The sequence below is a fragment of the Osmerus mordax genome, chromosome 4 (genome assembly GCF_038355195.1).
Source record: "Osmerus mordax isolate fOsmMor3 chromosome 4, fOsmMor3.pri, whole genome shotgun sequence".
Classification (NCBI taxonomy): domain Eukaryota; kingdom Metazoa; phylum Chordata; class Actinopteri; order Osmeriformes; family Osmeridae; genus Osmerus; species Osmerus mordax.
Window position 1 is genome coordinate 15128586 of NC_090053.1, and position 72089 is coordinate 15200674.

Consider the following 72089-nt stretch of genomic DNA (forward strand, 5'->3'; position numbering starts at 1 on the left):
TATGCGCCAGGGGGACCGCATATAGGCTTAGGCGGCAGCCATGTTTTGGTCGCGTCATGTTCATAAGTTCACCATTTTACAGTTAGGTCTACACAAAAAAGGTTGAGGAGGGCAGCCTTTAGGAGATGTAGGAATTGTGCTTTTAGCCAGATGCTCCGATTATTTTTGTGTTTTGTGGACTTGCAATTGGAGTGATACTGCGTCCAGGGGGTAATTTTTTTTTATGTTAGCCTCAGTCAGACTCGGCTCGCCGAGCCCACTTGCAGTGTGTAAACAATTTTGTATTTCACTCAATTCTACTCCAAAAACGTCATGGAGGACTGCTTTATGTAGACAAGGGCATGCTAAAGATAGCCAGTATATCAGATTTTTCAAGGCGAACCTGTTTCAATTGTCATATGCCCTGAGAAAGCGACCTACGTTAGCCAGGCTAGTTTTGCCAATTTCAGTAAGTCAGGCTATTTAAAGTAGGGAGGACAAACCCGTTTGAGCGTTTTTCCTGAAATACGTTTTAATAGTTATTCCTGGGGAAATTATGGAATTAAATTACATATTAACTATACTGAAATACGTGTGCACAATAATATCAACAATATTTGCTCAATTTAGACGTTTTTAAAGGTTTTTAATTTTACCTCGAAGCTACTTCCGTCAGCAGTTTGTGAAAAAAAGGCTAGTTTTACGACAGTGACTTTGGATGTAGCCTACTTTAACATGTTAGCTGATTAGCCGTTACGATTGACATATGTATACAGTTACTTTAACAAACCTCTTGTTTGTAAAATACGTAGTCTTAAATACGATGGGAACACATCACATAAACAATTCTAAAACGTCCGACACGTCCATTAAGCTTTTCATTGCAGTGAATGGGTGCGGGCACTCATCGGGCATAAACTCAAATATCTCAGAAGTCCCAACTGGAAAATGTTAGCGGTTTTACAGTCCTGTAGAGGACATTTTCCTGAACAGATTGACATCAAGTTAAGGATGTGGCATTGAAGTTCAGGTTAGTAGCCAAGGGTGTAAAGACCACTTGGCTAATTACAGACGTCTTAAACTGTTAAAACCCCAGTACCACATACGGGACGGTATTCACACGGGCATTGGCTCTAATTTGAGTGATAGTTTGTTACATCAATTGAAAAACTGATGTGGGACTTTTGACTCAAGTAGTGGGGGTGCTAGCTTGTCCGTGCTATAGCTTCCTAAACAACCATGGAATTCTACGTTTGAGTTTTTTGGTGGATTTGCTTAAATAGTGACACAGTACATCTGTGTATTAGTTTGCTTAGGAAACGACTCTCATTTACACTTTAAATCACACACTAGACACACACCAGTGTAACTGTAGTGATGGTACCTATACAGTACACATTTCTAAGGTTTAAGTTACCTCTTCTAAGACACAAGACAGGTGTTGTCAACATCTACAACAGGCATATAGCACTGGTAGCAATCTTTTGAGAAAGATTTGATAAAGCAAAGACATGATGAGTGAGTAGCCTATGATACATCAAGGGAGGAGGTTGATTGAGATTTGGGCTCCGAGACATTATTCTGCCAGACATACAATAGTTGATAATTTGGATCAGTACAGTAAGGCAAATGCAAGGATCTTGACAATGTCCATGCCAGGGGCGTTGTTAGACATACAACTCTACTGGGGCACAGGCCCCTATTCATATCCCTTTTTTTCTTCCAAGCTTGCTGCGCACAATACACTACTCGGCTATAGAAACTCCCATTGCTTAACCCACTATACAACAGTTCAGATACGCAAGTTTGATATCAGCTTTAGCAGGGACATCAATAGTTAATGCCAGCGCATACATTCTTTCGCATTCATTTGAGCGCAAATACTTTTTTTGGAGCTTCATGTAATATTGTTTTTATGTTTTAGTCGAAATAAGATGATGGGTAGGCCTATCATTTAGAAACTTTCTTTAGTTTTGTAATGTTTTCTTAGCCTACCTCAATTCTGACTTGTGTGCCGAGTCCGACACCTGGACGTCTGTGTGCGTGCTGCAGTGGCTATTTGGCAAGCTCAGAAGAGCACACAGACATGGAGTTCTGCGGGCATCGGTTTGAGGTTTCGGTTTAACTGCTTTAATTGGGATACTGCTTTGGCATAACACATCTTCACATGTAGGCTCCACCGCTGATAATGTCGCTTTCACGATCCTGTACACAGCTACTCCTGAAGTGCGGTGCGCTGTGCCCCAGTAAAAAGGGTCTAACGACGCCCCTGGTCCATGCATTAGCCAAGGACAAAACAAGCCTACTTTATTGTGTTGATCAGGTTGAATTAAAAAAGGAGAATGACAAAATGATCTCTGCTCCCCAAAACAAGCTCTAGTTATAGTAGCATACTTGTGCTTTCCAGTCAGTGTCTAGTTAGGATGGCCATACCAAGACTGGTCCTGCTTGAAAAGCATCCAACCTTCCAGTCTCTATTTTTGTTGCCATTTTAAAGACCTATGGCCATTTAGTAGCCTATGGCTCAAAGTACTCTCAGCCAATTACAGACCTCTTAAAATGGGAAAACCTCTGTGCCACATACGGGATGGTATTCACACTTTGGCTCTAATTTGAGTGACAGGTTGATTCACCAATTGAAAAACTCATCTGGGAATTTTTATTTTTGTAAGGGGAGTGCCGAGATTTTACTGTCGCCGTTTGGCTCCTAAACAGCAGTAGAATTCCAAGTTTTTCTAAACCGCGTCGCGTACAGCATTACAGTGGGCTACACTGGTTTAAAACTACAGGTATATAAGGACAATTGTACCCATGAATTGTTTACTAGTAATATAATGTCATCAGGGCTCCAGACTAACTTGTTGCCTTGGTTGCACTGGTGCGCCTAACTTTTTTATTTAGGTGCACCAGCACACAATTTAGGTGCACCCAAATCTTTCCTTGCGTCGCCACAATTTCAAGGTCACCTTTTTATCACGCTCCATATACATTCATATATATCATGTAAATGATCTTAAACAAGAATAAGGTGTAGGTAAATATAGGCCTATGTAATGGTAGAATTCTAGTGGCACTGTGTAGATTTGAATAGTCAAGAGATGGCGGTTTCAATAAATTTATTTTGCTTGTACAAATCAAGAATGAACAAAGTACTTTGTGATCAGTCATAACGAAGGAGGTGCTAGCCACAGGTTGTTCGCAAGAGTGATGAAGAACAACCCTAAAACCCTGCCTTATATAAACTTTAGATCAAATGGTTCTTCTGATGGTCAATCCATCCATGTAGCAAACTCTGTGATTGGTCAGCACTGCTCAGTGACAGTTTGATTCCATACCAAGTGTCCCACAGTTCTTTGATGTGGCATCTCTCCCCAAATCAGTAGATAGTAAAGCCACAGGAGTTCACCAGTCAAATGGTCAACTGTCCTTTATGTGGGCATCTTCAAACAAGTATTTAATTAACATCACCCATGCAACAGGAAGGGTCAGAGCAGCTTGATCAGTTCATCTATCTTAAACTGCTCCCTCAGATCACAATAACAATACAATTGAATCCACATTGTCTCCAGACCAGCTGTCTCATCCTCCCCAGGTGTCATAAACTGCAAATGGCATCTCTACCAAATGGAGTTGTTTCAACATTCATTGTATCAAGCTTCTTAACCAACTTTTAGACTTCCATTAAAACACATTCCTCATATATAAAACACACACATTATAACTGTATTCCAAATTTCCACCACAGCCTATTTTTTATTTGAAGCACAATCATACTGTAGCCTAAGTGCTTCACTGAGCTACCAAACTAAAACGTTTTAAGCAAAATAAAACATTTCAAAATAGAAAGTGCTACTGTTTAAAAGTGCTTCCCTGAACTGAGACCTAACATTTCATGGCTCAAAGTCTTATAGCAGGTCCCACCTTGCTGTCGCATGCCCTTCAGATGGCCAACACCTGTAATTTGGCCTTCTTGCCCTATGGCCTTGGCTAAATCATCTTGCCACACTCTCCCTAGCATCAAAATCCTAGCTCCATGGGTTAGCTCCATGGCCCAGCTTCGTAACTCAGGGGTCCGCAATTCATTTTTACAAGGGGTCACATGAGAAACCTGAAATGTGTTGGAGGGCCTCATCAATTTGCTCACTATTCATTTCCCCCCATTTTCGTAAAAAGCAGTAAAGTATATATTTTGATTAGCTGCTACTGGTTATCAGAAGAATAAGGATATTCTGTAAATATTTATATAAATATTTTAGATTTTGGTGTAGGTCAAATAGGAAAGATTATAGAAGTAATAAACAGTATAAACAGCAACAACAGTGTTTCATTTTATTTGTAACCAGGTAATCTTCACAAACACTGAAAAGTTGTTTTGCAGTATGTTAAAGATGTGGAATTGATCAACTTTATACAAAAAGCAAAAAGCGTTTTTTCAGTTCATTTTGTTCTGTGAGAGAAATCCAGTGGGCTTGAACAAGTGCATCGAAATCTGTCTGAATGCGAAGGACAGCTGACAGGTAATGATCAGGGTCTGCAGTTCAACTAGCAAACCATCAGCCCGCGCCCACTGAATCAGTCAAGTTCTTATTATGTCCGCGTTAGTTTTTTTTCTTCACAGCTTTCACTTTGACCTCAGTAAACAGATACTTAGAAGTCCATGTCTTGTTAAAAGTTAATCAGTGACAAAGTTTTTCATTTTCGAGGGCTAACCAACAGCTAACTCTCCTGTCGGTGAGGTTGTGCAAGCGCACATATGTAAATCGCCTGATCACTGTAGTCTTTCAGGACTACATATTCACTACCGCTCAACACATTTATTTATTTGAAATGTTTGATTTACCTCACGCGGGCCGGATTGAGACAGCCTGTGGCCGGTTATGGCCCGCCGGCCATACAATGCCCAGGTCTGCTAAACTGACTCTCTGGTGCTCAGGTCGTAATTTCAATCACACAGCACGGAGCTACAGGAATATCTGGACCACAGCCAATCAGAGGCAAAGACCCGCCCCATCTCTGTCTCTGATTGGTTTAGACCACGATATGATCCAACCATGAGTGTCAGTTCCGTTTTAGGATAACAAACGCTTCGTTTGTGGAGAGACAGCGGATGCGAGGAGGTTAGGTGCACCGTGCGACCTAGGAAAAAATGTAGTCGCACCCGTACACATTTTGGTCGCACTCTAGAGCCCTGAATGTCATAATAAATCATAAAACGTTCATCAATATGTGAGGCATGTTTATTATTTTAACGATTGAAAACGGATGTATCACAGACCGCTATCGTATATATCATTCAACAGAGGCTAATTATGCTAACGCCTCAGTCAACAAGCGAAAATTGACTACTGTTTTCGAAAGTAAACGTACTAATAATATCAGCGTACATCGTATTGTACATTAAATATCACAATTGTGGTTTTTATCACAATGTTAAATGAGCAATAAGTTCAGTTTTGCATTTGTTGACGCTTGGAACTCTCCGTTGTGATTACATTGAGAGCAGAACGTTTGTCCTCCCTATTTAAAGGTCTCTGACAGTCAGAATCACTGTTTACAAGCAAAGGTCGCGCTGGGGGCCCGTTCTCCGTACGTCGCTAACTCAGTTAGCTGGATTTGACGATTTGTCATTATCTTGGATTGTTCGGTTCTTCGAAGCTCATCCTGGACTTCCCTTACAAAAAAGAAGTATATAAAAGTATATTATAAGTATACTAAAATATGGATAGTACACTTTTAGTTCACTTTTGATATACTTTTAAGAAGTATACTTAGAAAATAGTTCACCTTTGATATACTTTTAAGTATGCTTTGAAAATAGTTCACTTTTGTAAGAAGTATACTTAGAAAATAGTTCACCTTTGATATACTTTTAAGTATGCTTTGAAAATAGTTCACTTTTGTAAGAAGTATACTTAGAAAATAGTTCACCTTTGATATACTTTTAAGTATGCTTTGAAAATAGTTCACTTTTGTAAGAAGTATACTTAGAAAATAGTTCACTTTTGATGTACTTTTAAGTATGCTTAGAAACAGAAAATGGTATACATTTCTTCTGGAGTAGGATGTACGTTTTCTATTATTATACAGCAAAAACAGTCAAAATAATTTTAAAGTACATTACAGGTTACATTTTTTAGATCCATCTCATTCTAATTATTCATGTCTATGAAAATCTATTATGCATTGCACATTGAATCTTTTTTGGTACTGAAGCTGTAACCTTAATTACTGCCAAAACATTCTGAAGCCCTATAATCCTATACTAATAATGATCAATTGGAGTATTAATGGAAAAAAAGAAAAAGCTATTTGAGAAAGAAGCAGACAGAAGGGTTGCATTATGCATTTGAAGGTTATACTGTCAAACTGACTGAAGAACGAAATAACGACGTGAAAAAATGAAGATAGCGTGGCTCATTGGCTGGTCAATTCCCATGATGCAAGGCGGTAAATAGTGTTAAAATTTGCTGATAAGTTTGCCGTTTGTTCGAAATACAAATGTAACTTCATGAATTTCGTTTTTTAAATGTGTCTGCTTAGAATGTAGTGTTTTGTTGCGTGGTCATTGTTGTGGTGGTTTACCATTGTAACCATGAGTTAAATTACTGTTAAGTTTCATAAGAAGAGCTGGATTCTTCAAACATCAAAGCTTGTGCAGTGAATAGCTTATTACAGCTAAACAAAATACAGTGTAACTTTGCAAGGGATCCCGTTCTAGCCAAGTGACTTATAATCTGAGGTGTTTGAGGGGCTGCTAAACATCATAGTATATTAATAAGTAATAGTAAAATTTAATTTATTAAGTTGCACTTAAAAGTATCGCCCAGTATACTTTGAGGCTCTTTAGGAAGTATACTTCAAGAACTGAAAGTGCACTACACAGGTTACTTTAGAGTATTCCAAGGTATACTTTGAAGTACTTTAGGAAGTATACTTTATGAACTGAAAGTGCACTACACAGGTTACTTGAGAGTATTCCAAGGTATACTTTGAAGTACTTAAGGAAGTATACTTGATGAACTGAAAGTGCACTACACAGGCTACTTTACAGTATTCAAAAGTAAACCTTGAAATACACTATAAGTGTACTTTAAAGTGTACTAAGTGACCTAAAAAGTGGGCCAATTCAGTTAACTTAGTACAAAAATAGTATTTAAATAAGTACACTGCTAGTATACTTTAAGTAACATGATAATAGTGTACTTTTTATACTAAGTATACTTACAAAATAAACTTGAAGTATACTTCTTTTTTGTAAGGGTTGCTGTCATAGCAACAGGTCCGTAAGCTTAAACCTGCTCGGGAGCAGGTTTATTTTATGTAAACACGATTAGATTGAGGCTTTACAAGCAGAGGTGATACAGGAAGTCTGTCACAGACATGTCTTGTCCGTTGTAGCACAGTCCACAGACAAAGCACAGTACCATCACACCTTCTCCTACCCCCGACAAGGAGAGGGTCTTCCCCCTTTGTCCTTCTCCCAGAGGAGAAGCTTCAAAGCTTCTGGCCCAGCATGGGGTCAGAAACAGAGGCCACACGGCCCACAGTATCAGACAAAGGATTTATAAGGAAGAACTTTCTTATGTGGATTTACAAACATATTCTCAAGGACTACATGGCTCAAGGACACTATTTCAATGACAGTAGTTGATGTGTTATAATGTGTGTTTTTATCATTTACAACGTTGTTTAATTGAGGTTTGATTATAACTTCCCTTCAAGGATAGTTAAGTCAGCCAATCTTGATATTAAAATGATTGTACCATACTAACAAAACCATTTATGAATGTTGTATTGTTATATTCTGAAGTTTAAGCATTCCATGGACAGTTGAAATAACGGAACTCAAAAGGTACAGCTACTTCACACCTAGGCAGATCTCAGGACGACGCCCAGGTGGGGGGGGAACTGACCAATGAAAGAGGTCACCTTCACGGGGACCCCCCCTTGTTCTTTGGAGTATAAAACCCCCAAACGTACAATCACCCTCGCTTGTTCGTAGGATTAAACTGAGGTGAACGCGTCACTCTCTAACCTATTCCTCTCAATTGGCACATTCACTGAGCGCCCGGAACTTTGACGAGAGATTCCGCTTTCTATTCGTTGGACATAACGAACCTTTGACTCCTTCTTCAAACCGACAAAAGTAACTACGATTTGCAATATTTCTTACTTGTGACATATTGGCATGTTATGATTAAATTGTTGATGTTTGATTGTATTTTACAAATGAGTTAACTTAACCCTTGTTAAGTCAGTTACCCTTGCTCGTCCATTGTTACCCCAAAGGCCTACCTGTCCCTCTCTACCCCTCTCTCTCTCCCTCCCCCCTTCACACGCGCTCTACACAGCCATTGTGTTGCTCGCCCTCATTTGCATCCAGCCACTGTACTACTCTGACTAACCCATAACTTATCTGGTATTTGTTCATTATAATTACATTCTCCTAAATAAATCATTGTGTATAATACTCGCGTATCACCCACGTTATCTGATCTGCTCTACTTTCATAGAATTCACTATTTAAGATTAGACTGATTATTACGAAGGCTATTATTTCAATATTATTCGATAAGGTTTCCTCTATCCCTTTAACAATAAGAGGTGGTGCCCCCAAGAACTACATACTTTATTATTAAATTAAGTATTGCTAATCTTAAACGAGCAAACCCCGCTACATATTGGAGCCCCGTGCGAGGCTTTGAAACAGATTGAAATGAGCGATCTATAACGGAGATACATTTTCCGTCTGAAACCCACCCTCCCACCCTATTGGTTAAATTAACGTTCCGTTGTATTTAACTATTCCCCCAGATAGCTACGGGTTTAAACACTGTTAGAATACCGTGCTGTGTACTGAGTGAATTGGCTTTGTCGTGAACAATTGGCTGTTTGTGTTGTAACTAACTAGCTTCGGAAAAGCTAGACTTGAGCGGAGGTACGCGCGTGCGCAGTGACACTGCGACCCGTCTCATTTCATTTTGTAAAATAAAAGGCAGCGCTTCCAAGAGAAGGCATAAGAACATTATAACGAGTCATAACCACTACTTATATTGGTACCATACACGCTTCGGAAAGGTGTATTATAGTAGTGTTGGCCATTTGGGTTGAGTAAATCAACCAAGCAACTGATAAGTTGCCATTGTCTAGTTAGAGGAACATAACAGACATTGATCAGTCCAAAAGGACTTTGATTTTGAAGGAGACTACGCAGTTCTCTACATTAAGCTATATGCTTCTACCTTGTTAAACAATTGGTAAATTGATTAACCTAGCTTTTCGGAAAAAGCTTCACTTTGTTTTGCATGTAATTCAACATTAATGTAAACACTCAACTTCTAGAATCAGTAAAGTAACAGTAAAATAATTATTGAGACAGGAGAAGCTGCTTATTTAAGGACCTTTATTGTTGCTTAACCGGAAATAGTTACCTTTCGTCAACAAAGACCTGTAATTTGATTTTCATTCCGCGCACTTAAAAGTGGAAGTGTCAGAATATCGGCGCTGTTGACCATACTGAACTGTAATTCTATTTACCCCTCATCAATATCCAACTTTAACAACAATCGCTAAATAATAATTAAACGTAAAGTGTATTATTTTTAGTTTGCCCACTCTATCTGCGATCAGTCCAAAATGACTTTTGTTTGGAAGTAGCCGAACAACGCAGCCTGTACTGCCACAATATTGTTAAACAATTCCTAAATTGATAAACTAGCTTTTCGAAAAGAAGCTTCACTGTTTTGCATTCAATTCGAGGTGAATGTAAAACCCTTGCCCAATTTAAAGCTACATTATAGATGCAGCAACAATTTGGTTCATTATCTGTTTGATTCTACAAGCTAAACCGGCTAACTTAATGTGCTATAGTATTTAAATACATTGTACTTTCTCAGTCCAGTTTAGGCTAAAACAAATCAACAGCTACTCACTCTAAATTCTCTAATCGTTTATAGATAATATAACAAGATTACTGAAATTAAGATTTAATATAGGCCTAAAAGAATAAATTATTTATTTGAATCTTTGATCCTGGATGGTGACTTTAATATTAATTTTAATTTCTGAATATTAATCTCAGTTTTTGATTGTTAATGTTTGAATATTAACTTCTGATTTTAATTTTAATATTAATTTGGTAAACAATTTTTTCTTTTTTGAATCTTTGATCCTGGGTGGTGACTTTAATGTTAAATTTAATTTCTGAATATTAATCTCAGTTTTTGATTGTTAATCTTTGAATATTAACTTCTGATTTTAATATTAATAAAAAAAAAGAAAAAATGAAAAAAAAGAAAGATATATATTTTTACCAAAAAGAGAACCACTACAAAACTAAAGTGCCTATCAACATTATCACAATAGCATTGTGTTAATAACTTCCAGTAGCAGAACCAAACATGTCTCACCTCACGGAAGCTGAGAAACTGATGGTCTACCTATCCAGGAAAGAAAACCCAGGATATGTGGAAACTCTGACCGGACTACCTTTCGAAGAGGTCTCCAAGAAAACCCTGGAAGTGGTCGCACAAAATGTGGGCCAAATATTAAACAAAGACCAAACCATCAAATGCATATCCAGCCTCGGTCTAAACTATGCTGCACAACTCAGGTTATCAATTGCAGATGTCAAAACACAATGGGAGCAAGCTCTCCAAAATCAAGAAAATGCAAAACAAGAAAAAGAAAGAGAACGACAAAACCAGGGACGGCTGGAACAGGAAACCAGCGACCTGACTAAAGAACTAGATAGAGCTAGAAAACAGCTAACGGAACAGGAAACGCAGCTAATGGAACAGGAAATAACCCTCAAGGATGCCCTCAAAGAAAAAGAAAAGGAACAAGACCGACGGGAGCTTATGGAACAAGAAACCAGTGACCTGACTGGACAACTGGATAGAGCTAGACAACAGCTAATGGAACAGGAAACAACCCTCAAGGATGCCCTCAAAGAAAAAGAAAAGGAACAAGACCGATGGGAGCAAATGGAACAAGAAACCAGCGACCTGACTGGAGAACTGGAGAGAGCTAGACAACAGCTAATGGAACAGGAAACAACCCTCAGGGATGCCCTCAAGGCGAAAGAAACTGAACAAGAAATCCGGGAGACACTGCAACAGGAGAACAAGGAACTGGCTACGGAACTGGGAGACCTAAAAGAAGAAATGCAGGGGGTTCAGAAAAGCAAAAAGGACTCAACCGCCCTCATGGAAAACACAGTGAAGATATTGGATGAAGCTAATGAAAAAGTAGCAGACTACGACCACCTAAAAGAAGAATTGCACACTCTCTACACAAAATTCCAACACCTGGACCAAGATCTCTCACACATCACAGCTGACAGGGAGACAATGAAGAAAGACTTACATGAAACAAAAGTGGAACTACTATCTACCATTCATAAGCTGAACAAAGCGAACGCCACGATCCTAGACAAAGAAAACTCAAACATCGACCGAAGGTGGAGAACTGACATCAGAGAAATGGATCTGCAACCAAGAAACCAGTACCCAAGACAGCTGCACTCACCTGAAGCACCCCTCCAGTCCGAGTACGAAACAAGAAGACCATATAGGGATACATCCCCTCCCAGCCAATCTCTGTACCAAGCTGACACGAATCCACGAAGAACAAGGGAAACAGAAGATGTGGAGCAGCCGAGCAGAAGACTGGATGACCAGAAAATGGAGCTACAATTCCAACTTGAACGTCGCGGCCAGACCACAGCCCCAAACAGATGGGATGATGATGAACCCTCAAGCCCAGCCCAACAACAGAATGCAAGGAAATCGCATGTACTGCAATCAGCAGCGTCCCTAGATCTGTTATCAAGAATTAGCAGGAACATAGAAAGGTTTGATCCAGACAATCCCACTCAGAGCATTGAGATGTATCTAGAACAACTGAACTACAATCTGGAACGCCTGCCTACAGCTACAGACGCGGACAAGCTGTACCTGTTGAAGAACACCTCTTCCAGCTCAATCAGAGCCCTGCTTGACAGGCAACCTGCTGGAGAATGCCACAGCTATGACATGGCTTGCCGGACCCTCAAGGCTTGGCACTCAGAAAGTAAAGGCTCCTGCTGCACTACCGCCCTGCACACAAAACAAAAGGCCAACGAAAACCCAAGGGCATTCTATGAGAGGTTCAGGAAAGCCTATTTTGCAACAGAAAACCAACCCGGAAGAGAAGAAACTCCCATGTTCAAGTCAGTGTTCATCAACAACCTCTCCCAATCCATAAAACCCTTCATGACGACCTTCGCGAACCAGGAAACCATGACGGCTCTGCAGCTAAGGGACATGGCATATAGATCATGGGCGAACAACAACCGAGCTCCAGACTCAAACGTCTATGCGGTGGAATCAGATTCACACCTACAACTAGAAGGAAGAGAACTCCAGAGACCCTACGAACCCAGACCCGCCTACAAGCAACCCTCCTATAATGCACGAAACCACTCAACAAGACCCACACCGTACCAAAACGAACACAACAACCCTGGACGACACCAGGACAACTATAACAAAACAAACAAACCCCAAGAGTATCAACAAAAAAGAAGTAAACGTGACGAGGACATTGAAATCATGAAGAAAAACATTAGTGACATACGAAGAAAATTGAATGAAGCAAACAAAAAGGATCCGTCAGACCCAGCATGACTAGAAGGCCCCAACACGGAAAACACACCTCAAATGCTCCCCTTTGGATGGAAGAAAGGGAAGAGGACCCAAAAAGACCTCAAACCCACAAGAAGACAACCTCCAGAAACAACAACACACAAACAAGCCCCACAGTTACACACATTTCTGGGTGAGCTTTCCAGAAAAGGAAGAGCTAACCGAAGCTATGTCCCCATCACACTTGAAGATGAAGTGCCCTGCGAAGGATTGCTGGACACAAGAGCAGAAATCTGCCTGATTGCACCCACCTTGGCCGCTCAGCTAAAAGAAACAGCCAGATCAAACAGAAGATGGATTAAAAGTGAAGATAGTGAATTCAACATCACAAGCTTCACCCAAAACAAAGCTCCAGTCACAGAGACACTGTACTTGAAGCTAACATTTGGGGAAATGTCCCTAATCCACCCCATCCATGTCTCACCGCTTGAGACCGAAAAACTGCTGATTGGACACGATCTACTCAACAGACTGGAACCCCTCATTGACTTCAAACGAAACCAGATGTGGACCCACGTCAAGAAGCCCTATCCACTGCCTCACCCTGAAGTCCAGAACACAGTCTTCACAGTGGAAGGGGGGGGACATCCCACGTCTGATCCACATCTCTCAAAAGAGGACCCGATCCATGGGTTAGATGGCCGCTCCAGACCGCCCCAGAGCTACGCCACTCACCCATCGAGACACAAGGTTCAAAGAAAATCAGCACAACGCCATGACCGTCGGCTGCCATCAGAAACCCACCTGCGACGAAAAGCATCACAGGTCCAAAAGAAGTCACATGATGCCAACTGGATGAGAGTGCAGAAAGTAGGAAAACCTACCATGGCCAACAAGCATCCCAGAAGAAGCACCCCAACTGTGACAAGGTGGCACAAACCCCGGAAGAAAACACTGCTACTCGCGGACAACAGGCCATGCACAGAGGCCTGGCCTGGCCTTATACCAGCAACCTGACCCCGCCAAACTGCTGATGAAACAGGTGCACAACAGGTGCCTTGACCCAAGTGTCTCAACGTCACAAAAACAAACCTTCCTTTAAACCAAAATAGGCAAACACCGTCACAAGACGAATATGGCTCCACTAATCTACCAATATTTTTATTTTTATTTCCTAAATCTGTTACCAGAAACCCAACATGATTTACTTTGAGGTACTGTCAAAAGGAATGCCTTAGAGATACCGCCGCATAAGCCACCTTCCCTGGCCCCTGACAAATAAGACCATGACTCCGGGAAGTCAAAGCCCACTTCCACTTCTATTATTTTCATTTTAAATTTTCTCCTTTCTTTCTCTTTCCTTTTTCCTTTTATTTCCTTTCATTTTTAGGCATAGAACCTTAGCCCAGAGAAACTTAGTAATAGGACCCACGTTAGCCCCATTGATTCCTACGTTGTTTAGAGTCCACTCATGCCAATGTGTCCAGTAGAAATGCTATCGTACTGTCGTGTTTGTCTGTTCTCTGCTCTTCTTACGTGCCAACAGCCCAACGACGTCGAGTCATCGGACGTTGCCAGCAGGGGGATATGTAGCACAGTCCACAGACAAAGCACAGTACCATCACACCTTCTCCTACCCCCGACAAGGAGAGGGTCTTCCCCCTTTGTCCTTCTCCCAGAGGAGAAGCTTCAAAGCTTCTGGCCCAGCATGGGGTCAGAAACAGAGGCCACACGGCCCACAGTATCAGACAAAGGATTTATAAGGAAGAACTTTCTTATGTGGATTTACAAACATATTCTCAAGGACTACATGGCTCATGGACACTATTTCAATGACAGTAGTTGATGTGTTATAATGTGTGTTTTTATCATTTACTTAGAACGTTGTTTAATTGAGGTTTGATTATAACTTCCCTTCAAGGATAGTTAAGTCAGCCAATCTTGATATCAAAATGATTGTACCATACTAACAAAACCATTTATGAATGTTGTATTGTTATATTCTGAAGTTTAAGCATTCCATGGACAGTTGAAATAACGGAACTCAAAAGGTACAGCTACTTCACACCTAGGCAGATCTCAGGACGACGCCCAGGTGGGGGGGAACTGACCAATGAAAGAGGTCACCTTAACGGGGACCCCCCCTTGTTCTTTGGAGTATAAAACCCCCAAACGTACAATCACCCTCGCTTGTTCGTAGGATTAAACTGAGGTGAACGCGTCACTCTCTAACCTATTCCTCTCAATTGGCACATTCACTGAGCGCCCGGAACTTTGACGAGAGATTCCGCTTTCTATTCGTTGGACATAACGAACCTTTGACTCCTTCTTCAAACCGACAAAAGTAACTACGATTTGCAATATTTCTTACTTGTGACATATTGGCATGTTGTGATTAAATTGTTGATGTTTGATTGTATTTTACAAATGAGTTAACTTAACCCTTGTTAAGTCAGTTACCCTTGCTCGTCCATTGTTACCCCAAAGGCCTACCTGTCCCTCTCTACCCCTCTCTCTCTCCCTCCCCCCTTCACACGCGCTCTACACAGCCATTGTGTTGCTCGCCCTCATTTGCATCCAGCCACTGTACTACTCTGGCTAACCCATAACTTATCTGGTATTTGTTCATTATAATTACATTCTCCTAAATAAATCATTGTGTATAATACTCGCGTATCACCCACGTTATCTGATCTGCTCTACTTTCATAGAATTCACTACTTAAGATTAGACTGATTATTACGAAGGCTATTATTTCAATATTATTCAATAAGGTTTCCTCTATCCCTTTAACAATAAGAGGTGGTGCCCCCAAGAACTACATACTTTATTATTAAATTAAGTATTGCTAATCTTAAACGAGCAAACCCCGCTACACCGTTTTTACTACAGGAACCTGTTGCAGAAGGTGCAAGAATAATTAGCAGATTTTAACATGAAACCGAATTAATTGCTCATTGCGTGATAGATAGGCTCCTTAAGCACAGCGCGATATGCTAGCCAATACTTTTTGAGAGGATAGCCTATCGTTTTTTTGTGAGGGTGTCATTTACATAATACGTTTGTTGAAACCACATCATATGACATTAAAGATGATAAATGAAAATATGAAAGTATGACATAGGCCTAGCTTACTGTAATAAGAAATAAAACGCGTCACTCCTCTACATTTAATTTGGTCTGCTACTTTTTGCCAGCCCTCTTTCTTGGATTTTGCAGACTTTGAGGTGTTTCCTGGCGTTCTGCTAAAATCTTCAAATTCGGAGTAATCTTCGAGCAAGCTGTTGCTCTGTTGGCTCTGTTGCGGAAAAAACAGGGCGCTCATTTTGGCCACGGTGAGCAGCCATAGACTTATGTGAGCAGCCAATAGCAGCGTTGCTGATCAAGGTTTCTACTATCGATACATACCCCCTTTTAGACCAACGTATAACTCAATCCAGCTATACTAATCATAAACAACAAGTGTGTTCGAAGAACCGAATTAGCCAGATCATGATAAGCAAGATGATGTCATTTTGGATGTGTCATTTGATCGGATGTAATAAGTGACGTACGGAGAACGGGCCCCAGGTCTTTTGTCAGATGTGTATATATTGACCAGTTTAGAGCTAAATACTCTTGCCAGAGCCTGGAATCAAACCCATGTTTTGAGTGACTTTGCATGGGTCTCCATCAGGTCAACACATTTGGATTCAAGTTCAAGTAATGCCACTGCATTTCACAGTCAAAACTGTAGTTTATGTCAAGTGTAGATGGAAAAAGCGTTTTTCACAACTGAACTGACATGGATCCTTTCTTCACTTTTACAGGTCTGGAGGGTCATACAGAGGCCTGCTCAACAGAGTTCAATAGAGGATGCTGAGAGCAACAACAGAGAATGCTGAGAGCATCACAGACCCCTTGCTGGACTATCCCTCTCTAGCTGGACAGCTTCATTCAGCTGGCCTGCCCTGCCTGCCTGCAGGCCCTGCCTGCCAGCCCTCCAGAGACAGTCACCCCACAGACACAGTAGCTCTGCAGACTGCTTTTTTGAGGACATTGATGAAAAAGAACAAACCAGCATTTTTTACTTTGATGAAAGTCTAAATGTTTAATCCTTTCCATGTCCCAGTATGCCAAGCTGCTGACTTTTAGTGTCTTAAGTTATGAAACCAGTTCAAGTGATAGACTTTTGACCTGAATCCAATGATTATTCATCTGAATAAAAACCACTCAAGAGAAGTACTGCTTCTTTATTAATAGTATTTATGCATATGTAATTGCGCAGCTCCCCCTGTCAATAATCTAGCACCTCCTCAGCAGCTGTATTAAAAATTCTCTGGCGCCGTCCCTGCCCAGGGTTGATTGTAACTGGTGTTGGAAAACACATGTAGTAGGGCATAATAGAGGGACTGGGCAAAGGGTGCTGGTGTGGAAAGTCCCCAAAAACTGTGCAGAATGGGCAGAAAATATTAGATGACATTGTAATTGGGGCCTAGGATATTTACTATTGTAGTAGGCCATTAGGTCTTTTTTTTTATTTCAGGGGTGTAATTTGTTGGATATGAAGCCCCCACCCTCCACTCCAGAGACAGTTGGTGACAGAGAGGTGCAGACATTAATTTAAACATAGTCATGCGTTAACCCTTGTGTTATTTTCGGGTCATTCTGACCCATCAATCATTGTGACCCACCGTCGTATTGCGACAACTTTACCGCATACAAAAACAAAGTGAAGCATTTTCTTTTAACTGTTGGGCTGTCTCAGACCCCCCACATTGCGAAGGTTAAAAGAAAATTATTTTTATTTGTTTTTGTATTGGGTAAAATTTGGTAAACACAACGATGGTTCGTTATGAAGCTTTGGGTCATGTGACCCGAAGGCAGCACAAGGGTTAAGAGTAGAGTAAAAAATACAGATCCCTCACTTTCTGAATAAAGTTCGACTGATCTGATTTGTTGATTTCTGTTGCTATGAAAACCAGTTTAGCCAAGCTAACTAATTGTTTTTAGCTAGCTTGCATTACCATTCAATAGCTAACAAAACATTAGTAAAAATAGCTTGCTAATCGAGCAGAACTTGTTAATGCAGGAGACTCAGAGACCTTAGCACGTCACTAGCATCTCGTCATATCACGCAGTCGGCGCACAGCTAGATAATCAGCTGTCAGTACACAGCGAGTACCCAGCATGCAGTGCGGCATTAAAAAAAACAACAGCTACGCAAGGGATTTCAGTTGTTGTGTTCGTTCAGTTAGATGTTTGTAATGTTATTGTTTGTTAGTTAATATAATCTTGTTGGTCACCCTGAGTGTGCATGTCGTGTAGTTTAATGGGAACAGAGAGTCGGCCATTTTACTACCAGAGGCTACACTCGCAATGAGCTGGATGTGGACTGTACCTGGGCTGCACCCTAGCCAGTTGCCTATGAGGCTACTCTTGAGATCTACTCAAGGAGAAAGTCAATATCTGTGATTTTCAAGGGATCTTCGAGAAAGTTTGATAACAATGTTGCGGTGATATGTATTGATTGTGGGAGGTAGTTTTTGGACTACATTTAAACCTCATGCGGCTGCTGCAGCATTTCTGCTTTGGCATGACCTATGCTCGGAGAGAGGGAAACAGCATGGATGGGGATAGTGTGTGGGCAGATGTGTCTTTATATAGGGTGAAATGGAATGAGAAATGCAATACAAAATGTCTGAAAGGGGTGTATTTATGTAAGTGTCCACATTGCCTCAATATCTTTGTGTCAATAAATCAAATATAATTTTGACTGATGGTTTTTCAAACCTTATTGGCTTCAAGGTGACATCATTCTGAAGTACCATACGCAATTTAACCTTGATATGTCAATATATGATTGAATTCAATTGAATTGCTCCATAGCGCACGTGCTCCAAATTCTCAGACTCATCCTGCCCCTTGACACTAGGGTGACCACCTGTCCCGCTTTGCGTTGTGTCGCACAGCATTTTCACCCCTTGTCCCGCACGTCCCATATTGAAAATGCTGTGCGATACAGTGCAAAGCGGGACAGGTGGTCACCCTACTTACATTTACATTTATTCATTTAGCAGACACTTTTATCCAAAGCGACTTCCAAGAGAGAGCTTTACAAAGTGCATAGGTCACTGATAATAACAACAAGATAGCCCCAAAAACATTGCGAGTAGTCAAAACATGAAGCACATATTGTGAACAACCAAAATAAATGCCAAAGGGAAGAGCATGTAGTTAAACAAGTTACAATTAAACAACATGAACCGCTATAAGTGCAAGTGTACCTGTTGAAAAAAGCAAGCAACAGTAATAAAAACAATATATCACAGCGAGAATTTTTTTTTAAATCAGTTACCACTAACCACAAGAGCAACAAGTCTCTAAGCAAGAGTCATTGTGATCCTTGAGGAAAAGACATTGGGTCAAGCGAACCATTCCTAAGTACCGTTGTACTCCCGGAACAAGTGCGTCTTGAGCCTTTTCTTGAAGGTGGAGAGACAGTCAGTATCTCTGATGGAGGTGGGGAGTTGATTCCACCACTGGGGGGCCAGACAGGAGAAGAGCTTGTGTTGGGACCGGGCGGTCTTGAGCGGTGGGACCACCAGGCGGTTGTCTGAAGAAGACCGTAGGTGACGGGTGGGGGTGTAAGGCTGCAGGAGAGACTTGATGTAGACGGGTGCAGTCCTGTTCACTGCTCGGAAGGTCAATACCAGGGTCTTGAATCTGATAAGATTGTTATCTCAATTGAGCGAGCTGACCTAACCTTTTGGCCAAGGAGATTATGTCCTGTGTCCTGTTTGTGTATCATTAACCATCTCCTTCTTTAGAGAGGGAGCTGGGGCATCAAAGAACTGTGGGACACTTGGTATGGAGTCAAACTGTCACTGAGCAGTGTTGACCAATCACAGAGTTTGCTACATTGATAGATGACCATCAGAAGAATTGTGATACAAAATGCACAATTATCGCACCAAGTTGAGAAGTCGTGAACTCTCATGCCCTGAGCTTGAGGTTAACTCCTTAAGAAGGAAGCGACTAAGTGACAGGGCCCCTGCCAAGAACGTCAAGAGACCCAAAAAAGTGAATTATCTGCCTCCCCATCCACTAGGGGAAAGTCAACACCGCCAAGTTCAATTATTTTTATTATTATTTTATTGTTTTTTAGAAAGATAATTTTGCAATAGAATTGTGACAGTTAGCATCATTTGGAAGGTTGTTTTTCATGTTCTAACCAGGTCCCCTATTGTAAGGCAGAGTTTCTGGATACACGTACAGCATGTGTCTCTGTAAGGTCAAGAGGTCATACAGCGAGGCCCCCTCTGAGCAGAATATAGCATGCAGTCCAGACTGAGGGGAGACAGTGAGGAAAATCATGTACAAATAAGGCTTATGTGATTAACGACCACTTCACCTGCTGAACATTCTCGGGTGTCAATACATTGACCACTGAAGACCCGTTAAGGAAGCAATTCTGTGTCATTCTATATATGTAATGTCCAACTCATGTATTTAAGCACAACTGAGAGACAGAGTTCTCACTCATGCCATCAGCTCGTCTTGAACTGATTGTTTGATCCGGGATGCTCGACTAATAAACCAAAGTCAACTCCTTTCCTTTGTCGTGACTCCTTCCGGCCTGCCTTCTCCAGAATTTACATCTTATCACCTATCATGTCACTTAAATTTAGATAGCAGAGGAATTCCAAAGAATCACAGCCGTTCCTCTCTCGCAAACGTTTATGAGGAAACTTGACAGTTACACACCTAGACTGCTCAACATCATGAGAGCCAAGGGAGGAGTTCCAGGAACAAAAATACGGCCAATACTGGATACACTCAATCAGGCAATTGTTGAGTAGGCACATAATTCACCATTTCTTCACTTAGTGTAACACGTCTTGTAAGAATGTGGTATAGTGGACCTGACAAGTGCTCAGAAATGTTAAATTTCACCCCATGCTAAACTTCAATACAGCAGGGTTTCAGTAATGGAGGTAGTTAATCCACATTCTTCATAAATAAGTGTATACTGGCGTTGGCGTTGGGTGATTTTACATTAAAATGTTTACCCACATGTAAGGTCAAGAGAAATTTAGCAACGATAGTTATCTAGTCTGGTTGGACATATTCCTCATTATTACTCCAGGCTAGGGTGCAAGTACAAATGAATGTCATCCATCTTTGTTTCGTCATGCACCTTTCAATTGGCAAGGTGACTGTCAACAGAGATAATCAGGTTATATAAATCAATAGCCCCATGCTAGGTCTACTAGCATATCCAGCATATCCATGTGTGATCACACCTAACAGATTGTTCTTTAACAAAGAGACTCCATCGAGAGAAGACGGGATGCAGTCATCCGCAGTCTCATAGAGTACCTTGGAGAGAGTGGTGTTGAGCTTTTCTTGGACTGCCAGGTATGTCCTTTTAAGAGCAATGTGTTTAATCAAGATTGGTTGATTAAGGGTTAGTTTTTCACCACAAGCCTATATTAATGTTGTTTCTTCTGTTATGTTTCAAAAGGAGGTTGACCGACATGAAAACACTTATCACATCTTGAAATTGCTTGTTGTACATGCTGCCATTTATGAGGATCCCGTGGATGTTTCCATCATTATTGAGGGTAACGAGGTGCTGATTAAATGTGACAACACAGCAAAAGCTTGCACACTGTTGACGGGACTGCTGTATGCACTAAATCTGGAATACCCATATGTTTTGTTTGTACAGTGGTATGTATAAGTCTTCTAAAATGCCAGTCATTGAATTAATGTGTTTGTAAGAATTGAAACTTCAAGGTCATTGTGTATATGTTTGATTTCCAGCAATGTGCCAACACTTTCTCCAAAAAGAATTCTGGATATTTTGCCACAATTTCAACAATTGTCTGTTATGGTTTATTTAATCAATCACGTTACTTCTGTTGTGAGTTTGAAGGCCTCACACTAACACTGAACAAGAGACTCATACATGCTCATTTTGGCTTGCAGTGAAAAGTCCTGATTTGTTTTTCACAGGACTTATTTTCAAGTCAAGGCACATGTACTTTTGAGCGTTGTGCTCTAACCAGATATTAAGGCATTGTAAACAATTCCCAGGTTATTGTTTTTAACAATTGGTCTTTGGTAGCAAATGCCAGTGTTTCATTTGTAGCTGAAATGTTTTAAGTCTTTGGTGATGGGTTTACATTTACATTTAGTCATTTAGCAGACGCTCTTATCCAGAGCGACTTACAGTAAGTACAGGGACATTCCCCTGAGGCAAGTAGGGTGAAGTGCCTTGCCCAAGGACACAACGTCAGTTGGCATGACCGGGAATCGAACTGGCAACCTTCGGATTACTAGCCCGATTCCCTCACCGCTCAGCCACCTGACTCCCAATTTTTTACTGGGTTTACTGGGACCATAATCTGAAACACGTTGAGGACTCTAACTGTAACAGCCTATTCTATGATTGTGCTCATCATTTATCATTTATAAGTATATAATTTAGTTAAAAAATACTGACAACTAGGAGTTAATTGTTACTTAATTAATAGATATTTGGTGGCCAATCTGCGAAGCGGCGAAGCCACCTTAAGTGTTTCTAACTTTTATTATTATTATTAGGGGCCAAGCAGCGAAGGTGCAAGGCACCTATTGTATTTGTTAGTATTATTATTAGGGGTCAAGCAGCGAAGCTGCGAGGCACCTATTGTTATTGTTAGTATTATTATTATTATTATTATTAGGGGCCAACCAGCGAAGCTGCGAGGCACCTATTGTTATTGTTAGTATCATTATTAGGGGCCAAGCAGCGAACCTATTGTTATTGTTAGTATTATTATTATTATTAGGGTTCCTCCGGTAGGAGGAAACCTATTGTTATTGGTGGTATTATTATTGGGTGTGCTCAAGCCTTCGGCGAGAGCACAACCTTTGTTCTCTCACATATATATTTATTATTATTTATTTTTGCCCCCAGTCAGTCAATATTTGGACTACATACACAACGGCGGTGTCAAAAGGTTCGTCTTGGTAGGGATTGCGTTGGTTGTATTTTTATTTACGTTCCGTTGCATGGTTTAAGTAGAAATTGCGTTTTTGTGGTGAAATGTGAAGCTAACGGTGGCTAATTTGCTAGCCACAGTCACTGACGTTACTAACGTCACTACGTCACTAACGTCACGAAAACACGCGTGACTACCTGTAGCAGAACATTCGTTTCACATCTGTTAACTTGGGGGATAGCTAGGCTAACTATAGCTTTACTGCAAGGCAGCTGCAGGAACGCCACAAGCAAAGAGGCCAGGGTGATAACTATTTACTCATTTTACTTTGTGATGTGAAACACAATTATGAAATGTAATGTACAATATTAGCTGATATTATTAAGGAAGTAGGCCCACATCTACTTTTGGAAACGGTAGTCTACTATTTCACTGAAGCATTAGCATCATGACATTAACCTCTGTTGCCCGGGCAACACATACTACAGTGGTCTATGATGCATCTGTTTTCAATCTTTAAAATAAACATTCCTCACAAATACATTTTCGTTGTAGGATTTATTATGACATTACATTACAAGTAAACGATTTGTGGGTGAAATTATCATTACCTGTGGTTTCAAACCAGTGTTGCTCACTGCAATGCTGTAGCCTACGCGAGACACTACAAAAACATCTACACAGCTGTAGGAAGTCAAACGGCGACAGAACATGTTCGGCACTCCCCTTACTTAAATCAAAAGTCTATCTAACTACTAACCTGAACTTCATTGCCACAGCCTAAACTTTGTCAATCTGTTCATGAAAATAATTAATTTCAGCCTAAACCGTACAACGTAACGTTAAATCCAATTCAACCAACGCAATCGCTACCAAGACGAACACAGCAGTAGTCTACTAGTACTGTACCGTAGTAGTACAATTTACCGGGGCAGCTTCTCCACACAGGGCTATATCGCATTTTGCGTTGTTACTGACAATGATCGCTACCAGTGAGCTTTTTATGAATGAGCGATTTTCCACTAAATAAATGTCAAGCTTATTTACGTTTTGGGGGGCATATTTTCAGTTAGCAGATGGGACTGTCTGAATCGCGATTCCATCTTCTACTGCCGGGTAACGTCGTAGAATAATCTTCAAAGGGGGTTCTTTATTAATGAATGAATGCAATGAGTAGGCTACATGCCTGAAAATATCACGAGAAGGGAAAAACTTAAAATGACGTTTAAGTCATAGAGATTAGGTCCATTTTTACATCGGTCTGCCAAATTAATTCGTTTTGATTCAACGATGAGGCTGCCTCTTGCAGGGGAAATGAGAAGACATCTATTTCATTCTACACTTCACTCGTATTTTCAGTTGTAAATGAGCAGCAAAAAAAATGCTTTTAAATCTATTTAATCTTTATAAATAATAAGTATGCATTTTCATATAAAATATACAGAAATCAGTTGTAAAAATGTCATTCAAAAACGGACCCCTGTGCAACCGACGCAAGCAAGCACACCCTACAATTTCCCCAGAAATTGAACCCTCTCTAGTTATTGGGTGTGCTTTGCCTTCGGCAAGGGCACAACCTTTGTTCTCTCACATATATATTATTATTATTATTTTTATTCTTTTTGCCCCCCTAAAACTCAGTCAATATTTGGCCTACATAGACAACGTAGGTGTCAACAGTTTCGTCTTGGTAGCGATTGAGTTGCTTCTATTGGAATTTACGTTCCGTTGCATGGTTTGGGCTTAAGTTAAGTTTTTGTGGCGAAAAGTGAAGCTAATGGTGGCTAATTTGCTAGCCACAGTCACTGACGTTACTAACGTCACTACGTCACTAACATCACGAAAACACGCGTGACTACCTTTGGCAGAACATTCGTTTCGCATCTGTTAACTTGGGGGATAGCTAGGCTAACTATAGCTTTACTGCAAGGCAGCTGCAGAAACGCCACAAGCAAAGAGGCCAGGGTGATAAATATTTACTCATTTTACTTTGTGATATGACACACAATTGTGATGTGTAATGTACAATATAAGCTGATATTATTAAGGAAGTACATCTACTTTTGGAAACAGTAGTCTACTATTTCACTGAAGTATTAGCATCATGACATTAGCCTGTGTTGCCCAGGCAACACATACTACAGTGGTCTATGATGTATCTGTTTTCAATCGTTAAAATAAACATTCCTCACATATACATTTTCGTTGTATGATTTATTCTGACATTAGTAAACGATTTGTTGGTGAAATTACCATTACCTGTGGTTTCAAACCAGTGTAGCTCACTGCAACGCTGTAGCCTCCCCGAGACACTAGTGTGAGTAGCTAACAAAAACTCCTCAGCTGTTCAAGTCAAACGGCGACAGAACATGTTCGGCACTCCCCTTACTCAAAAGTCTTTCAATAGTTGAAACAATCTGACTACTAACCTGAACTTCATTGCCACAGCCTAAACTTTGTCAATCTGTTCATTAAAATAATTAATTTCAGCCTAAACCGTACAACGGAACGTTAAATCGAATTCAACCAACGCAATCGCTACCAAGACGAACACAGCAGTAGTCTAGTACTGTACTGTAGTAGTAGAATTTACCGGGGCAGCTTCTCCACACAGGGCTATATCGCATTTTGCGTTGTTACTGACAATGATCGCTACCAGTGAGCTTTTTATGAATGAGCGATTTTCCACTAAATAAATGTCAAGCTTATTTACGTTTTTGGGGGCATATTTTCAGTTAGCAGATGGTACTGTTTGAATCGCGATTCTATCTTCTGCCGGTAAAGTCGTAGAATAATCTTCAAAGGGGGTTCTTTATTAATGAATGAATGCAATATGAGTAGGCTAAATGCCTGAAAATATCACGAGAAGGGACAACTTAAAAGGACGTTTAAGTCATAGAGATTAGGTCCATTTTAACTCCGGTCTGCCAAATGTATTCGTTTTGATTCAGCCTGTCAGCTGCCTCTTGCAGGGGAAATGAGAAGACATCATATTTCATTCTACACTTCACTCGTATTTTGAGTTGTAAATGAGCAGCAAAAAAAAGATGCTTTTAAATCTATGTAATCTTTATAAATAATAAGTAGGCCCGATGCATTTTTATATAAAATATACAGACCCCTGTGCAACCGACGCAAGCAAGCACACCCTACAATTTCCCCAGAAATTGTATCCTCTCTAGTTATTATTTTTTTCCCATGGGAGTCAATGGCAGCCCCTAGACCAGTACTGTAAAAAGTTGTGATATTTGGCATGTTGAAACTGCAGACCATTAGTAACTACCATACCAAACATGGGCCATGTGAGACAATAGGTAGCGCTACAGGCCATGCCCCAATATGTCAATTTTCAAATTGATGCCATTTGCAGGCCATAAGTCCCAAAATTCAGAAATTCATTACATATGCCTTTTTTCTCATGAGGAACAAAAAAGCCTCTTGAAGCTATAACGGCCGCCATATTGGATTTTTCTGTACAATAAAGATTAAGGAAACACGTTTTTTCGCTACTCCTCCTACATTTTTGGTCGAATTTTCTTCAAAATTGCCATAGATGATCTCCAGACTGAGCCTCACAAAAGTTATCGTAGGGATTTCTGATTTTCAAAACCGTTTGTCCGGTAGAGCCAATCAAAATCTGCAACAAAGCAACCAAACAGGACGTTTGGTCAAATCTAAGCAAATCTTTGAGATATCAACACCAAACTTGGTATGTCACGTGGAAGACACTACAACATGTTACCATGTGCAAAGGCAACTTCATACCTGTGATTGATCGCTAACACTAAAATAATGCATTACACATCCGCCGGCCAAAAACTTATACTCTGATCCAATCACAAGTTCATATGAAGACTTTTGAGAATGTTTAGTATACAAATATGAGAAAAAGTTGACTGTAAGATGAAAAGTCGATTTTTAGTGAATATTTGAAACATGCATGTTTGGCTAATTGCTCCCCTCGCCTGCTCCAAATTCTCACACACTCAGCCTTCCCTTGACACACACATGCTTTCTTGAAATTGTGTGCTGACCAAGCCCCCACCCTCGTTTTTTAGCCCCTGTTTCATTTCGCTTCCAATCTCAGCTTGCCGTTACGAATATAAATTCTTTTTCGGCGGCCATTGTTGTTTTCAACTGGAGTCCCGTGATAGCCGTGTTGGAGGCAGCCACTTTCGGTAAGTCCTGTTTTTACACATTTTAAGCTAGAATTATTGATAGGGTTTGTGAAAGTACACTACTCTTGAATTATGGTGAAGGTTTAGCACTTTTAGACCTTTTAGATCGTGATTCTGAAGTGACGGAAAACCGAACTCGAAAAGTAGCTACTGTAGCTCTAGCTTTTTTCCTCTCTGTTTTTAATTAGTGAGTCATTTTGCATCTCGGCGAATTGTCCATCAAAAAGGTCGAGGAGAGCAGCCTGTAGGAGAAAAAGCAATTCCCCACAGACCTGTCGGCTCATAATTGTGATTTGGGGCGTGAAAGTCTTTGTAATAAGCCTATGCGGCAGGGAGACCGCATAGGCGCTTAGGCGGCAGCCTTGCTTTCGTCGCGTCATGTTTATAAGTTCACCATTTTACAGTTACGTCTACACGAAAAAGGTCAAGGAGGGAAGCCTTTAGGAGATGTGGGAATTGTGCTTTTAGCCAGATGCTCCGATTATTTTTGTGTTTTGTGGACTTGCAATTGGAGTGATACTGCGTCCCGGGGGTACATTGTTTTGACGTTAGCCTCAGAGTCAGGCTCGACTGCCCACTGGCAGTGTGTAAACAATTTTGTATTTCACTCAATTCTACTCCAAAAACGTCAGGGAGGACTGCTTTTTGTAGACAAGGGCCTGCTAAAGATAGCCAGTATATCTGATTTTTCAAGGCGAGCCTGTTTCATTCGTCATATGCCCTGAGAAAGCGACCTACGTTAGCCAGGCTAGTTTTGCCAATTTCGGTAAGTCAGGCTATTTAAAGGTCTCTGACAGTCAGAATCACTGTTTACAAGCAAAGGTCGAGCTGGTCTTTTGTCAGATGTGTATATATTGACCAGTTTAGAGGTAAATACTCTTGCCAGAGCCTGGAATCGAACCCGTGTTTTGAGTGACTGCATGGGTCTCCATGAGGTCAACACATTTGGATTCAAGTTCAAGTAATGACACTGCATTTCACAGTCAAAACTGAAGTCTGTATCAAGTGTAGATGGGAAAAGCTTCATTCTTCACTTTGACAGGTCTGGAGGGTCATGCAGAGGCCTGCTCAACAGAGTTTAACAGAGGATGCAACAGACTCGAGGATGGTGAGATCCACACAGACCCCTTGCTGGACTACCCCTCTCTAGCTGGACAGCTTCTCTTCAGACCTGACCCCAGGACAGCTTCATCCAGCTGGCCTGCCTGCCTGCCTGCAGGCCCTGCTTGCCCCTGCCTGCCAGCCCTCCAGAGACAGTCACCCCACAGACACAGTAGCTCTGCAGCCTGCTTTTTTGAGGACATTGATGAAAAAGGACAAGCCAGCATTACTTTGATGAAAGTCTAAATGTTTAATCCTTTCCATGTGCCAGTATGCCAAGCTGCTGACTTTGTGTCTTAAGTGATGAAATGAGTTCAAGTGATAGACTTTTGACCTGAATCCAATGATTATTCATCTGAATAAAAACCACTCAAGAGAAGTACTGCTTCTTGGATCATTTGTGCTCCACATCAGTACATCTCACACATTTGCCTTTGTTTCCATGGGATTCATGGAATTGTCTGCTCCACCATTTCCACCCTAGTGTAATAATAAGTATAATTTAGGACAGCAATTACATTTTTGTGTTATCCTTCCGCATTAGACACATTTAGTCAATGTTCTTAAACTCAACCGATTATTGTCATTTTACCATACTGTTCATATTGAACAGACATCAGTGTTTACTTGGAAAGATGACTGTATATTTCCACTTTTGATTTGTATTTCCATCGTAAGTTTGGTCTTTAATTTCATTTGGAAGTGGTATTAAAAGGTCTTACATTTAACTTGTTTATACCTGTAGACACCCTGTGAAGCCCCCACCCCCCACTCCAGAGACAGTTGGTGACAGAGAGGTGCAGACATTAAGTTAAACATGCCTTAAGAGTAGAGTAACAAATAGAGACTAAATGTGTAAATGGCTGTTGAAACTCAGTTCTCTGAGTTGGTGCATGTCAGTTTAGGCAAAGGTAACCTTTTAAACCTCTGGGGCTGGGTTGCACCAACATGGATTAAATTAATCCTGGTTTAGAGTTAATCTAGGGTTAGTAAATCTATGTTTAAACTGGTTTATAATTAATCAGAGATGTGTTGCACATCTTAATTTTAACCTTGGATTAGTTAAACTAGTTTAAACAAGGGTTAAAACAGGATTAGTTTATGTTCAATGTCCGCCATGATGGATTCCGACGAAATGTAAACAAATTCACAACGTATGTTTAACAAATAGCCTACGGAACTAAATAGCCTTAAATGAATGCATGCGCTCTTTTTCCTATAGCAGCTTTTTGAATAAATGCCGTTACTGATACCGTTAGTTACCGTTTATAGCCTAGGCTACCACTACAGCGGCTATAATAAACTACGTTACAAATAGCCAGCTAGCTAGCTATGGCACGTCAAAGAGGGTCAAACTTTTCAACATTTGAAAAGATGTTGCTGACTGAATTGATGGAGGAGTTTGGGGTAATAATTTTGCCTACAAAGCATTTGTTAGAGCCTATGTATTACTGTACATACACCTCAGATGTTAATAATTTTCTAATTGAATAGCACATCATACTACAGAAATAACAGTTCCATGTTCTCTTTAGTAGCCTATGGTAATTTATTAAATTAGTTATTTCCTATGTCATTGGACGTCAGAGACCTCAAGAGTAAAGTGCATTGTGCATAGTTGTAGGTAGCCTCCTAATGTTTTTTATGTTTTTTTGTTTTGTCTAGCTGACACTATCATCGTACTGGAGCAAGTGGAGCCTCATGGAAACATCGAAGCAGCAGCATCACCTGTGAAGCCCCCTGCTAAGCACCCTAAGCTTAGCTCTCACCAGGAGCTTCTCACATTAGAGAAGGAGAGATGCATGCTCGACATATAAAATGCACAAATTAAAAAAGATGTCCTGTTGCTACAGAAAGAGGTCCTAACTCTTCAGAAGCAGAGGCTACTGGATCTAAGCCAGTCACAAGAAATAGAAAGATTTTTGAATGAATTCTGAAACTGAAATTGTGTAATGTATTTATTTGCAGCATTCTGCACTTGAGCATCTTCCATATCATCCTCAAGTGGGTGCTCATCCTCCTCGGGTAGATCATCTCCTACTCTCTTCCCAAAGTTGTACAAAACAGCTACTGCAACAATGATGGTCAGGGTAGTGTCCAATTTTGTGCGGAGTCCCAACTGTATACATGGAAATCTCCGCTTCCACACCCCAAACACTCTCTCTATTACCCCTCTTGTTTGAATGTGAGAGTAGTTGTAGTTTTTTTCTGCCTGGGTCTGAGGGTTCAAAAGTGGAGTCATCAGGTATGGGCGACATGCATATCCATTGTCCCCCACTAGGTGTCCACGGATCTCCCCTCTCCAGCAGTGCACAAAGTTGACCGTTGTCAAAGATTCGTCTGTCATGTGTGGATCCTGGCCATCTTGCAACAACGTGTGTGATCTGGGCCTGGTCATCACACACAACTTGGACATTAATTGAGCAGTAGCCCTTTCGATTCCGAAACAGTTCCCCATTCCCACCACCTGGGTTGGTAATGGGAATGTGGGTGCAGTCGATAGCCCCAATTACTCCTGGAAAACCTGCTCTCCCATAAAATCCAGCTGTTGTCTCTCTCCTTGGTTCAAAGTGAATTTACTGAGCCTTTAAACTTGCAATTGCCTTGGACACTCTGCTGACAATTCTGCAGACTGTGGATTTATGAACTCCGAAAAGATCCCCATCAACCATCTGAAAACACCCTGTAGCATAAAATCGCAAAGCTACTAGGAGCTGGAGAAGCGGTGGCACAGCAAAATTCCACTCACTTCCATGCTTGATTGCTGGTCCAACCTTCCCATTAAGGTATATGACAGACTCCTTTGTAAATCTGTACCGCTGTGAAAACTCGCTGTTGTCATAGAATTCAATTGGGTTTAACCTATCTCTAATTTTCCTGCGAGGAACACTTTCCTCTAACCCCATCCAGCGAAGATATGCAGCCATGTTGTCAATAAAAACTGAGATAAACCTCCTCCAGGGGTGGTTTAAATATAACTGCTAATCCAGGTTTAGACTAGGTTTAAAATGACTGGTGCAACAGATTTAAATTTAATCTAGATTTAAATGGAAATTAAACAGAGATTGCCAAAGGGTTAGATTTACCCAGGATTAATTGTAAACTAAGGTTAAACTAGGTTTAAAGTTTGGTGCAAGTGGATTAAAAGACAAACTTGGTTTAAACCTAGTTTAAGAGTTAATCCTTGTTGGTGCAACCCAGCGTAGGTTTAAAACAAATTCAGATTTGATTGGAACTCTCTTTTATACATTTATAGTTGGATTTGACATTTAACAGACATTTAATTCATTTAGCAAGTTGTTTAACTCAAACAACCATAACACGGTACATATGGTATACAAAGCTACAGTTAGCTTGGATGTTATCTTTACATATAGATGGGGTCTTGTTGATGCGCACGCAGCTTCAAGGCAGAAAGACGCGTTCCATTTCACTTTTACTGTACCTACACCTTTAATGTTCCCGCCATCCCCCCATTTCTGAATAAAGTTCGACTGATCTGATTTGTTGATTTCTGTTGCTATAAACATTTATTTTGTTTCAGTTCAATCAATTCTTTCTTCAAAAGCAGAATACTTGTTTGTATAATTGATGGGTCATAGTACATTTAATCAAAAGGAGAGGAAAAAGAAAATCATGAAATACTAGTATATTGTTTGATATGAAATCCCTACTAACCCGAAGGACAGTAAGATCAGGCAATTCCCCACTGAGGCCTTTGTAGAGTGTGCTCCTGTGTGGAACATAACACTTTCATGAGTGGAAAGTGGCATATCCACACAGGTATTTTAATTCAAACAGGCAACATATTGGAATACATCGACAATATCGAGGGAGTCAGGTGGCTGAGCGGTTAGAGAATCGGGCTAGTAACCAGAAGGTCGCTGGTTCGACTCCCGGCCATGCCACATGACGTTGTGTCCTTGGGCAAGGCACTTCACCCTACTTGCCTCGGGGGAATGTCCCTGTACTTACTGTAAGTCGCTCTGGATAAGAGCGTCTGCTAAATGACTAAATGTAAATGTGGATTGACTGAGATTCTGGAAAGAGATCTACTCAAGAAAAGAGTCAATATCTGTGGTTTTCAAGTCATCTTTGAGAAAATTTGAAAACAATGTTGCAGTTAATATGTTTTGATTGTGGGAGGCAACTTTTGGACTACACCTAAACCTCATGCGGCCACCGCACCACCTGCACTGGGAAAGAGGGAAACGGCATGGATGGGGAAAGTGTGTGGGCAGAGCAAGCAGTAGTAGTACATAAACTACACACGTCCTTTACTAAAGTGTATTCTGACTTTCATAAAGTTATTGTTGTAATCAAAGCTTTTAAAGAATGGATCTCTGCATGATGGGCCTGACCAGAGCACAGGTGGCCTGACAGAACACGTTTCAAAGTTGACACTTTCAAAAGGGTGGCATTTTAACCCTGTCAGTCCAAAAAAGTTGATACGCATGCCTTATTGCCAATGGGGAACAAAGAAGTCTCAAGAAACCATAATGTTGGCAGCATGGATATTTCTCTACAGTGACAATTTGTGAAGAATTTCAAAAAATGACTTCAAATCAGCCATTGATCCAATTGTCTTGAAATGTTGTGTACATGTATGAAATACATGTCTGTGTCATGTCAATTTTGTAATGGTTTGCAATGCTGAGGAGGAACCCGCCCTTGCTGCCTGCAGCTATATTTATTATTATTATTCTAGTTCCATGGGAGTCAATGGCAGCCCGTATGACTAATTTTGTTTTGGTTTGCAATGCTGAGGAGGAACCCGCCATTGCTGCCTGCAGCTATATTTATTATTATTATTATTCTAGTTCCATGGGAGTCAATGGCAGCCCGTATCACTGATTTTCAAAAATGAGGTACCATTGGATTCCCTGGATCAAGACGAGTTCATGACGTCAATTTCCGGTTATATAGATTTTCCGCTATTTCCGGTTGTATCAAAAACCTTTGAAAGCCTACTCCTCCTACAATTTTTGTCATATCTTCTTCAAAATGACCAGAGATGATCTTCAGACCAAGCCTCACAAAAGTTATCCCATGGCGTTTTGATTTTCTAAACCGTTTGTCCGGCACAGCCAATCAAAATCAGCAAAAAAGTAACCAAACAGGAACTTGGGTCAAATCTCAGCAAATCTTTGAGATATCAACACTAAACTTGGTATATCGGTGGACGACACTACAACATGTTACCATGTGCAAAGGCAACTTCGTATCTCAAAAAATGATTGATATAAAGCAAATCGAATTTATCGCTCACGCTAAAATAATACTTTACACATCCGCCAGTAAAAAAATGATACTCTGATTCAATCACAAGTTAATATGAAGACTCTTGAGAATGTTTAGTACACAAATCTGAGAAAAGGTTGACTGTGAGATGAAAAGTAGATTTTTGGTGAATATTTGAAACATGCATGCTTGGCTAATTGCTAATGAAATTTCCAATGTAATGTCTCTCCCTCTGCTCCTCAGCGCGCGCGCTCCACATTCTCACACACTCAGCCTTTCCCTTGACACACGCGCGGGCTTGGCGAGACGCATACACAACATTTCAGGCAATTGTGGGCTGACCAAGCCCCCACTTATTGCTTGGCTTGAAGTGAAGGCCCTTGTGGATCTTGATGGTAATGCATTTTAGAAAAAGTTCTCAAAATCCTGAAACATTGATAGTATAGGCCAGGACTAACTACCACACCACAAATGACGCACCATTATCCATGGGTGGCGCTACGGCCAAGCCCCAATTTTCCATTTACAAAGTGATGCCATTCGCATCCCATTTGTCCCAAAATTCTGAAATTCATTAGATATGACTTATTTCTCATGAGGAACAAAAAAGCCTCAATAACCTATAACGGCCGCCATATTTGATTTTTTTGGACAATAAAGATTTAGGAAACACGTTTTTTTGCTACTTCTCCTACAATTTTTGTCCAATCTTCCCCAGAATTGGCAGGTATCATCATCAGAGCAACCCTCACTGAATTCTTCAACAGATTTTTGAATTTCAAAACCGTTTGTCCGGTACAGCCAATCAAAATCGTCAACAAAGCAACCAAACAGGAAGTTGGATCAAATCTCAGCAAATCTTTGAAATATCAACACCAAACTTGGTAAGATGACTCGGAACCCTCTTCTGAGGATGTCCAATCAATTTGGTGTCATGTGATCGTGTCATGTGATCGGCGTGGCCGCAGGAACCAAAAATGTGTTTTGGCCAATAACTGTTGATTTGTTTGCCTTTAGTTCATGAAAACTCTTGAGAATGTTTAGTACACAAATCTCAGAAAAAGTTGACTGTAAGATGAAAAGTTGAATTTTGGTGAATATTTGAAAAATGAATGCTTGGCTAATTGTTAAGGACATTTCCAATGAAATGTCTCCCCTGACCCTCAACGCGCGCGCTCCAAATTCTCACACACTCAGCCTTTCCCTTGACACACGCGCAAGCTTGGCGAGATGCATGCACAACATTTCAGGCAATTGTGGGCTGACCAAGCCCCACTCATTGCTTGGTCTTTAGCAAAGGCCCATGTGGATCTTGATGGTATTGCATTTCCGATTTTGTATGCAATGGTAAAAAGTTCTCAAAATCCTGAAACATTGATAGTATAGGCCAAGAGTAACTACCACACCACAAATGGCCCAATATCACCCATAAGTGATGCTACAGGCCAAGCCCTGATAGACAAAGATACAAGGCTTTCTGGAATGGGTAGGCTCACCAAGCCCCCTCCCTTCACTCCTTGGCTTGAAATAAAAGCCCTTGTGGATCTTGATGGTATTGCATTTCAGATTTGGTATCCCATTGGTAAGTCTACAGCATGGATGTTTCTATACAGTGACAATTTGTGAAGAATATACATTTTTCGATGGTTCGCAATGTTTTGGAGGAATCCGCCATTGCTGCTTGCAGCTATATTTAGGATTCCTCCGTAAGGAGGAAACCTATTGTTATTGTTAGTTTTATTATTATTATTCTAGTTCCATGGGAGTCAATGGCAGCCCCTAGAACCCTTGGATAACTTTTTGTTAAATTTGGCACACTCATTAAGGACAGTTCCTTATATACCTACACCAAGTTTCATGTATCCCATCAGACCACTCTAGCGCCACCAATGGGTCAAAGTTGGACTTGTGTTTACACACGCAACTTTTGAACCGTATGACTGATTTTCAAAAATGAGGTACTATTGGATTCCCTGGATCAAGACGAGTTCAACGCACCCTATGACGTCAATTTCCGGTTATATCGATTTTCCGCTATTTCCGGTTGTATCAAAAACCTTTGAAAGCCTACTCCTCCTACAATTTTTGTCATATCTTCTTCAAAATGACCAGAGATGATCTTCAGACCAAGCCTCACAAAAGTTATCCCATGGCGTTTTGATTTTCTAAACCGTTTGTCCGGCACAGCCAATCAAAATCAGCAAAAAAGTAACCAAACAGGAACTTGGGTCAAATCTCAGCAAATCTTTGAGATATCAACACTAAACTTGGTATATCGGTGGACGACACTACAACATGTTACCATGTGCAAAGGCAACTTCATATCTCAAAAAATGATTGATATAAAGCAAATCGAATTTATCGCTAACGCTAAAATAATGCTTTACACATCCGCCGGTCAAAAACTGATACTTTGATTCAATCACAAGTTCATATGAAGACTCTTGAGAATGTTTAGTACACAAATCTGAGGAAAAGTTGACTGTAACATGAAAAGTCGATTTGTGGTGAATATTTGAAACATGCATGCTTGGCTAATTGCTAACGAAATTTTCAATGAAATGTCTCCCCTGCTCTTCAGCGCGCGCGTGCTCCACATTTTCACACACTCAGCCTTTCCCTTGACACACGCGCGGGCTTGGCGAGACGCATACACAACATTTCAGGCAATTGTGGGCTGACCAAGCCCCCACTCATTCCTTGGCTTGAAGTGAAGGCCCTTGTGGATCTTGATGGTAATGCATTTTAGAAAAAGTTCTCAAAATCCTGAAACATTGATAGTATAGGCCAGGAGTAACTATCACACCACAAATGACACACCATTATCCATAGGTGGCGCTACGGCCAAGCCCCAATTGTCCATTTACAAAGTGATGCCATTCGCATCCCTTTTGTCCCAAAATTCTGAAATTCATTAGATATGCCTTATTTCTCATGAGGAACAAAAAAGCCTCAATAACCTATAACGGCCGCCATATTGGATTTTTTTGTACAATAAAGATTTAGGAAACACGTTTTTTCGCTACTTCTCCTACAATTTTTGTCCAATCTTCCCCAGAATTTGGCAGGTATCATCGTCAGAGCAACCCTCACTGAACTCTTCAACAGATTTTTGAATTTCAAAACCGTTTGTCCGGTACAGCCAATCAAAATCGTCAACAAAGCAACCAAACAGGAAGTTGGATCAAATCTCAGCAAATCTTTGAAATGTCACCACCAAACTTGGTGTGTCACGTGAAAGACACTACATCATGTTCCCATGTGAGAAGGCAAATTAATGTCTTAAAAAATGATTGAAATAAAGGAAATCTAATTTATTTCTAATGCTAAAATAATGCTTTACACATCCGCCAGTCAAAAACTGATACTCTAATTCAATCACAAAATCATGAAGACTCTTGAGAATGTTTAGTACACAAATCTCAGAAAAAGTTGACTGTTAAATGTGTTCTTATTCAAGTTTCCCCCAACTGTCATTCATTTAAGATGCAATCTTGTGTTTAAGGTATTAGGCTATCATGTTTCAAAGAAAAACGATTATGGATGTTGATTTAATGCAGTTGGCATATTATACAACATACTCTAATCCAACATATAGAAATACATGACATTTGATCTGTGATTCTAGAATATTAGATATAGAAAATATTGTAAAAACAAGATTGTGTCCTAAAAGAATGGTTAAACAGTGACCAAGCTAAGATAAGTATTTACTATGACATTTTACTTATGCAGGTGGTACTGAAAGATTCCAGTCCTGTGGAGCTGCTTCATCACAGCTGCACATGTGTTGCTGGAGCAGCTTTATGCAACCACTGTGTCGCTTTGCTGTTCCAGTCAGCACATTACTCTCAGCTGAAGGTGCCAGTGGTCCCTCCTGTGCTAAGCTGTACTGAAGGAGAACAGCAGTGGCACAAGCCCAGAACGTTGGTAAGTTTGCACTGTAATTACAGAGCTGTTGGATATATTTTCTAACTATATTTAACTTCTAACTGTATTGTGCTTAACTTGATAGGGTGTAAAGCCAGGCCCTGTGGATAAGATGGCTGTGCTTTCTGCTAAACCAAAGTGTAGAGCAACCAAAGATGGTGTAAGGTAAAACCTGAATATTGCATTTTACATTTAGTCATTTAGCAGACACTCTTATCCAGAGCGACTTACAGTAAGTACAGGGACATTCCCCCCAGGCAAGTAGGGTGAAGTGCCTTGCCCAAGGACACAACGTCAGTTGGCATGACCGGGAATCGAACTGGCAACCTTCGGATTACTAACCCGACTCCCTCACCGCTCAGCCAACTGACTCCCTCGATATTGTCGATGTATTCCAATATGTTGCCTGTTTGAATTAAAATACCTGTGTGGATATGCCACTTTCCACTCATGAAAGTGTTATGTTCCACACAGGAGCACACTCTACAAAGGCCTCAGTGGGGAATTGCCTGATCTTACTGTCCTTCGGGTTAGTAGGGATTTCATATCAAACAATATACTAGTATTTCATGATTTTCTTTTTCCTCTCCTTTTGATTAAATGTACTATGACCCATCAATTATACAAACAAGTATTCTGCTTTTGAAGAAAGAATTGATTGAACTGAAACAAAATAAATGTTTACACAGGGGTTCTTTATTATGAACTTATTTGTAATGGTGTCTGGCGTTGTGCATGATGCGCAACATATTGTGGCCATGAAAATGTATGGTATAATCATTTTGTTTGATATTGCTAATCATTATATTATTACATCCCTAGGTGACAGAGGCGTATAAAGATTTTTCTACAGCGGAGGCGCCGATGATCTGCAGCATGGGCATTAGCTGTGAAATTCCCCTGGTTGACTCTGCCTTTGGCAAGGTTCAAGCCGGAAGTCCATTGTCCTACCAACAACCAGCAACAGCAAAGAGAGATCTGTTCTTCCATGCTGCCCCACCACGTCCATCTATGCCTCTTCAGAATTACTGCCTACAGCCATCAAGTTGCATGTTTGTCTGTACTGAACCACAACAGCTACACCATAGGAGTCTGGAGGTCACCTGGGACATGGTGCACAAATTTGAATGTGCTACCAGAGCAAAGTTCATGTACTGAATGGCATCAGCTAAGGAGGCATAGATTGACGGCGTCACGTTTCAGGGAGATCTGCCAGGTTGGAGAGAACTCTGAAGAAGGTCTGGCTAACCGGATACTGCAAGGGACACGTCAGACGGCAGCTATGAAGAGGGGGCTCGAATTAGAGGCAGATGCTATTTGGGAATATTGCCAAATGAAAAGGGTCAACCACTACCCCTGTGGATTGGTAATTCACCCTGACGCTCCTTGGCTGGGGGCGTCTCCAGACGGGTTAATCTTTGACCCTTCAGAGCCATGTCAGTTTGGGCTGATTGAGATGAAGTGCCCAAATGTTAAAAGCTATGTGGACTGCCCGTATCTCAAAATGAAGTCAGGCAAATTGGAGCTAAAAGAAAAGCATGCTTACTACTGGCAAGTACAGGGGCAGATGCTAATAACGGGAATGAGTTGGTGTGATTTTGTAGTCTCAGCTGAGGAAGATGTACTCATCCAAAGAATTTACAGAGACAATGATGTTTTGGATATAATCAGAGAGAAAGTAGACAGGTTTTATTTTTATGTCTACTTGCAGAAATGTGTAATGCTTCAGGATTGAGATAAAATATTCTAAGATCTGTTCTTTAATTTTCACTTTTAATGGTACGTTTTATGATTGAGATTATTTTATGTTAATGTTTGTGCATCTTTAACTTTCAATGGCAGATGTTTTCCATGATTAACCTTGCCTTCCCAAAAAGTAAACACAATAAAATGTGTGTGTGCTGTGAGCACGCCAAGAAATATTTATTATCTTGATATTAAAGGCAATTAAAATGATTTCATTTCATGAATTCTGTATGTTTAACAGAACAATAGTTATCAAATTCCTCAGAAAAAGATTAAGCTACAATATCAAACTTCATATCTCCATTTCTTGACAAGAGGTCCATTTTGGTAATTTGAGAGGAGACAAGCGACAGTGAAGAGTTGGTTTATGCTCCCTGCAATGGAGAGAGGGATGGTGGTATCAAAGAGTTTATTTTCTTTAACTCTTCTGATCATCCTCTCGACATGCACCCTCAAACGGGCGATGGACTGCGTCTTCAGAACATCCACCTCTGGCATTTGGGCCCTCTTGGAGAGGAAGGCAGGACGATGAACAGTCCCAGGTACAAGGTCATCCACCAAGAATCCCTTGTCAACCATGATGGCCATGTCAGGCGTTAAGAGTGGTGCAATCCCTGACTGACGAAACACCTCCTTGTCACTCATGGAACCCTCAAAGAGTGCTGAAACAAAACTCAGGGCTCCGTGAGGGGACATGCCCACCATGGCCTTAAAGGTGCAGTGGGACTTGTAGGTCGAGAAAACTTCGCTCTGAAGGAGCATGGATGACGGTGTTTGACACCGTAGCTCTGTACAGTCGAGGACCACCTGTGTGTCACTGTAGCTGCCATCAAAGTCGCGTGGAAGATGGGCCTTCACAGCTGCGGGAGACATCCATATACAGACTGAGCCCAGTAAGCTGTAGAGGAAGTTGGCCCAGGTCACGATGATTCGGCTGACGGTTACTCGGTGGATGTTAAATCTATGACCCAACTCCCTCTGGGTACAGCCAGTGGACAGGTATGTCAGGAAGAGGAAGAGCTCATGTATTGGCAGCAGTTTCTGTGGGGAGAAGTGTTTAATGAGTGTTAGTTCAAAACCACCCTTTTAATGCTTAGGGATCTGTGTCTGTGTGTTTTTTGGGGGAATGGGTACTTACAGTTGGTCTGGTTAAAGGGCTTTCAGTTGTTGTGCTAGTGGCGTAGGTTTTCTTTGCTCTGGTGACCCTAATTATTTTGGCTGTTTGATCAGGTTCCAAAACGCCATCAGATGCTCGTATGAGGGGAATCTAAAATACAGTATTACAATTGAAATCAGTTGTCTTGTCATACAAGCTTAAGAATAACATTAAATATCCCATGACATGCTGTTTTTGTATGCTTTTATATAGGCCTTTATGGTCCCCTAATATCTGAAGTCTCTTTCCCGAAATTCAGCCTTGGAACTCATTAATGTTCAATAACCTCCTAAAGTGAACATTTCATGTCATGAGACCCTTAAGAAAAAAAGAGGAAATAATCAAGTTAAGAAAAGATGTTGATCTATTAACTAGCTTACCTGGTATAAAATCTGATGTCTTCAGGAGACGAAGCAAACCGTTTCAGTCCAAAGTTGGAAAGATGATACGTTTGGACCTGCTCTCTCAGCGCCTCGAGTTCCCTCAACATATCTCCATACTGCTCCCTGTCCACACATACGGTACCGCTGGCCCCATAGTCGTGGTCCACGACCATCGGGACCATGGCGGGTTGCTCGCTGTCCTCCTCTGGCTCTGCCGGGTCAGGTTCCGGACTTGGTGGTCGAGATCGGCGCTCCCAAACACCAGCCCGTGACTTACTGGTGTATTTGTTCCACTCAAATAAAGAAGGAACAGAGCCTGCTGCCAAAACCCGTCTACCCTTAGCAGTAGTGACGATTTCATGGTCTTTGAAAAGTCGACTGCAAACCTTGGTGTGTTGGGTCACCGAATATTCCACCCTCCTTATTTTGTGCAGCCACCGCGCACGAAGGCAGGTGTCCTTCGGGAAGCAGTGGAAGCTCAAATGGTTGTTATAACGGCCTCAAGCCGAGCAAAGTGGCACACAACAGTGTTCCTTAGACCCACGCACAGTACCTTGGAACTTGAATGTATCACGTACATTATATTTCTTTTTACTTTCTTTTTTCCGTACAACTGCACCACTCATCTTGTTGTTCGTTCACTAATTCGGATGAGGACAGGAAGTAAACCGGAAACTGATTTGCCGAATTTGGGCTACGGCGGAAGTTCGTCAGTACGATTGTGCACAGAGCCTATTGTGGGCTGACCAAGCCCCCACTCATTCCTTGGTCTTTAGCAAAGGCCCATGTGGATCTTCATGGTATTGCATTTCCGATTTTGGATGCAATGGTAAAAAGTTCTCCAAATCCTGAAACATTGATAGTATAGGCCAAGAGTAACTACCACACCACAAATGGCCCAATATCACCCATAAGTGACGCTACAGGCCACGCCCTGATACACAAAGATACAAGGCTTTCTGGAATGGGTAGGCTCACCAAGCCCCCTCCCTTCACTCCTTGGCTTGAAATAAAAGCCCTTGTGGATCTTGATGGTATTGCATTTCAGATTTGGTATCCCATTGGTAAGTCTGCAGCATGGAATTTTACAGTGACAATTTGTAAAGAATATACATTTTTCAGTGGTTTGCAATGTTTGGAGGAATCCGCCATTGCTGCTTGCAGTTATATTTAGGATTCCTCCGTAAGGAGGAAACCTATTGTTATTAGGATTCCTCCGTAAGGAGGAAACCTATTGTTATTGTTAGTTTTATTATTATTATTATTATTATTCTAGTTCCATGGGAGTCAATGGCAGCCCCTAGAACCCTTGGATAACTTTTTGTTAAATTTGGCACACTCATTAAGGACAGTTCCTTCTATACCTACACCAAGTTTCATGTATCCCATCAGACCACTCTAGCGCCACCAATGGGTCAAAGTTGGACTTGTGTTTACACACGCAACTTTTGAACCGTATGACTGATTTTCGAAAATGAGGTACCATTGGATTCCCTGGATCAAGACGAGTTCAACGCACCCTATTACGTCAATTTCCGGTTATATAGATTTTCCGCTATTTCCGGTTGTATCAAAAACCTTTGAAAGCCTACTCCTCCTACAATTTTTGTCATATCTTCTTCAAAATAACCAGAGATGATCTTCAGACCAAGCCTCACAAAAGTTATCCCATGGCGTTTTGATTTTCTAAACCGTTTGTCCGGCACAGCCAATCAAAATCAGCAAAAAAGTAACCAAACAGGAACTTTGGTCAAATCTCAGCAAATCTTTGAGATATCAACACTAAACTTGGTATATCGGTGGACGACACTACAACATGTTACCATGTGGAAAGGCAACTTCATATCTCAAAAAATGATTGCTATAAAGCAAATCGAATTTATCGCTAACGCAAAAATAATGCTTTACACATCCGCCGGTCAAGAACTGATACTTTGATTCAATCACAAGTTCATATGAAGACTCTTGAGAATGTTTAGTACACAAATCTGAGGAAAAGTTGACTATAACATGAAAAGTCGATTTTATGTGAATATTTGAAACATGCATGCTTGGCTAATTGCTAACGAAATTTTCAATGAAATGTCTCCCCTGCTCTTCAGCGCGCGCTTGCTCCACATTCTCACACACTCAGCCTTTCCCTTGACACACGCGCGGGCTTGGCGAGACGCATACACAACATTTCAGGCAATTGTGGGCTGACCAAGCCCCCACTCATTCCTTGGCTTGAAGTGAAGGCCCTTGTGGATCTTGATGGTAATGCATTTTAGAAAAAGTTCTCAAAATCCTGAAACATTGATAGTATAGGCCAGGAGTAACTACCACACCACAAATGACGCACCATTATCCATAGGTGGCGCTACGGCCAAGCCCCAATTTTCCATTTACAAAGTGATGCCATTCGCATCCCATTTGTCCCAAAATTCTGAAATTCATTAGATATGCCTTATTTCTCATGAAGAACAAAAAAGCCTCAATAACCTATAACGGCCGCCATATTGGATTTTTTTGTACAATAAAGATTTAGGAAACATGTTTTTTTGCTACTTCTCCTACAATCTTTGTCCAATCTTCCCCAGAATTGGCAGGTATCATCGTCAGAGCAACCCTCACTGAAATCTTCAACAGATTTTTGAATTTCAAAACCGTTTGTCCGGTACAGCCAATCAAAATCGTCAACAAAGCAACCAAACAGGAAGTTGGATCAAATCTCAGCAAATCTTTGAAATATCACCACCAAACTTGATGTGTCACGTGAAAGACACTACATCATGTTCCCATGTGAGAAGGCAAATTAATATCTTAAAAATAATTGAAATAAAGGAAATCTAATTTATTTCTATCTAACGCTAAAATAATGCTTTACACATCCGCCAGTCAAAAAACTCTGATTAAATCACATGTTCATAAAGACTCTTGAGAATGTTTAGTACACAAATCTGAGAAAAACTTGACTGTAACATGAAAAGTTGAAATTTGGTGAATATTTGAAAAATGCATGGAAAGGAAATTTCCAATGAAATGTCTCCCCTGCTCCTCAGCGCGCGCGCTCCACATTCTCACACACTCAGCCTTTCCCTTGACACACGCGCAAGCTTGACGAGACGCATACACAACATTTCAGGCAATTGTGGGCTGACAAAGCCCCCACTCATTGCTTGGTCTTTAGCAAAGGCCCATGTGGATCTTGATGGTATTGCATTTCCGATTTTGTATGCAATGGTAACAAGTTCTCAAAATCCTGAAACATTGATAGTATAGGCCAAGAGTAACTACCACACCACAAATGGCCCAATATCACCCATAAGTGACGCTACAGGCCACGCCCTGATACACAAAGATACAAGGCTTTCTGGAATGGGTAGGCTCACCAAGCACCCTCCCTTCACTCCTTGGCTTGAAATAAAAGCCCTTGTGGATCTTGATGGTATTGCATTTCAGATTTGGTATCCAATTGGTAAGTCTGCAGCATGGAATTTTACAGTGACAATTTGTAAAGAATATACATTTTTCAGTGGTTTGCAATGTTTGGAGGAATCCGCCATTGCTGCTTGCAGTTATATTTAGGATTCCTCCGTAAGGAGGAAACCTATTGTTATTGTTAGTTTTATTATTATTAGGATTCCTCCGTAAGGAGGAAACCTATTGTTATTGTTAGTTTTATTATTATTATTATTATTCTAGTTCCATGGGAGTCAATGGCAGCCCCTAGAACCCTTGGATAACTTTTTGTTAAATTTGGCACACTCATTAAGGACAGTTCCTTCTATACCTACACCAAGTTTCATGTATCCCATCAGACCACTCTAGCGCCACCAATGGGTCAAAGTTGGACTTGTGTTTACACACGCAACTTTTGAACCGTATGACTGATTTTCAAAAATGAGGTACCATTGGATTCCCTGGATCAAGACGAGTTCAACGCACCCTATGACGTCACTTTCCGGTTATATAGATTTTCCGCTATTTCCGGTTGTATCAAAAACCTTTGAAAGCCTACTCCTCCTACAATTTTTGTCATATCTTCTTCAAAATGACCATAGATGATCTTCAGACCAAGCCTCACAAAAGTTATCCCATGGCGTTTTGATTTTATAAACCGTTTGTCCGGCACAGCCAATCAAAATCAGCAATAAAAGAAACCAAACAGGAACTTGGGTCAAATCTCAGCAAATCTTTGAGATATCAACACTAAACTTGGTATATCGGTGGACGACACTACAACATGTTACCATATGCAAAGGCTATTTCATATCTCCAAAAAAGGTTGATATAAAGCAAATCGAATTTATCCCTAACGCTAAAATAATGCTTTACACATCCGCCAGTAAAAAACTGATACTCTGATTCAATCACAAGTTCATATGAAGACTCTTGAGAATGTTTAGTACACAAATCTGAGGAAAAGTTGACTGTAACATGAAAAGTCGATTTTTGGTGAATATTTGAAACATGCATGCTTGGCTAATTGCTAACAAAATTTTCAATGTAATGTCTCCCTCTGCTCCTCAGCGCGCGCGCTCCACATTCTCACACACTCAGCCTTTCCCTTGACACACGCGCGGGCTTGGCGAGACGCATACACAACATTTCAGGCAATTGTGGGCTGACCAAGCCCCCACTCATTCCTTGGCTTGAAGTGAAGGCCCTTGTGGATCTTGATGGTAATGCATTTTAGAAAAAGTTCTCAAAATCCTGAAACATTGATAGTATAGGCCAGGAGTAACTACCACACCACAAATGACACACCATTATCCATAGGTGGCGCTACGGCCAAGCCCCTATTGTCCATTTACAAAGTGATGCCATTCGCATCCCTTTTGTCCCAAAATTCTGAAATTCATTAGATATGCCTTATTTCTCATGAGGAACAAAAAAGCCTCAATAACCTATAACGGCCGCCATATTGGATTTTTTTGTACAATAAAGATTTAGGAAACACGTTTTTTCTTTACTTCTCCTACAATTTTTGTCCAATCTTCCCCAGAATTGGCAGGTATCATCGTCAGAGCAACCCTCACTGAACTCTTCAACAGATTTTTGAATTTCAAAACTGTTTGTCCGGTACAGCCAATCAAAATCGTCAACAAAGCAACCAAACAGAAAGTTGGATCAAATCTCAGCAAATCTTTGAAATATCAACACCAAACTTGGTGTGTCACGTGAAAGACACTACATCATGTTCCCATGTGAGAAGGCAAATTAATATCTTAAAAAATGATTGAAATAAAGGAAATCTTTTTTATTTCTAACGCTAAAATAATGCTTTACACATCCGCCGGTCAAAAACTGATACTTTGATTCAATCACAAGTTCATATGAAGACTCTTGAGAATGTTTAGTACACAAATCTAAGGAAAAGTTGACTGTAAAATGAAAAATAGATTTTTGGTGAATATTAAAAAAATGCATGCTTGGCTAATTGTTAAGGAAATTTCCAATGAAATGTCTCCCCTGCTCCTCAGCGCGCGCGCTCCACATTCTCACACACTCAGCCTTTCCCTTGACACACGCGCAAGCTTGACGAGACGCATACACAACATTTCAGGCAATTGTGGGCTGACCAAGCCCCCACTCATAGCTTGGTCTTTAGCAAAGGCCCATGTGGATCTTGATGGTATTGCATTTCCGATTTTGTATGCAATGGTAAAAAGTTCTCAAAATCCTGAAACATTGATAGTATAGGCCATGAGAAACTACCACACCACAAATGACCCACCATTACCCATAGGTGGCGCTACGGCCACGCCCCAATTGTCCATTTTCAAAGTGATGGCATTTCCACACCATCAGTCTAAAACGTCGTAAACTATACATGCCTTATTTATAATGGGAAACTATACAGTGGTGACCCATACAGTCCACCATGTACGGTGAACATTTTGAAAACGTACAAATATCTTCTTATGAACCATGACTCCAATTGACTAGAAATTTTGTTTGATGTGTAGGCCACACGTAGTTATGCTTGTTTGCTACCACAATAGCTATGGGAATAAGAGTGAATGCAATGAGGAGGTTATTGAAACGCAATACTCTGAGTTGGTGCATGTCAGTTTAGGCAGAGGTAGCTTTTTAAACCTCTACAGCCATGCCCCAATTTGCCTATATTCAAAGTGATGCCATTTGCATCCCATTTGTCCCAAAATTCTGAAATTCATTAGATATGCCTTATTTCTCATGAGGAACAAAAAAGCCTCAAGAACCTATAACGGGCGCCATATTGGATTTTTCTGTACAATAAAGATTAAGGAAACACGTTTTTTCGCTACTCCTCCTTCAATTCTGGTGCAATCTTCCCCAGAATTGGCACACATCATCGTCAGAGCAACCCTCACTCATGTATTCAACAGATTTTTTATTTTCACAACCGTTTGTCTGGTACAGCTCCTCAGCGCGCACGTGCTCCACATTCTCACACACTCAGCCTTTCCCTTGACACACGCGCAAGCTTGGCGAGACGCAAACACAACATTTCAGGAGAGTGTGGGCTGACCAAGCCCCCACTCATTGCTTGGTCTTTAGCAAAGGCCCATGTGGATCTTGATGGTATTGCATTTCCGATTTTTTATGCAATGGTAAAAAGTTCTCAAAACCCTAAAACATTGATAGTATAGGCCAAAAGTAACTACCACACCACAAATGGCCCAATATCACCAATAGTTGACGCTACAGGCCACACCCTGATGCACAAAGACACAAGGCTTTCTGGAATGGGTAGGCTCACCATAGACCCTGAAGCCGACGCCAAGTGCCACCAAGCGGTGCCATTTGAGTTTCAGCCAAAGCCAGCTAATATTTTGTAAGCCAAATTGAGCCACCATCTGATATTTTTTGGCTCAGCAAGATGAAATTATTTGCGTCAAACAATAATTATATCTATCACATAGAGACATACACACTCAAAAAATCAATGATAAACTAAATCAATTTGGCACACCGGATTCGCCACAGTCTTGTGCTCGTTGCTATGATACACAGGACTCACAGTGAATTGATGACCAATTAAAATTGTGCCTTTTCCGATAGTGATGATCATAGACATAGACAGTAAAAGAAGCAATTCGTTTTTCTCTCACGCTGAGCTGAAATGGCGGAAACAACTAGAAAAGGTAATTGTGTTGTTCTCACATACTTTCTTAATTTCTATTTTGCATACTCAGATGTTTGTTAGATCTTCAGTTTTTGGAAGTAAGAATGCCGTTTTGTCAGGACTAGGGTTTTGTCGATATTTTTGTACTCTTTTAAAACTTGGAAATATTGAGATCTAGTAAATCAGTATAACATAAACATCTGTAGACATGAAGTGGCAGCTTCAGGCATTTGTAGCTATTAACATTTTGGCGGCTGCAGCAGCCATTTAGGTTTTGGCTGAGCTGGCTAGCCAGCCAATAACTTCATCAGCCAGCCATTATTCTCAAAACAAATGGCTTCGGGGTCTAGCTCACCAAGCCCCCTCCCTTCACTCCTTGGCTTGACATAAAAGCCCTTGTGGATCTTGATGGTATTGCATTTCAGATTTGGTATCCCATTGGTAAGTCTACAGCATGGATTTTTCTATACAGTGACAATTTGTGAAGAATATACATTTTTCAATGGTTCGCAATCTTAGGAGGAATCCGCCATTGCTGCTTGCAGCTATATTTATTAGGATTCCTCCTTAAGGAGGAAACCTATTGTTATTGTTAGTTTTATTATTATTATTATTATTATTATTATTATTATTCTAGTTCCATGGGAGTCAATGGCAGCCCCTAGAACCCTTGGATAACTTTTTGTTAAATTTGGCACACTCATTAAGGACAGTTCCTTCTATACCTACACCAAGTTTCATGTATCCCATCAGACCACTCTAGCGCCACCAATGGGTCAAAGTTGGACTTGTGTTTACACACGCAACTTTTGAACCGTATGACTTATTTTCAAAAATGAGGTACCGTTGGATTCCCTGGATCAAGACGAGTTCAACGCACCCTATGACGTCAATTTCCGGTTATATAGATTTTCCACCATTTCCGGTTTTATCAAAAACCTTTGAAAGCCTACTCCTCCTACAATTTTTGTCATATCTTCTTCAAAATGACCATAGATGATCTTCAGACCAAGCCTCACAAAAGTTATCCCATGGCGTTTTGATTTTCTAAACCGTTTGTCCGGCACAGCCAATCAAATTCAGCAAAAAAGCAACCAAACAGGAACTTGGGTCAAATCTCAGCAAATCTTTGAGATATCAACACGTAACTTGATATGTCACAAGAAAGACACTACAACATGTTACCATGTGCAAAGGCAACTTCATATCTCAAAAAATGATTGATATAAAGCAAATCGAATTTATCGCTAACGCTAAAATAATGCTTTACACATCCGCCGGTCAAAAACTGATACTTTGATTCAATCACAAGTTCATATGAAGACTCTTGAGAATGTTTAGTACACAAATCTGAGGAAAAGTTGACTGTAACATGAAAAGTCGATTTTATGTGAATATTTGAAACATGCATGCTTGGCTAATTGCTAACGAAATTTTCAATGAAATGTCTCCCCTGCTCTTCAGCGCGCGCGTGCTCCACATTCTCACACACTCAGCCTTTCCCTTGACACACGCGCGGGCTTGGCGAGACGCACACACAACATTTCAGGCAATTGTGGGCTGACCAAGCCCCCACTCATTCCTTGGCTTGAAGTGAAGGCCCTTGTGGATCTTGATGGTAATGCATTTTAGAAAAAGTTCTCAAAATCCTGAAACATTGATAGTATAGGCCAGGAGTAACTACCACACCACAAATGACGCACCATTATCCATAGGTGTCGCAACGGCCAAGCCCCAATTGTCCATTTACAAAGTGAGGCCATTCGCATCCCATTTGTCCCAAAATTCTGAAATTCATTAGATATGCCTTATTTCTCATGAGGAACAAAAAAGCCTCAATAACCTATAACGGCCGCCATATTGGATTTTTTTGTACAATAAAGATTTAGGAAACACGTTTTTTCGCTACTTGTCCTACACTTTTTGTCCAATCTTCCCCAGAATTGGCAGGTATCATCGTCAGAGCAACCCTCACTGAATTCTTCAACAGATTTTTGAATTTCAAAACCGTTTGTCCGGTACAGCCAATCAAATTCGTCAACACAGCAACCAAACAGGAAGTTGGATCAAATCTCAGCAAATCTTTGAAATATCACCACCAAACTTGGTGTGTCACGTGAAAGACACTACATCATGTTCCCATGTGAGAAGGCAAATTAATATCTTAAAAAATGATTGAAATAAAGGAAATCTAATTTATTTCTAATGCTAAAATAATGCTTTACACATCCGCCAGTCAAAAAACTCTGATTCAATCACAAGTTCTTGAAGACTCTTGAGAATGTTGACTGTAAGATGAAAAGTTGAAATTTGGTGAATATTTCAAAAATGCATGCTTGGCTAATTGTTAAGGAAATTTCCAATGAAATGTCTCCCCTGCTCCTCAACGCGCGCGCTCCACATTCTCACACACTCAGCCTTTCCCTTGACACACGCGCAAGCTTGGCGAGACGCATACACAACATTTCAGGCAATTGTGGGCTGACCAAGCCCCCACTCATTGCTTGGTCTTTAGCAAAGGCCCATGTGGATCTTGATGGTATTGCATTTCCGATTTTGTATGCAATGGTAAAAAGTTCTCAAAATCCTGAAATATTGATAGTATAGGCCAAGAGTAACTACCACACCACAAATGGCCCAATATCACCCATAAGTGACGCTACAGGCCACGCCCTGATACACAAAGATACAAGGCTTTCTGGAATGGGTAGGCTCACCAAGCCCCCTCCCTTCACTCCTTGGCTTGAAATAAAAGCCCTTGTGGATCTTGATGGTATTGCATTTAAGATTTGGTATCCCATTGGTAAGTCTACAGCATGGATGTTTCTATACAGTGACAATTTGTGAAGAATATACATTTTTCAATGGTTCGCAATGTTAGGAGGAATCCGCCATTGCTGCTTGCAGTTATATTTATTATTATTATTATTCTAGTTCCATGGGAGTCAATGGCAGCCCCTAGAACCCTTGGATAACTTTTTGTGAAATTTGGCACACTCATTAAGGACAGTTCCTTCTATACCTACACCAAGTTTCATGTATCCCATCAGACCACTCTAGCGCCACCAATGGGTCAAAGTTGGACTTGTGTTTACACACGCAACTTTTGAACCGTATGCCTTATTTTCAAAAATTAGGTACCATTGGATTCCCTGGATCAAGACGAGTTCAACGCACCCTATGACGTAAATTTCCGGTTATATAGATTTTCCGCTATTTCCGGTTGTATCAAAAACCTTTGAAAGCCTACTCCTCCTACAATTTTTGTCATATCTTCTTCAAAATGACCAGAGATGATCTTCAGACCAAGCCTCACAAAAGTTATCCCATGGCGTTTTGATTTTCTAAACCGTTTGTCCGGCACAGCCAATCAAAATCAGCAAAAAAGTAACCAAACAGGAACTGGGTCAAATCTCAGCAAATCTTTGAGATATCAACACTAAACTTGGTATATCGGTGGACGACACTACAACATGTTACCATGTGCAAAGGCAACTTCATATCTCAAAAAATGATTGATATAAAGCAAATCGAATTTATCGCTAACGCTAAAATAATGCTTTACACATCCGCCGGTCAAAAACTGATACTTTGATTCAATCACAAGTTCATATGAAGACTCTTGAGAATGTTTAGTACACAAATCTGAGGAAAAGTTGACTGTAACATGAAAAGTCGATTTGTGGTGAATATTTGAAACATGCATGCTTTTCAAATTGCTAACGAAATTTTCAATGAAATGTCTCCCCTGCTCTTCAGCGCGCGCGTGCTCCACATTCTCACACACTCAGCCTTTCCCTTGACACACGCGCGGGCTTGGCGAGACGCATACACAACATTTCAGGAAATTGTGGACTGACCAAGCCCCCACTCATTCCTTGGCTTGAAGTGAAGGCCCTTGTGGATCTTGATAGTAATGCATTTTAGAAAAAGTTCTCAAAATCCTGAAACATTGATAGTATAGGCCAGGAGTAACTACCACACCACAAATGACGCACCATTATCCATAGGTGGCGCTACGGCCAAGCCCCAATTTTCCATTTACAAAGTGATGCCATTCGCATCCCATTTGTCCCAAAATTCTGAAATTCATTAGATATACCTTGTGTCTCATGAGGAACAAAAAAGCCTCAATAACCTATAACGGCCGCCATATTGGATTTTTTTGTACAATAAAGATTTAGGAAACACGTTTTTTTGCTACTTCTCCTACAATTTTTGTCCAATCTTCCCCAGAATTGGCAGGTATCATCGTCAGAGCAACCCTCACTGAATTCTTCAACAGATTTTTGAATTTCAAAACCGTTTGTCCGGTACAGCCAATCAAAATCGTCAACAAAGCAACCAAACAGGAAGTTGGATCAAATCTCAGCAAATCTTTGAAATATCACCACCAAACTTGGTGTGTCACGTGAAAGACACTACATCATGTTCCCATGTGAGAAGGCAAATTAATATCTTCAAAAATGATTGAAATAAAGGAAATCTAATTTATTTCTAACGCTAAAATAATGCTTTACACATTCGCCGGTGCAAAACTGATACTCTGATACAATCACAAGTTCATGAAGACTCTTGAGAATGTTTAGTACACAAATCTCAGAAAAAGTTGACTGTAAGGTGAAAAGTTGAATTTTGGTGAATATTTGAAAAATGCATGCTTGGCTAATTGTTAAGGAAATTTCTAATTAAATGTCTCCCCTGCTCCTCAGTGCGCGCGCTCCACATTCTCACACACTCAGCCTTTCCCTTGACACACGCGCAAGCTTAGCGAGACGCATACACAACATTTCAGGCAATTGTGGGCTGACCAAGCCCCCACTCATTGCTTGGTCTTTAGCAAAGGCCCATGTGGATCTTGATGGTATTGCATTTCCGATTTTGTATGCAATGGTAAAAAGTTCTCAAAACCCTAAAACATTGATAGTATAGGCCAAGAGTAACTACCACACCACAAATGGCCCAATATCACCAATAGTTGACGCTACAGGCCACACCCTGATGCACAAAGATACAAGGCTTTCTGGAATGGGTAGGCTCACCATAGACCCTGAAGCCGACGCCAAGTGCCACCAAGCGGTGCCATTTGAGTTTCAGCCAAAGCCAGCTAATATTTTGTAAGCCAAATTGAGCCACCATCTGATATTTTTTGGCTTAGCAAGATGAAATTATTTGCGTCAAACAATAATTATATCTATCACATAGAGACATACACACACAAAAAATCAATGATAAACTAAATCAATTTTGCACACCGGATTCGCCACAGTCTTGTGCTCGTTGCTATGATACACAGGACTCACAGTGAATTGATGACCAATTAAAATTGTGCGTTTTCCGATAGTGATGATCATAGACATAGACAGTAAAAGAAGCAATGCGTTTTTCTCTCACGCTGAGCTGAAATGGCGGAAACAACTAGAAAAGGTAATTGTGTTGTTCTCACATACTTTCTTAATTTCTATGTTGCATACTCAGACGTTTGTTAGATCTTCCGTTTTTGGAAGTAAGAATGCCGTTTTGTCAGGACTAGGGTTTTGTCGATATTTTTGTACTCTTTTAAAACTTGGAAATATTGAGATCTAGTAAATCAGTATAACATAAACATCTGTAGACATGAAGTGGCAGCTTCAGGCATTTGTAGCTATTAACATTTTGGCGGCTGCAGCAGCCATTTAGGTTTTGGCTGAGCTGGCTAGCCAGCCAATAACTTCATCAGCCAGCCATTATTCTCAAAACAAATGGCTTCGGGGTCTAGCTCACCAAGCCCCCTCCCTTCACTCCTTGGCTTGAAATAAAAGCCCTTGTGGATCTTGATGGTATTGCATTTCAGATTTGGTATCCCATTGGTAAGTCTACAGCATGGATTTTTCTATACAGTGACAATTTGTGAAGAATATACATTTTTCAATGGTTCGCAATCTTAGGAGGAATCCGCCATTGCTGCTTGCAGCTATATTTAGGATTCCTCCGTAAGGAGGAAACCTATTGTTATTGTTAGTTTTATTATTATTATTAGGATTCCTCCGTAAGGAGGAAACCTATTGTTATTGTTAGTTTTATTATTATTATTATTATTCTAGTTCCATGGGAGTCAATGGCAGCCCCTAGAACCCTTGGATAACTTTTTGTGAAATTTGGCACACTCATTAAGGACAGTTCCTTCTATACCTACACCAAGTTTCATGTATCCCATCAGACCACTCTAGCGCCACCAATGGGTCAAAGTTGGACTTGTGTTTACACACGCAACTTTTGAACTGTATGACTGATTTTCAAAAATGAGGTATCATGGGATTCCCTGGATCAAGACGAGTTCAACGCACCCTATGACGTCAATTTCCGGTTATATAGATTTTCCGCTATTTCCGGTTGTATCAAAAACCTTTGAAAGCCTACTCCTCCTACAATTTTTGTCATATCTTCTTCAAAATGACCAGAGATGATCTTCAGACCAAGCCTCACAAAAGTTATCCCATGGCGTTTTGATTTTCTAAACCGTTTGTCCGGCACAGCCAATCAAAATCAGCAAAAAAGTAACCAAACAGGAAGTTGGGTCAAATCTCAGCAAATCTTTGAGATATCAACACTAAACTTAGTATATCGGTGGACGACACTACAACATGTTTACCATGTGCAAAGGCAACTTCATATCTCAAAAAATGATTGATATAAAGCAAATCGAATTTATAGCTAATGCTAAAATAATGCTTTACACATCCGCCGGTCAAAAACTGATACTTTGATTCAATCACAAGTTCATATGAAGACTCTTGAGAATGGTTAGTACACAAATCTGAGGAAACGTTGACTGTAACATGAAAAGTCGATTTTATGTGAATATTTGAAACATGCATGCTTGGCTAATTGCTAACGAAATTTTCAATGAAATGTCTCCCCTGCTCTTCAGCGCGCGCGTGCTCCACATTCTCACACACTCAGCCTTTCCCTTGACACACGCGCGGGCTTGGCGAGACGCATACACAACATTTCAGGCAATTGTGGGCTGACCAAGCCCCCACTCATTCCTTGGCTTGAAGTGAAGGCCCTTGTGGATCTTGATGGTAATGCATTTTAGAAAATGTTCTCAAAATCCTGAAACATTGATAGTAAGTAAGTAAGTAAGTAAGACTTTATTTATATAGCACATTTCATACAAGAATTGTAGCTCAAGGTGCTTTACATAAAATCAATAAAAACAATAATACAAGTGATAAATAATTCAAACAATAATAAAAATCCCAATAAGATCTCTGTTCAAGAGAGAAAACAACTTTAAAAAGTAGGAAAACCCTTTTGAGATAAAATTACTTAAATGCTTCGGTAAAAAGGTAGGTTTTAAGCTGTCTTTTAAAAATGTCTAGAGTGTTAGCTTCCCTAATATTTATGGGTAATTTGTTCCATAGTTTTGGGGCGTAATTGACAAAGGCCGAATCACCAATCTTCTTATGACTGCTTCTGGTGACCTCTAATAGGCCTGCATTTGATGATCGCAGTGTTCTAGCTGGTGTGTAGTTTATAAAGGAGTTAGCAATGTAGCTAGGTCCTTGTCCGTGTAGAGCTTTGTATGTGAGAAAAAGGACCTTAAAGTCAATTCTGAAGGTAACAGGGAGCCAGTGTAAAGTAGCTAGGACAGGACTAATGTGTTTTCTCCTTTTAGTTTTGGTTAATAATCTAGCTGCAGAATTTTGAATGAGCTGTAGTCTTTCAGTGGTTTTCTTGGGAAGACCAGTGAAAAGTGCGTTACAGTAGTCCAGCCGGCTGGATATAAAAGCATGAATTAACTTCTCTGCATCATTTTGGTTTATGAATGGTCGTACCTTTGCTATATTCCTCAGGTGAAAGAAAGCTGTTTTGGTCACTTTATTAATGTGAGAGTTGAAATTCAAATCTGAGTCCAGGATTACGCAGAGACTCGTCACCTCTGGTTTAAGACAGGGGGTTAAGCCTCCAAGATTCTTAATAAGCATCTCTCTTTTGGATTTGGGGCCACATAGTAGGACTTCGGTTTTGTCTTCATTTAATTTAAGAAAGTTATCATTCATCCATTTGTTTATTGCCAACAGGCAGTTTGTAATGGAATTGATGGCCGTTGCATCGTTGGGTTCAGTGGATATATATAGTTGTGTGTCATCCGCATAGCTATGGAAATCTATGTTATGTTTTCTGATTATGTCGCCGAGTGGTAACATATAAAGAGAAAAAAGTAATGGACCTAAGCAGCTTCCTTGAGCAACCCCGTAGCAGTTCTGATGTTTCTTGGACCTATGGTCACCTAAACTAACATAAAACTTCCTTCCTGTGATATATGATTTCAGCCAGTTCAATACACTATCCGTGAACCCAATAAGCTTTTCCAGTCTATTGATTAGGATGTCGTGATCAATTGTATCAAATGCTGCACTGAGATCTAACAGGATAAGGATAGAGACTTTATTTGCATCAGAGTTTAGTCTGAGGTCGCTAATTATTTTGGTGAGAGCAGTTTCAGTACTGTGATATTTCCTGAAACCTGACTGCGAGACTTCCAGGATGTTATTTTCTTCAAGAAAATAATTTAATTGGACTAAAACTATCTTTTCCAGTACTTTACTAATAAATGGGAGGTTTGATATTGGTCTGTAATTTGCAAGTAGACTGTTATCCAATTTGGGTTTCTTTAATAGGGGCTTTACAACAGCTGTTTTGAAGGCATCTGGGAAGACGCCAGTTCTAAGGGATGTGTTTATAATCTCTAGCACCGGACCTGAGACACTATCAAACACTCGCTTAAAGAATGTTGTGGGTATAGGATCAATATCTGAGGTTGTGGAGTTAGATTCGCTGACAATTTTGGAAAGTTCACTAAGTGTGATACAGGTAAATGTGCTCATGGTTATGTTGCAGAATCTACTGATGTCAGTTTCGATCCCACTATTAATAATACTCGCTCTAATCAAAGTTATTTTGTTCTTGAAGAACAAAGCAAGCTCTTCACATTTAACTGCTGAGGATGGAGGTGGGGCAGGGACAGTGTTTAGCAGCTGGTCAATGGTGGAGAAAAGAACTCTGGAATTTCTGGCATTTTCTGTAATAATGTTGGAGAAATATTCTCTCCTTGCTAGACGGATGGTTTTGTTAAAGGTGGTTAGTGTATCTTTGTAGATATTGTAGTGGATAGTGATCTTTGTTTTCCTCCATTTTCTCTCTGCTGCACGGCATTTTCTTTTCGTTTCACTAACATTTTTATTTCTCAGCCATGGGGAGGTTCTGCTTGTGCACTTCTTTTTGGTTTTCAGTGGTGCAACAGAGTCTAACACAGATAATAGTGCATAATTGAGGTTCTCTACCATTTCATTCAGAGAGCAATCATGGTAAGTCGGCTCATGTAGAGCAAATTGTTCAGAAAATGTCATCATAGCTGTATCGTCTAAATATCTTCTATGGACTAAGAATTCTTTTTTGGTTTTTGTTAGGATAATTTCCACATTAAAAAGTATATAATGATGGTCTGAGAGGGGTAGATCAGTTATTGAAATATTATTGATATTTAGTCCAGTTGTTATCACTAGATCTAGTGTGTTTCCGATAGTATAGGCCAGGAGTAACTACCACACCACAAATGACGCACCATTATCCATAGGTGGCGCTACGGCCAAGCCCCAATTTTCCATTTACAAAGTGATGCCATTCGCATCCCATTTGTCCCAAAATTCTGAAATTCATTATATATGCCTTATTTCTCATGAGGAACAAAAAAGCCTCAATAACCTATAACGGCCGCCATATTGGATTTTTTTGTACAATAAAGATTTAGGAAACACGTTTTTTTGCTACTTCTCCTACAATTTTTGTCCAATCTTCCCCAGAATTGGCAGGTATCATCGTCAGAGCAACCCTCACTGAAATCTTCAACAGATTTTTGAATTTCATAACCGTTTGTCCGGTACAGCCAATCAAAATCGTCAACAAAGCAACCAAACAGGCAGTTGGATCAAATCTCAGCAAATCTTTGAAATATCACCACCAAACTTGGTGTGTCACGTGAAAGACACTACATCATGTTCTCATGTGAGAAGGCAAATTAATATCTTAAAAAATGATTGAAATAAAGGAAATCTAATTTATTTCTATCTAACGCTAAAATAATGCTTTACACATCCGCCAGTCAAAAAACTCTGATTAAATCACATGTTCATAAAGACTCTTGAGAATGTTTAGTACACAAATCTCAGAAAAAGTTGACTGTTACATGAAAAGTTGAAATTTGGTGAATATTTGAAAAATGCATGCTTGGCTAATTGTTACGGAAATTTCCAATGAAATGTCTCCCCTGCTCCTCAGCGCGCGCGCTCCACATTCTCACACACTCAGCCTTCCCTTGACACACGCGCAAGCTTGACGAGACGCATACACAACATTTCAGGCAATTGTGGGCTGACCAAGCCCCCACTCATTGCTTGGTCTTTAGCAAAGGCCCATGTGGATCTTGATGGTATTGCATTTCCGATTTTGTATGCAATGGTAAAAAGTTCTCAAAATCCTGAAACATTTATAGTATAGGCCAAGAGTAACTACCACACCACAAATGGCCCAATATCACTCATAAGTGACGCTACAGGCCACGCCCTGATACACAAAGATACAAGGCTTTCTGGAATGGGTAGGCTCAACCAAGCCCCCTCCCTTCACTCCTTGGGTTGAAATAAAAGCCCTTGTGGATCTTGATGGTATTGCATTTCATAGTTGGTATCCCATTGGTAAGTCTGCGGCATGGAATTTTACAGTGACTATTTGTAAAGAATATACATTTTTCAGTGGTTTGCAATGTTTGGAGGAATCCGCCATTGCTGCTTGCAGTTATATTTAGGATTCCTCCGTAAGGAGGAAACCTATTGTTATTGTTAGTTTTATTATTATTATTATTATTCTAGTTCCATGGGAGTCAATGGCAGCCCCTAGAACCCTTGGATAACTTTTTGTGAAATTTGGCACACTCATTAAGGACAGTTCCTTCTATACCTACACCAAGTTTCATGTATCCCATCAGACCACTCTAGCGCCACCAATGGGACAAAGTTGGACTTGTGTTTACACACGCAACTTTTGAACTGTATGACTGATTTTCAAAAATGAGGTATCATTGGATTCCCTGGATCAAGACGAGTTCAACGCACCCTATGACGTCAATTTCCGGTTATATAGATTTTCCGCTATTTCCGGTTGTATCAAAAACCTTTGAAAGCCTACTCCTCCTACAATTTTTGTCATATCTTCTTCAAAATGACCAGAGATGATCTTCAGACCAAGCCTCACAAAAGTTATCCCATGGCGTTTTGATTTTCTAAACCGTTTGTCCGGCACAGCCAATCAAAATCAGCAAAAAAGTAACCAAACAGGAAGTTGGGTCAAATCTCAGCAAATCTTTGAGATATCAACACTAAACTTGGTATATCGGTGGACGACACTACAACACGTTTACCATGTGCAAAGGCAACTTCATATCTCAAAAAATGATTGATATAAAGCAAATCGAATTTATCGCTAATGCTAAAATAATGCTTTACACATCCGCCGGTCAAAAACTGATACTTTGATTCAATCACAAGTTCATATGAAGACTCTTGAGAATGTTTAGTACACAAATCTGAGGAAAAGTTGACTGTAACATGAAAAGTCGATTTTATGTGAATATTTGAAACATGCATGCTTGGCTAATTGCTAACGAAATTTTCAATGAAATGTCTCCCCTGCTCTTCAGCGCGCGCGTGCTCCACATTCTCACACACTCAGCCTTTCCCTTGACACACGCGCGGGCTTGGCGAGACGCATACACAACATTTCAGGCAATTGTGGGCTGACCAAGCCCCCACTCATTCCTTGGCTTGAAGTGAAGGCCCTTGTGGATCTTGATGGTAATGCATTTTAGAAAAAGTTCTCAAAATCCTGAAACATTGATAGTATAGGCCAGGAGTAACTACCACACCACAAATGACGCACCATTATCCATAGGTGGCGCTACGGCCAAGCCCCAATTTTCCATTTACAAAGTGATGCCATTCGCATCCCATTTGTCCCAAAATTCTGAAATTCATTAGATATGCCTTATTTCTCATGAGGAACAAAAAAGCCTCAATAACCTATAACGGCCGCCATATTGGATGTTTTTGTACAATAAAGATTTAGGAAACACGTTTTTTTGCTACTTCTCCTACAATTCTTGTCCAATCTTCCCCAGAATTGGCAGGTATCATCGTCAGAGCAACCCTCACTGAATTCTTTAACAGATTTTTGAATTTCAAAACCGTTTGTCCGGTACAGCCAATCAAAATCGTCAACAAAGCAACCAAACAGGAAGTTGGATCAAATCTCAGCAAATCTTTGAAATATCAACACCAAACTTGGTGTGTCACGTGAAAGACACTACGTCATGTTCCCATGTAGGAAGGCAAATTAATATCTTCAAAAATGATTGAAATGAAGGAAATCAAATTTATTTCTAACGCTAAAATAATGCTTTACACATCCGCCAGTCAAAAAACTCTGATTCAATCACAAGTTCATGAAGACTTTTGAGAATGTTTAGTACACAAATCTCAGAAAAAGTTGACTGTAAGATGAAAAGTTGAATTTAGGTGAATATTTGAAAAATGCATGCTTGGCTAATTGTTAAGGAAATTTCCAATGAAATGTCTCCCCTGCTCCTCAGCACGCGCGCTCCACATTCTCACACACTCAGCCTTTCCCTTGACACACGCACAAGCTTGGCGAGACGCATACACAACATTTCAGGCAATTGTGGGCTGACCAAGCCCCACTCATTGCTTGGTCTTTAGCAAAGGACCATGTGGATCTTGATGGTATTGCATTTCCGATTTTGTATGCAATGGTAAAAAGTTCTCAAAATCCTGAAACATTGATAGTATAGGCCAAGAGTAACTACCACACCACAAATGGCCCAATATCACCCATAAGTGACGCTACAGGCCACGCCCTGGTACACAAAGATACAAGGCTTTCTGGAATGGGTAGGCTCACCAAGCCCCCTCCCTTCACTCCTTGGCTTGAAATAAAAGCCCTTGTGGATCTTGATGGTATTGCATTTCAGATTTGGTATCCCATTGGTAAGTCTGCAGCATGGATTTTTACAGTGACAATTTGTGAAGAATATAAATTTTTCAGTGGTTTGCAATGTTTGGAGGAATCCGCCATTGCTGCTTGCAGTTATATTTATTATTATTATTATTCTAGTTCCATGGGAGTCAATGGCAGCCCCTAGAACCCTTGGATAACTTTTTGTTAAATTTGGCACACTCATTAAGGACAGTTCCTTCTATACCTACACCAAGTTTCATGTATCCCATCAGACCACTCTAGCGCCACCAATGGGTCAAAGTTGGACTTGTGTTTACACACGCAACTTTTGAACCGTATGACCGATTTTCAAAAATGAGGTACCATTGGATTCCCTGGATCAAGACGAGTTCAACGCACCCTTTGACGTCAATTTCCGGTTATATAGATTTTCCGCTATTTCCGGTTTTATCAAAAACCTTTGAAAGCCTACTCCTCCTACAATTTTTGTCATATCTTCTTCAAAATGACCAGAGATGATCTTCAGACCAAGCCTCACAAAAGTTATCCCATGGCGTTTTGATTTTCTAAACCGTTTGTCCGGCACAGCCAATCAAAATCAGCAAAAAAGTAACCAAACAGGAACTTGGGTCAAATCTCAGCAAATCTTTGAGATATCAACACTAAACTTGGTATATCGGTGGACGACACTACAACATGTTACCATGTGCAAAGGCAACTTCATATCTCAAAAAATGATTGATATAAAGCAAATCGAATTTATCGCTAACGCTAAAATAATGCTTTACACATCCGCCGGTCAAAAACTGATACTTTGATTCAATCACAAGTTCATATGAAGACTCTTGAGAATGTTTAGTACACAAATCTGAGGAAAAGTTGACTGTAACATGAAAAGTCGATTTCATGTGAATATTTGAAACATGCATGCTTGGCTAATTGCTAACGAAAATTTCAATGAAATGTCTCCCCTGCTCTTCAGCGCGCGCGTGCTCCACATTCTCACACACTCAGCCTTTCCCTTGACACACGCGCGGGCTTGGCGAGACGCATACACAACATTTCAGGCAATTGTGGGCTGACCAAGCCCCCACTCATTCCTTGGCTTGAAGTGAAGGCCCTTGTGGATCTTGATGGTAATGCATTTTAGAAAAAGTTCTCAAAATCCTGAAACATTGATAGTATAGGCCAGGAGTAACTACCACACCACAAATGACGCACCATTATCCATAGGTGGCGCTACGGCCAAGCCCCAATTTTCCATTTACAAAGTGATGCCATTCGCATCCCATTTGTCCCAAAATTCTGAAATTCATTAGATATGCCTTATTTCTCATGAGGAACAAAAAAGCCTCAATAACCTATAACGGCCGCCATATTGGATGTTTTTGTACAATAAAGATTTAGGAAACACGTTTTTTTGCTACTTCTCCTACAATTCTTGTCCAATCTTCCCCAGAATTGGCAGGTATCATCGTCAGAGCAACCCTCACTGAATTCTTTAACAGATTTTTGAATTTCAAAACCGTTTGTCCGGTACAGCCAATCAAAATCGTCAACAAAGCAACCAAACAGGAAGTTGGATCAAATCTCAGCAAATCTTTGAAATATCACCACCAAACTTGGTGTGTCACGTGAAAGACACTACGTCATGTTCCCATGTAGGAAGGCAAATTAATATCTTCAAAAATGATTGAAATGAAGGAAATCAAATTTATTTCTAACGCTAAAATAATGCTTTACACATCCGCCAGTCAAAAAACTCTGATTCAATCACAAGTTCATGAAGACTTTTGAGAATGTTTAGTACACAAATCTCAGAAAAAGTTGACTGTTACATGAAAAGTTGAAATTTGGTGAATATTTGAAAAATGCATGCTTGGCTAATTGTTAAGGAAATTTCCAATGAAATGTCTCCCCTGCTCCTCAGCGCGCGCGCTCCACATTCTCACACACTCAGCCTTCCCTTGACACACGCGCAAGCTTGACGAGACGCATACACAACATTTCAGGCAATTGTGGGCTGACCAAGCCCCCACTCATTGCTTGGTCTTTAGCAAAGGCCCATGTGGATCTTGATGGTATTGCATTTCCGATTTTGTATGCAATGGTAAAAAGTTCTCAAAATCCTGAAACATTTATAGTATAGGCCAAGAGTAACTACCACACCACAAATGGCCCAATATCACTCATAAGTGACGCTACAGGCCACGCCCTGATACACAAAGATACAAGGCTTTCTGGAATGGGTAGGCTCAACCAAGCCCCCTCCCTTCACTCCTTGGGTTGAAATAAAAGCCCTTGTGGATCTTGATGGTATTGCATTTCATAGTTGGTATCCCATTGGTAAGTCTGCGGCATGGAATTTTACAGTGACTATTTGTAAAGAATATACATTTTTCAGTGGTTTGCAATGTTTGGAGGAATCCGCCATTGCTGCTTGCAGTTATATTTAGGATTCCTCCGTAAGGAGGAAACCTATTGTTATTGTTAGTTTTATTATTATTATTATTATTCTAGTTCCATGGGAGTCAATGGCAGCCCCTAGAACCCTTGGATAACTTTTTGTGAAATTTGGCACACTCATTAAGGACAGTTCCTTCTATACCTACACCAAGTTTCATGTATCCCATCAGACCACTCTAGCGCCACCAATGGGACAAAGTTGGACTTGTGTTTACACACGCAACTTTTGAACTGTATGACTGATTTTCAAAAATGAGGTATCATTGGATTCCCTGGATCAAGACGAGTTCAACGCACCCTATGACGTCAATTTCCGGTTATATAGATTTTCCGCTATTTCCGGTTGTATCAAAAACCTTTGAAAGCCTACTCCTCCTACAATTTTTGTCATATCTTCTTCAAAATGACCAGAGATGATCTTCAGACCAAGCCTCACAAAAGTTATCCCATGGCGTTTTGATTTTCTAAACCGTTTGTCCGGCACAGCCAATCAAAATCAGCAAAAAAGTAACCAAACAGGAAGTTGGGTCAAATCTCAGCAAATCTTTGAGATATCAACACTAAACTTGGTATATCGGTGGACGACACTACAACATGTTACCATGTGCAAAGGCAACTTCATATCTCAAAAAATGATTGATATAAAGCAAATCGAATTTATCGCTAACGCTAAAATAATGCTTTACACATCCGCCGGTCAAAAACTGATACTTTGATTCAATCACAAGTTCATATGAAGACTCTTGAGAATGTTTAGTACACAAATCTGAGGAAAAGTTGACTGTAACATGAAAAGTCGATTTCATGTGAATATTTGAAACATGCATGCTTGGCTAATTGCTAACGAAAATTTCAATGAAATGTCTCCCCTGCTCTTCAGCGCGCGCGTGCTCCACATTCTCACACACTCAGCCTTTCCCTTGACACACGCGCGGGCTTGGCGAGACGCATACACAACATTTCAGGCAATTGTGGGCTGACCAAGCCCCCACTCATTCCTTGGCTTGAAGTGAAGGCCCTTGTGGATCTTGATGGTAATGCATTTTAGAAAAAGTTCTCAAAATCCTGAAACATTGATAGTATAGGCCAGGAGTAACTACCACACCACAAATGACGCACCATTATCCATAGGTGGCGCTACGGCCAAGCCCCAATTTTCCATTTACAAAGTGATGCCATTCGCATCCCATTTGTCCCAAAATTCTGAAATTCATTAGATATGCCTTATTTCTCATGAGGAACAAAAAAGCCTCAATAACCTATAACGGCCGCCATATTGGATGTTTTTGTACAATAAAGATTTAGGAAACACGTTTTTTTGCTACTTCTCCTACAATTCTTGTCCAATCTTCCCCAGAATTGGCAGGTATCATCGTCAGAGCAACCCTCACTGAATTCTTTAACAGATTTTTGAATTTCAAAACCGTTTGTCCGGTACAGCCAATCAAAATCGTCAACAAAGCAACCAAACAGGAAGTTGGATCAAATCTCAGCAAATCTTTGAAATATCAACACCAAACTTGGTGTGTCACGTGAAAGACACTACGTCATGTTCCCATGTAGGAAGGCAAATTAATATCTTCAAAAATGATTGAAATGAAGGAAATCAAATTTATTTCTAACGCTAAAATAATGCTTTACACATCCGCCAGTCAAAAAACTCTGATTCAATCACAAGTTCATGAAGACTTTTGAGAATGTTTAGTACACAAATCTCAGAAAAAGTTGACTGTAAGATGAAAAGTTGAATTTAGGTGAATATTTGAAAAATGCATGCTTGGCTAATTGTTAAGGAAATTTCCAATGAAATGTCTCCCCTGCTCCTCAGCACGCGCGCTCCACATTCTCACACACTCAGCCTTTCCCTTGACACACGCACAAGCTTGGCGAGACGCATACACAACATTTCAGGCAATTGTGGGCTGACCAAGCCCCACTCATTGCTTGGTCTTTAGCAAAGGACCATGTGGATCTTGATGGTATTGCATTTCCGATTTTGTATGCAATGGTAAAAAGTTCTCAAAATCCTGAAACATTGATAGTATAGGCCAAGAGTAACTACCACACCACAAATGGCCCAATATCACCCATAAGTGACGCTACAGGCCACGCCCTGGTACACAAAGATACAAGGCTTTCTGGAATGGGTAGGCTCACCAAGCCCCCTCCCTTCACTCCTTGGCTTGAAATAAAAGCCCTTGTGGATCTTGATGGTATTGCATTTCAGATTTGGTATCCCATTGGTAAGTCTGCAGCATGGATTTTTACAGTGACAATTTGTGAAGAATATAAATTTTTCAGTGGTTTGCAATGTTTGGAGGAATCCGCCATTGCTGCTTGCAGTTATATTTATTATTATTATTCTAGTTCCATGGGAGTCAATGGCAGCCCCTAGAACCCTTGCATAACTTTTTGTTAAATTTGGCACACTCATTAAGGACAGTTCCTTCTATACCTACACCAAGTTTCATGTATCCCATTAGACCACTCTAGCGCCACCAATGGGTCAAAGTTGGACTTGTGTTTACACACGCAACTTTTGAACCGTATGACTGATTTTCAAAAATGAGGTACCATTGGATTCCCTGGATCAAGACGAGTTCAACGCACCCTATGACGTCAATTTCCGGTTATACAGATTTTCCGCTATTTCCGGTTGTATCAAAAACCTTTGAAAGCCTACTCCTCCTACAATTTTTGTCATATCTTCTTCAAAATGACCAGAGATGATCTTCAGACCAAGCCTCACAAAAGTTATCCCATGGCGTTTTGATTTTCTAAACCGTTTGTCCGGCACAGCCAATCAAAATCAGCAAAAAAGTAACCAAACAGGAACTTGGGTCAAATCTCAGCAAATCTTTGAGATATCAACACTAAACTTGGTATATCGGTGGACGACACTACAACATGTTACCATGTGCAAAGGCAACTTCATATCTCAAAAAATGATTGATATAAAGCAAATCGAATTTATCGCTAACGCTAAAATAATGCTTTACACATCCGCCGGTCAAAAACTGATACTTTGATTCAATCACAAGTTCATATGAAGACTCTTGAGAATGTTTAGTACACAAATCTGAGGAAAAGTTGACTGTAACATGAAAAGTCGATTTCATGTGAATATTTGAAACATGCATGCTTGGCTAATTGCTAACGAAAATTTCAATGAAATGTCTCCCCTGCTCTTCAGCGCGCGCGTGCTCCACATTCTCACACACTCAGCCTTTCCCTTGACACACGCGCGGGCTTGGCGAGACGCATACACAACATTTCAGGCAATTGTGGGCTGACCAAGCCCCCACTCATTCCTTGGCTTGAAGTGAAGGCCCTTGTGGATCTTGATGGTAATGCATTTTAGAAAAAGTTCTCAAAATCCTGAAACATTGATAGTATAGGCCAGGAGTAACTACCACACCACAAATGACGCACCATTATCCATAGGTGGCGCTACGGCCAAGCCCCAATTTTCCATTTACAAAGTGATGCCATTCGCATCCCATTTGTCCCAAAATTCTGAAATTCATTAGATATGCCTTATTTCTCATGAGGAACAAAAAAGCCTCAATAACCTATAACGGCCGCCATATTGGATGTTTTTGTACAATAAAGATTTAGGAAACACGTTTTTTTGCTACTTCTCCTACAATTCTTGTCCAATCTTCCCCAGAATTGGCAGGTATCATCGTCAGAGCAACCCTCACTGAATTCTTTAACAGATTTTTGAATTTCAAAACCGTTTGTCCGGTACAGCCAATCAAAATCGTCAACAAAGCAACCAAACAGGAAGTTGGATCAAATCTCAGCAAATCTTTGAAATATCAACACCAAACTTGGTGTGTCACGTGAAAGACACTACGTCATGTTCCCATGTAGGAAGGCAAATTAATATCTTCAAAAATGATTGAAATGAAGGAAATCAAATTTATTTCTAACGCTAAAATAATGCTTTACACATCCGCCAGTCAAAAAACTCTGATTCAATCACAAGTTCATGAAGACTTTTGAGAATGTTTAGTACACAAATCTCAGAAAAAGTTGACTGTAAGATGAAAAGTTGAATTTAGGTGAATATTTGAAAAATGCATGCTTGGCTAATTGTTAAGGAAATTTCCAATGAAATGTCTCCCCTGCTCCTCAGCACGCGCGCTCCACATTCTCACACACTCAGCCTTTCCCTTGACACACGCACAAGCTTGGCGAGACGCATACACAACATTTCAGGCAATTGTGGGCTGACCAAGCCCCACTCATTGCTTGGTCTTTAGCAAAGGACCATGTGGATCTTGATGGTATTGCATTTCCGATTTTGTATGCAATGGTAAAAAGTTCTCAAAATCCTGAAACATTGATAGTATAGGCCAAGAGTAACTACCACACCACAAATGGCCCAATATCACCCATAAGTGACGCTACAGGCCACGCCCTGGTACACAAAGATACAAGGCTTTCTGGAATGGGTAGGCTCACCAAGCCCCCTCCCTTCACTCCTTGGCTTGAAATAAAAGCCCTTGTGGATCTTGATGGTATTGCATTTCAGATTTGGTATCCCATTGGTAAGTCTGCAGCATGGATTTTTACAGTGACAATTTGTGAAGAATATAAATTTTTCAGTGGTTTGCAATGTTTGGAGGAATCCGCCATTGCTGCTTGCAGTTATATTTATTATTATTATTCTAGTTCCATGGGAGTCAATGGCAGCCCCTAGAACCCTTGCATAACTTTTTGTTAAATTTGGCACACTCATTAAGGACAGTTCCTTCTATACCTACACCAAGTTTCATGTATCCCATTAGACCACTCTAGCGCCACCAATGGGTCAAAGTTGGACTTGTGTTTACACACGCAACTTTTGAACCGTATGACTGATTTTCAAAAATGAGGTACCATTGGATTCCCTGGATCAAGACGAGTTCAACGCACCCTATGACGTCAATTTCCGGTTATACAGATTTTCCGCTATTTCCGGTTGTATCAAAAACCTTTGAAAGCCTACTCCTCCTACAATTTTTGTCATATCTTCTTCAAAATGACCAGAGATGATCTTCAGACCAAGCCTCACAAAAGTTATCCCATGGCGTTTTGATTTTCTAAACCGTTTGTCCGGCACAGCCAATCAAAATCAGCAAAAAAGTAACCAAACAGGAACTTGGGTCAAATCTCAGCAAATCTTTGAGATATCAACACTAAACTTGGTATATCGGTGGACGACACTACAACATGTTACCATGTGCAAAGGCAACTTCATATCTCAAAAAATGATTGATATAAAGCAAATCGAATTTATCGCTAACGCTAAAATAATGCTTTACACATCCGCCGGTCAAAAACTGATACTTTGATTCAATCACAAGTTCATATGAAGACTCTTGAGAATGTTTAGTACACAAATCTGAGGAAAAGTTGACTGTAACATGAAAAGTCGATTTCATGTGAATATTTGAAACATGCATGCTTGGCTAATTGCTAACGAAAATTTCAATGAAATGTCTCCCCTGCTCTTCAGCGCGCGCGTGCTCCACATTCTCACACACTCAGCCTTTCCCTTGACACACGCGCGGGCTTGGCGAGACGCATACACAACATTTCAGGCAATTGTGGGCTGACCAAGCCCCCACTCATTCCTTGGCTTGAAGTGAAGGCCCTTGTGGATCTTGATGGTAATGCATTTTAGAAAAAGTTCTCAAAATCCTGAAACATTGATAGTATAGGCCAGGAGTAACTACCACACCACAAATGACGCACCATTATCCATAGGTGGCGCTACGGCCAAGCCCCAATTTTCCATTTACAAAGTGATGCCATTCGCATCCCATTTGTCCCAAAATTCTGAAATTCATTAGATATGCCTTATTTCTCATGAGGAACAAAAAAGCCTCAATAACCTATAACGGCCGCCATATTGGATGTTTTTGTACAATAAAGATTTAGGAAACACGTTTTTTTGCTACTTCTCCTACAATTCTTGTCCAATCTTCCCCAGAATTGGCAGGTATCATCGTCAGAGCAACCCTCACTGAATTCTTTAACAGATTTTTGAATTTCAAAACCGTTTGTCCGGTACAGCCAATCAAAATCGTCAACAAAGCAACCAAACAGGAAGTTGGATCAAATCTCAGCAAATCTTTGAAATATCAACACCAAACTTGGTGTGTCACGTGAAAGACACTACGTCATGTTCCCATGTAGGAAGGCAAATTAATATCTTCAAAAATGATTGAAATGAAGGAAATCAAATTTATTTCTAACGCTAAAATAATGCTTTACACATCCGCCAGTCAAAAAACTCTGATTCAATCACAAGTTCATGAAGACTTTTGAGAATGTTTAGTACACAAATCTCAGAAAAAGTTGACTGTAAGATGAAAAGTTGAATTTAGGTGAATATTTGAAAAATGCATGCTTGGCTAATTGTTAAGGAAATTTCCAATGAAATGTCTCCCCTGCTCCTCAGCACGCGCGCTCCACATTCTCACACACTCAGCCTTTCCCTTGACACACGCACAAGCTTGGCGAGACGCATACACAACATTTCAGGCAATTGTGGGCTGACCAAGCCCCACTCATTGCTTGGTCTTTAGCAAAGGACCATGTGGATCTTGATGGTATTGCATTTCCGATTTTGTATGCAATGGTAAAAAGTTCTCAAAATCCTGAAACATTGATAGTATAGGCCAAGAGTAACTACCACACCACAAATGGCCCAATATCACCCATAAGTGACGCTACAGGCCACGCCCTGGTACACAAAGATACAAGGCTTTCTGGAATGGGTAGGCTCACCAAGCCCCCTCCCTTCACTCCTTGGCTTGAAATAAAAGCCCTTGTGGATCTTGATGGTATTGCATTTCAGATTTGGTATCCCATTGGTAAGTCTGCAGCATGGATTTTTACAGTGACAATTTGTGAAGAATATAAATTTTTCAGTGGTTTGCAATGTTTGGAGGAATCCGCCATTGCTGCTTGCAGTTATATTTATTATTATTATTCTAGTTCCATGGGAGTCAATGGCAGCCCCTAGAACCCTTGCATAACTTTTTGTTAAATTTGGCACACTCATTAAGGACAGTTCCTTCTATACCTACACCAAGTTTCATGTATCCCATTAGACCACTCTAGCGCCACCAATGGGTCAAAGTTGGACTTGTGTTTACACACGCAACTTTTGAACCGTATGACTGATTTTCAAAAATGAGGTACCATTGGATTCCCTGGATCAAGACGAGTTCAACGCACCCTATGACGTCAATTTCCGGTTATACAGATTTTCCGCTATTTCCGGTTGTATCAAAAACCTTTGAAAGCCTACTCCTCCTACAATTTTTGTCATATCTTCTTCAAAATGACCAGAGATGAGCTTCAGACCAAGCCTCACAAAAGTTATCCCATGGCGTTTTGATTTTATAAACCGTTTGTCCGGCACAGCCAATCAAAATCAGCAAAAAAGCAACCAAACAGGAAGTTGGGTCAAATCTCAGCAAATCTTTGAAATATCACCACCAAACTTGGTGTGTCACGTGAAAGACACTACATCATGTTCCCATGTGAGAAGGCAAATTAATATCTTAAAAAATGATTGAAATAAAGGAAATCTAATTTATTTCTAACGCTAAAATAAAAATTAATTTCCAATGAAATGTCTCCCCTGACCTCAGCCCGCGCGCTCCACATTCTCACACACTCAGCCTTTCCCTTGACACACGCGCAAGCTTGACAAGACGCATACACAACATTTCAGGCAATTGTGGGCTGACCAAGCCCCCACTCATTGCTTGGTCTTTAGCAAAGGCCCATGTGGATCTTGGTGGTATTGCATTTCCGATTATGTATGCAATGGTAAAAAGTTCACAAAATCCTGAAACATTGATAGTATAGGCCAAGAGTAACTACCACACCACAAATGGCCCAATATCACCCATAAGTGACGCTACAGGCCACGCCCTGATACACAAAGATACAAGGCTTTCTGGAATGGGTAAGCTCACCAAGCCCCCCCTCCCTTCACTCCTTGGCTTGAAATAAAAGCCCTTGTGGATCTTGATGGTATTGCATTTCAGATTTGTTATCCCATTGGTAAGTCTGCAGCATGGATGTTTCTATACAGTGACAATTTGTGAAGAATATACATTTTTCAATGGTTCGCAATCTTAGGAGGAATCCACCATTGCTGCTTGCAGCTATATTTATTATTGGGTGTGCTTTGCCTTCGGCAAGGGCACAACCTTTGTTCTCTCACATATATATTATTAACAGCATTCTCACAATAATATTCACTATTATTGTGAGAATGCTGTTAAGCATTCTCACTATTGTTTTCCTGTTTCTCTTTATTATTATTATTATATCAACTTCTTAGTTCTTCCGCCGTTTTTTGGCCTTTAACTAGTTCTGCATACTTTCACCGATTACTACAATTTTTGTATCAAAACGTTCAGCTCCTTCAGGAGATGTTGGCTATGACTTTTGGTATTTCTCACTTTTATACTTTTTAAGACATTAAGGTTTTTGTGCAAATTATTCTCCCATTAAAAGTAATGGTAAATCCTTTCAAATCATTAAAAAGCTTCCTCCTCTTTCAAACGTAACTACTTCAGCATACTTTTAGCTAGAGACACCATTCAACCTTTAAAATGTTCACAAGACATTCAGCTATTCCAAAATGATTCAGCTTTTTCAAATATACAGCCAATTTTGAATTATGACAGTTTGAAATACATTAAAATGTTTGCTCCTTCTTGATTTTTATGAATGAGCAGCAAGCAGAGTGGCACACTCTGCTGGCTGCTCTTTTTCTGATATTCAACTAAATTGTCAAACAAATTCCTCTAACGTTCATATAGTTTAACTTACATAAACAAGTTATACCTTAAAATGTAGGAAAAATTGTCCTCTTTCAGCCAATGTAACTACTAAAGAGCTCACATTTACAGATTTTCAGCTTTGAGCCTTGAAGCGAGAGCAGCCTTTCAAATTCTCTCACTAACTTCAATGATGGGTAAAATTCGTCAGAGAAAGCGAAAGAAACAAGATTTTGAAACTGCCGGTAGAGTCGTATTTCTGACCGCACAGACATATAAAGGACATCTCTTGTTTCGGCAGAGTCTTGGGTCTCGGAAAATATCCTTATATTTTGGATTGGACGTAT